This window comes from Crinia signifera, chromosome 3 (assembly GCF_055691185.1).
Source record: "Crinia signifera chromosome 3, ASM5569118v1, whole genome shotgun sequence".
NCBI lineage: Eukaryota > Metazoa > Chordata > Amphibia > Anura > Myobatrachidae > Crinia > Crinia signifera.
In genome coordinates, this window is record NC_139219.1 from 319,998,939 (window position 1) to 320,059,886 (window position 60,948).

The following is a 60,948-nucleotide window of genomic DNA, read 5'->3' on the forward strand; positions in this document are numbered from 1 at the left end:
GCCCGTTACACTGGACACTGGATATAGGCCTTCACACTGGACACTAGATATAGTCCGTCACACTGGACACAGCCCGTTACACTGGACACTGGATATAGCCCATCACACTGGACACTGGATATAGGCCAACACACTGGACACTGGACACAGCCCGTTACACTGGACACTGGATATAGCCCATCACACTGGACACTGGATATAGGCCGTCACACTGGACACTGGACACAGCCCATTACACTGGACACTGGATATAGCCCGTCACACTGGACACTGGATACAGCCCGTCACCCTGCACACAGTCCCTGGACAATGGTCACAGCCTCTGGACACAGCCATCACACTTGACAGTCTGCCCCTGGACACAGGCCGTCACCCTGGACACAGCCCCTGGACAATGGACACAGCCCCTGGACAATGGACACAGCCCCTGGACAATGGACACAGCCCCTGTACACTGGTCACAACCCCTGTACACTGGACACAACCCCTGGACACAGCTCCTGGACAATGGACACAGTCCCTGTACACTGGACACAGCCCCTGTATACTGGACACAGCCCCTGTACACTGGACACAACCCCTGTACACAGCCCCTGTATACTGGACACAGCCCCTGTACACTGGACACAACCACTGTACACAGCCCCTGTACACTGGACACAGCCATCACACTGGACACAGCCCCTGTACACTGGACACAACCCCTGTACACAGCCCCTGTACACTGGACACAGCCGCTGACACACTGGACACAGCCCCTTGTATAATGGACACTGCAGCCCCTGCATACTGAGTGTACAGTCAGCAGCACTGCAGCAGCGTGTGAGCACTGCAGCACCTAGTTACAACAACAACAACAAAAATCAATCAGCACAGGGCACAGGGCACGGAGCACAGAGCACAGAGCACAGATCTCCCACCCACCCTCTTCCCTCTCCTATAATGGAGTGAAGATGGTGGGGTGCGAGTGTGTCTTATATAACATCCCGATCCCGCGAGAATCCGACAGCGCGATGATGACGTTTTGCCTCATTTTTGGTCCAGAATTCAGGTGGGAACTCCCGAGCCGGTTCGGATCCTGACTCGGATCGCGATGTTCGGATCTGTCGGATCCCGGAGATCCGGACACGCTCATCTCTAATAATCTCCCTGACACTCACCACTCTGTGCACATTACCTCTTCTAATATTCACTTATGAGCTCATGTATTCCGCGTCCCCTTGCGGGGCTCGCTGCGCTCGCCACTCTTCAGGCTCAGTGGCTCGCTGCGCTCGCCACACTATATAAAATCAACTCCATGCTGACGTGGATAGTGGGGGTATGAAAAGGTCGGAGGACGCGTACCGCCGCCCCTTGCGGGCTCGCTGTGCTCGCCACGCTTTGGGTTGGCGTTGATCGTGGCGTTAACAATGGGGGGGCATTTGTCATAGTAATTACCCATCAGGGTGGGTATACAATTAAAAACCGGGTCTGGGGGAGCATTTAACATTGTAATCAGCCATCAGGGTGGCTGTACAATTAAAAATCGGGGTCGATTTGGTCGCATCGCATGCGATTTTTCCGACCCGATGACATACAATAGAAATCGGTGGTGCCGTGCTAGGAAACAAGTACCCAATAAATTAACATCCATCCATGACCTCTTCATCTCTCACAACTTCAAACTACTGGCCATTACAGAAACCTGGCTCACACAATCAGACACAGCCTCGCTTGCAGCACTGTCACATGGTGGTTTCCACTTCACTCACACCTCCAGGCCTGGTAACTGTAAAGTAGGTGGGGTTGGTATATTACTGTCACAAGCCTTCACATACTCAGTTCTACCACCAGTTCCTTCACTCACATTCTCATAATTTGAAGTTCACTCTATTAGGATTTTTTCCCCTCTCTCTCTGCCTGTTGCTGCTATCTATTGCCCACCTGTGCTTCCCAAACCTCAATTTCTGGAAGATATCTCTGCTTGGCTCCCCCGCTATCCTGGGTGACTTCAATATTGCTATTGACAGTCAACCATCTCTGCATGCCTCCAAACTTCTCTCTCTAACCTCCTCTCTTGGCCTCTCCCAGTGGTCCGACGCCTCTACTCATGAGGAAGGCCACTGCCTTGACCTTGTCTTACCAGGCTGTGCTCAGTCTCTAATTATACTAACACTCCCTTCCCTCTCTCTGATCACAATCTCATTACCCTCTCGCTCTCCTCCATTACCCCAAGCTCATTGACACTGAAATCATGCAAGCCTACTCTAACCCGCAGAAATACTAATGCTATTAACTTTATACAACTTTCCACCTCTCTGCTCTCACTAATTTCTACATTTACCTCTCCTGACTCTGCTGTTTCTAACCTCTACCAGACTCTTGAAACCGCCCTTGATGAAGTGGCTCCAGCTTCCCATTACACCCCACGCAGGCTTAGATGCCATCCGTGGCACTCCAAGATAACAACACAACTACGAAATCATGTAAAGTAGAACGCCAATGGCGTAAATCTCATAATCTGACTGATTTCCTCACATATAGGTCTATCTACCACTCCTACTGCAATGCTTTGGACACTGCCAAACAAACGTACTTCCAATCTCTCATCTCTTCTCATTCCACCAACCCTTAGTGACTTTTTAACACATTTAAGTCTCTTCTGTACCCTCCCCCTCCTCCGCCACCCGCTACCATCAGTGCACAAGAACTTGCCTCCTACTTTAAGGACAAGATTGTTAACATCTGAGATGAAATTATATGCTCTTCAACAACCTCTAACCCTCTTCGTTCCCACCTGAACCCTCTGGAATTTTCTTATTTATTTGAGCCCAAAAATGAAATAATGTTACATGCATCTAAAAAACATATCCAAAATATTACCCTATCTCACATAAGACACTACTAAATCCCTTATCCATGCACTCATTATATCCAGCATTGATTATTGCAATAGTCTCCAAACTGGTCTTCCCAAGAACAGACTCTCACCACTGCAATCCATTTTAAATGCTGCTGCTAGGCTGATCTTCCTTGCAAGACGCTCATCGTCTGCTGATCCGCTCTGCCAGTCCCTCCATTGGTTGCCTGTATTTTACTGTATTCAATATAAAATACTTCTACTCACATATAAAGTTATTCACCATACTGCACCAGCTTATATCTCTTTGCTTATCACAAAATATCTCCCATCTGAGCCACTCCGCTGTGCGCAAGATTTGCATCTCTCTTCTGCACGGATCACTAGCTCCCATTCACTATTACAAGACTTTCATCAGGCTGCTATTCATCAGGCTGCTAGGCCCTATGGAATGCCCTTCCACACAGAATAAGACTCACTTCTTCAGGCAAGCCTATCATACTTAAGTACCACACGCATAACCCTCTAAGGCGCGTATGTGTTATATAGCTTTTCTTCTGGACTTGTAACTTGGTAGGACTGCTATGCTATTACTGGTGCCTGTCCTTGTGTTTTCCTCCTATGTAAATAAATACATAAATATACTGAGCTGGTAAGGCAGGGTTGCCTACTTTTGGGCTGGGTAATACAGCCAGCTAGAAGAAGGGGGCAGGGAGGTGGCCGTGTTGAGAAAGGGGCATGGCCAGAGGTTGGCTAACCTAATGAAACCTGTTTAAGGGCATGATCATTGCGATTGCATCATCGTGGACACGTCCTGCTGTGAAATGCCAGTATTACAGGCATTTCAGAGCAAGGGGTGGAGCCACGATGATGCAATTTGCGCCATCAGGTTCCCACAGACCCTCCCACCGAGGGATGATTGTGGGAGACTTGGCATTCCATGGGACTTGCCTACCTTCCCATAGGGGCCAGGAGGGTAGGCAAGTATGTGGTAAGGAGGTATTTAATGTTATTATTTGTAAGGACAGGTCAAGGCCCCTTCTCTGTTATGGCCTGGGACTCCAGACCCCACAGTCCCCCCTTGATGGTGGCCCTGTCAATTACTAACTTTACTTTATCAGTATCCACAGTTAACATTATAGTTTAGATTTAAGTGGTGGGGTAAAGGGAAATTAAGAGTGGTACAAATGGAGAGCACATTAGTATATTACCATTTATTTATTTATTTAGCCAACATCTCTTCCTTACTGATAACAATGGCAGCAACCCATCGGTTCGATCACCCACATTGCTTATTTTGGAATTATCACCGCTGATGCAGCAATGTTTATATACTTGTCCAGGTCCTACATTGTTTTGTACTGTAATGGTGTGTACAGACAGTGCAATCTGGCAGCTGCCAATATCGATCTGATATCTGGGACCACAGGGTCCTGGCAGGGTGCCGGCATTGGCTGGTAGGGAGGCAGGGAAGGGGGGGGGGGGTCATACTGCATTGAGCAGCATGGCCCTTGTTCACACATAGTAGAAGTAGACTGTGCTGCACAGTTTATTTCTACTTTCAGTACCGATGCCGCGGGGATACGCATTGGGATCGGGAGCAGGCAAACACGGTGCAATGTGAGATTTAGACTAACTTGCTAGCCCAAATGGCATTGTGTGTACACAGCTTAAGTCTGTTTTTGTCTTGTTTTGTTCGTACTGCTTCTGTTTATGTACTTTGTAAGGCACTGTGGACCCCTTATGGTGCTATATTAATCGAGTCTGCCTCTCTGGTGTTATGGTGTCTAGGTCAACAGTCAATAGATGAACACCAAATGTTTGACATGCACAAGGTCGATATCGACAATGGGTTGACACAAGCAAAATATGTGGGAAAAGGTCGATGTGGGTTATTCCATTGTTTTTTGTTGTCAATTTGTAGATTTCATCAAGTGGACCTCATATTAGTTCCCATGTCCCCTGAGAAGACTCTTGCCATACTTCGGCCAAGGTGCCCCCTCCACTACCGCTGCACTTGGCACACTTTAACATTCTTAATTTGAAGTTCACGCCGATATTAAAGTATGAAAAAGTCCAAAACAGGAAAAAATTCCCCAAAATTCTCGTCAACCTGTTCACTTGTCGATCATTTCCACATCGACCTTTTCATTATGCCAATTTCTGGTCTGTGTCATCCTTGTGCAAGTTCACCATATGGTGTTGACCTAGACACGTTTTGAAATCAACCTGATAACCTCTCAAATATTTCCAGTTTGAGACCTTTTAACAGAGGCGTAACTAGACATTCATAGGCCCCATAGCAAAAGTTTGTATGGGCCCCCTATTTAGCAACTGTTGGTAATAAATGAATATAGCACATATACCTTAGACTTTAAAGATGGGCCCCCTTCAGCTCTGGGCCCCATAGCAGATGCACCCCTTGCACCAATGGTAGTTACGCCTTTGCCTTTTAACCTGCGCCCCCGTAATCTCTAAGGGCGGTTTCACATGCTCAGGCTGACGCCGGGCGGTGAAACACCACACGGATAAAAGCCGTGCCGTAGTAGTTAATAATGGACATGAGTGTGTCCATTCACATGGGATGGTCAAGGCCCAGCCGCCCGGTTGGAGCCAGATGTCACCACTGGAAAGGACAACTTCCAGGCCATGGCCATCCTGACCATTGTAATCTTCTGTGCACGGCATGGCTTCTTGGCCGTACGGGGTTTCGCCACCCGGAGTAGTTAGCCGGAGCGTGTAAAACAGCCCTAAGGGGTAAATTTACTAAGATGGGAGTTCTAATGAAGATGGGATGGTGTTCATTGCAACCAATCAGAATCTACTTTTAATTTATTTAGCACCTTCTAGAAGATAATAGATAGAATCGGATTGGTTGCCCGTAGCATCATCCTATCTTCAGCAGAACTCCTATCTTAGTAAATGTATGCCTTTAACACACAAGATGCCAAAGAGAAGAATATTTTGAAAGCTTGATTTCCACATCAGAATCTTCAATTGCGTTGAGTGTTCAGGTTTTGATTTAATATGCATTCTTCACACGTAGAATTGTGTCGAGAAATGGCTGCAACTGTAGTCCATTCAATCATACAGGTGGCTGCCAAACCGGCCAGCCTATATTTGGTTAGCCCTGATTTATTTCTGTGAAATAAATTAGACAATGCTAACTACATGAGAAGATTGTGTCGATGCTGGGAAGTAGAACAATGGCCTGAGTTTTGTTGAAAGAAGCCAAAGACCGGAATTACTTATCATTTGTCATTTGATTTAGGTGCATTCAGACCTTTGAGAAATCAAACCATCGGTATTAAACTGGTGCTTTCATTGCATTTGTCCATTTGAAGATAAACGTCTGATATACAGAAGTTGTTGCACCTCCTACGTATACAAGGGACATTAATAACTACTGTATGGGGGTTACTTACCGTAGTGCTCCATATATCATTAGTAATCTAGGCTCAGTAGGCTGGGAGTGTGTTACATACTGAGTGTGACTTACTGTAGTGCTCCCATATATCGTTAGTAATCTAGGCTCAGTAGGCTGGGAGTGTGTTACATACTGAGTGTGACTTACTGTAGTGCTCCCATATATCATTAGTAATCTAGGCTCAGTAGGCTGGGAGTGTGTTAGATACTGAGTGTGACTTACCGTAGTGCTCCCATATATCATTAGTAATCTAGGCTCAGTAGGCTGAGAGTGTGTTACATACTGAGTGTGACTAACTGTAGTGCTCCCATATATCATTAGTAATCTAGGCTCAGTAGGCTGGGAGTGTGTTACATACTGAGTGTGACTTACTGTAGTGCTCCCAAATATCATTGGTAATCTAAGCTCAGTAGGCTGAGAGTGTGTTAGATACTGAGTGTGACTTACCGTAGTGCTCCCATATATCATTAGTAATCTAGGCTCAGTAGGCTGGGAGTGTGTTACATACTGAGTGTGACTTACTGTAGTGCTCCCAAATATCATTGGTAATCTAAGCTCAGTAGGCTGAGAGTGTGTTAGATACTGAGTGTGACTTACCGTAGTGCTCCATATATCATTAGTAATCTAGGCTCAGTAGGCTGGGAGTGTGTTACATGCTGAGTGTGACTTACCGTAGTGCTCCCATATATCATTAGTAATCTAGGCTCAGTAGGCTGGGAGTGTGTTAGATACTGAGTGTGACTTACTGTAGTGCTCCCATATATCATTAGTAATCTAGGCTCAGTAGGCTGAGAGTGTGTTAGATACTGAGTGTGACTTACCGTAGTGCTCCATATATCATTAGTAATCTAGGCTCAGTAGGCTGAGAGCGGGTTACATACTGAGTGTGACTTACCGTAGTGCTCCATATATCATTAGTAATCTAGGCTCAGTAGGCTGAGAGTGTGTTAGATACTGAGTCTGACTTACCGTAGTATATAAAGCTCTGGGAGACTTGCCTACCCTTCCGGGAGGCCAGGAATGGTGCCCAATTTTTATGAGCCTTCCATCCATTCTGGGACTGTAGGCAAATATGACACACAGTATACATACACACAGTCGACACACACACACACAGCATTCATACACAGAGCATACATATACACACAGCCGACATGCATGGCATATATACACACAGCCGACACACACACAAACACACACATAGTACACATACACATAGCATAAATACACACACACATAGTATACATACACACAGCCGACACAAACACACACACAGTCTACATACACACAGCCAACACATACACAATCATAGTATACACACACAGAGCCCCCCTCACATAGTATACATACAGTATACACAGCCCCCTATGCACACACAGACACATGTATATACAAACAGAGCCCCCCGCACACATAGTATACATTTACAGACCCCCCATGTACACAAACAGTTCCCCACATACACACACAGCCTACACACACACACACACACACACAGATTTAGTATACACATACAGAACCCCCACACACATAGTATACATATACACAGCCCCCCTGCAGTATGCGCACACACAGTATATATATATATATATATATATATATATATATATATATATATATATATATACACACACAGCCCGCACATGTATAGACATAGTATACATACAGGCACAGCCTGCACACACACAGATGTACTGGAGTAAACAAAGCCCCCCTATGCATACATACATAAACAAAGCATATACACACACCTTTTTCACATAACAATAAAGATTGCCCATATAACAAAGAAAAACCTGTTCCAGCGCCTCCCAAAAAGCAGCACAACTGCAGCACATGTCAGTCACCAGGAAGTCCTCCTCGTCCTCAGTCCTCCTCACCCAGCCAGGGCCGGTGCAAACCCTGTGAGCGCCCGAGGCAACCTACCCCGCCCGCCCCTCCTCTCTTCAGGGAATGGGGGGGGGGTGCGGGCGATACACGGGGATTGTCGCTGGGGGGGGGAGCGGACGCAACCCACAGGCGTTATGAACAGCGCATGGGGGGGGGATCACGGACGGGAGTCAGGCGCGGGGAGGGGGGCTCACGAACTCACCTGCTGCGGACTGGTCTCAGACCTGCTGCCAGGTGCCGGGCGGGCTCAGGAGTCAGGACTACACGGCGGCGGCAGCAGCAGAAGACAGGGGAGAGCCGGTCATCTAGCGTTATGACCGGCGCGGCAGCAGTTAATTCCAGGCAAATTGCAGGACAATTCCGGTGCGGAGGGGGGGCGGGGTAATTACAGGAGGGGATGTGTGGGCTGAATAGTGGAGAGAGCTGAGCTGCACTATTGCGGTGCCGCCCTCCAGTAGGCAGCGCCCTAGGCAAATGCCTAAGGCTGCCTAATGGTAGCTCCGGCCCTGCACCCAGCCAGCGTTGTAATGCCTGAGAGGAGCTGTGCACTTCAGCTCCCCATACAGGCAGCCAGGGGCCTCGATGTAGTAGTGTATCCTGATTCCTGCTTCAGCTCTGCTGTCTGTAACTGCGGCCAGCCTGGCTCCGCTCCCTGGCCCTAGCTACAATCGTGAGGGGGGTGCCCCTCATTAGGAGGTGCCTGTGCACCCCGGGCACCCTCCGTGCGCATGCCTATGCTCCCATATATCATTAGTAATCTAGGCTCAGTAGGCTGAGAGCGGGTTACATACTGAGTGTGACTTACCGTAGTGCTCCCATATATCATTAGTAATCTAGGCTCAGTAGGCTGGGAGTGTGTTATATACTGAGTGTGACTTACCGTAGTGCTCCATATATCATTAGTAATCTAGGCTCAGTAGGCTGAGAGTGTGTTACATACTGAGTGTGACTTACCGTAGTGCTCCATATATCATTAGTAATCTAGGCTCAGTAGGCTGAGAGTGTGTTACATACTGAGTGTGACTTACCGTAGTGCTCCATATATCATTAGTAATCTAGGCTCAGTAGGCTGAGAGTGTGTTATATACTGAATCTGACTTACTGTAGTGCTCCATACAGATGGAGCGCCTCTCGCTATTGCTCCGGGATTGCCAGAATCTGTCCGCTGGCGGAAAGGCGCTTCATCTGACTGAGACGCACGTGCGTCTCACACGCACGCGCATTTCAGTTTCCCATCGGCGGGGGGACGGGAACCCTGTACGTCACCGCTTCAGGGAGATGGACAGGGTTAGGGGGGGGGGGGTGCGGCAAGGTGGCGGGGACCCGGGGAGAGCCCCGTTGTAAGGGGACGTGAGCGCATCTCGAGCGCACGCGTCCCCTTACGGCGGCTGGCGGGGGATGGCAGATGGCGAATCTTCTGCCATCCCCTGCAAAGATGGCACGAGCTCCATCTATATATCATTAGTAATCTAGGCCCAGTAGTTGAGTGATACATACTGAGTCTGATTTACCGTAGTGCTACTGTATATCATTAGTAATCTAGGCTCTGTAGGCTGAGACTGTTATATGCTAAGTCTGACTTACTGTAGTGCTCCATATATCATTAGTAATCTAGGCTCAGTACTGAGAGTGTGATACATACTGAGTCTGATTTACCGTAGTGCTCCTGTATATCATTAGTAATCTAGGCTCAGTAGCTGAGAGTGTGTTACATTCTGAGTCTGACTTACCATAGTGCTCCCATGTTTAATTAGTAATCTAGGCTCAGTACTGAGAGTGTGTTACAATCTAGGCTCAGTAGGCTGAGAGTGTTATATACTGAGTCTGATTTACAGTAGTGCTCCCATATATCATTAGTAATCTAGACACAGTAGGTGTGATTTACCATAGTGCTCCCAGATTTCATTAGTAATCTAGGCCCAGTAGTCACACACTGAGTCTGACTTACCGTAGTGTTCAGAATCAGAATCAGGTTTATTGGCCAGGTATACTTGCGCATACAAGGAATTGGATTTGGATTGCTGTGCATCAACCAGTTAAGTAACAGTTAAACAGTGACAGTACAGATATACATAACACATACAGGTTTATGCTAGATGTACCTTGGGGATTATAGACACAGGGAACACATACCCGCTAAACTACACAGAGCCTAGGCAGCTATCAGCAGCGCCACTGGTCTCTGCAACAGCCAAGTAGGTAACAATACAAGCAGAAACAGTAAAGTTATCACAAAGGGAACACATACCCGCCGAGCTGCACAGCACCTAGGCAGCCATCATTGGCGCCACTGGTCCTTGCCACAGCCAGGTAGGTAACGGTTAAGCAGAGCAGTTGTGCAGTGTACTAGACAGGGGAGACATACTGTAAGGACACATATGGTTGAGTGGCACAGTCTTGATCATGCTGCTCACGGCGTCATCATGCTGCTCACCGTCAGCTGCAGAGGGCCCTCTCCGGGTGAAGGTCCACTGCCATTGCCCCCAATACTGAAGCCATACCTCCTCCTTGGGGCTTTTCCGAGGAGGGGGGTTCACCCTGTAGCTGGGGGTAGAAGGGCTCCTCCACCACCATCATTTCAGCCAGGGCCTACAGGCCAGGAGTCCCTCTGCTGTGCGGGCCAAACGTCTGGGGTCTGGGTGTAGCAGCTGCGGCCTCCCATCCAGCTGGTCAGGATGGTGTCACCATGCCTTGGGGGTCATGCCGGGGGCCATGGATGTGGCGCCGCCAGAGACACTCGGTGCTCCCGTAAAGCTCCTGTGCCTTCTGTTGCCGCGCCTGGGGCCGCAGCTGTGGCGCCACCTGAGACACTTGGCACTCCTACGCCTTCCGTCTCCCCCTCCGCACTCCTCCCTCCATCTCCCCCTCATCTTCCTCTCGTCCATGAGGCTCCCCTTCTTCGGGGGCTGGGGATGAAAGCTCCGATGGATGGGAGCTTGCCAGCATTCGGCCATCCTCTGACCTCCACCGGAAGCTGCAAGGTCTAGGCTCAGAACAGCAAGGGTGTCCCCAGGTTAGCACTTACCTGTGCCTCTTATAGCTGCTCTCCCAGGACGGAGATTAGCAGGGCAAGGTGCAGCGCTGCTGTGTGTGGCTGGCGTTTATTCCCTTCCCATGTTTCATTAGTAATCTAGGCTCAGTAGGCTGAGAGCCCAGTGCCAACCACTGCAACCTTGTGCCCATTCCTGCATCCCAGTGCCCATCACTGCAGCCCACTGCCTTTTATTGTAGCCCCATGCATATAACTACAGCCCAGTGCCAATCACTGCAGCATTGTACCCATCCCATGCCTTAAGTTTGATAGAATTAAAGAGTGCAATACACAGTCATTACAGCCCTTCATTTATTTATTTTAATCATTACAGCCCTTCATTTATTTTCAGCAAATATCTATACTACTTAATTGTTCTTTAAAATCTAACACCGTTTCCCAGTGTTAATTTTGGCAAAGATATTATATGTATTTTTGGTCTCAGTGTTTTTGTTTTCCTTTAATTAAGATTCACTCAGTTGATCTGAGTTTTCATTTTAGTCTTATTTAAGTCAAATTATAGTCCCAAAATAAACTATAGTTTATAAATACTTTATGTAAAAAATTTTGGTGTCAAAATGAACACAAAAAAAAAGTTTTTTTTCTGAAAAATTCCTGTTTCCGGGTAATAACACATGGGATCCAGGATAAGATCCCCAACCCATGTGTTATCGCGGCTCTGAAGGGCTACTTGTCGGGAATTATACTCCACGTGCCTGAGGCATGCAAAGCATAATGCCCAATAAGTGGCAGCATCAGGGGAGCCCTTGGCCTAATAGGATAGCCACCTGGTGAATTCATTAGCAGTAAATTATCGCTGCAAATAGGATATGGCCCAAAAAGGTCAGATGGACCTAACTTTATTTATTTTTAATTTTCTGCATCATTCTTGCTGATTTTTGCTCATTATTCAAATGAAAAATAATAGCATAGGAAAAAATGAAAACTAACTGCAATATTATCTACTTCAACTGGCAATGTATTATATGTTTAATTCTATTTTTTTTAAACTGTGTTTAGGGTGTCTTGATTCGGTAGGCGGCATATATATATATTTAGCCTTTTAATTTTCCTAAAATAATAAAATCACAAATTATTATCAGTTTCTGTCTACAAGTGCAAAAAAAACTTAAAAATAAGTAAAAATAACAGCAATATTACAGTAACTACTGATGTTTTTATAGAAGGTTTTTTTAATTATTATAATGTTTAGGGTGACTTGATCCAATAAGTTGTGTATATAACTTTTTGAATTACAGTATAATTAAACTTTTTTTATTTTCCTAAAAATAATCACATCACATATTATTTTCAGTTGCTGTCCGCAATTGCAATACTATATTGTATTTTTTTTACAATAACAAGAATATACAAAACAATATAATCATCACAGTCACATCAACGATACTTCTGCACCACTGCATAGTAAATTGTATAATGATAACATCCAGTATAATTTAACTAAATCATCCAGTGTCATGGATATCTCTATCCTATCTGAATAACTCAATGAATCCCAGGTAAAATAATCCATTTTAATGGGGATTTTTTTTTTTTTTTTATGTTGGAGCAACAAAATGTTTAATGCTGGCACTTATTATAATATATGAAATTGTGAATTGTATATTCAGAATCTCAGAGACCATTGTGCTGGCCTTTTTTAAAATGGTTTTTAATTTTAATGCCTCAGATTCTCTTTTGAAAGTAAAGTCTTGATATCAAATGTATGTGGCACAATAGATGTTTATTTAACAAAAAAAAAAATTCAATTCTGAAAAAAAAAAAAAAAATTAAGCACTATATATATATAGATTGTTACCAGTCTACAAAAGTTGGTTTTTGTAGAAAACTGCATTGCAATGTATCATGAAATATAAAGTAGCGATACCAGAGAGCTGTCAGTCAGCCATCCATCTATCTGACTAATTGGCTTCTTACCATCTTCCCATCCTGTATTTTTTCTATTACTGGTAGCCTCTGGCTAAAATGCAAATTCTCGACAATAGACACCTAGAAAACGCTCCTGCTTCTTAATTATCTGTCAGACCGGAGGACCATTGGACCCTAGTCTGCACAGTAGAGTTATGCTAAGCAGCACGTCATCATGGGAATTGGGGTGACAGCTCATTCTCTCGCTGTGTTTTGTTATAAACGAATGACAATGCAGAAATATGGTTTTTCCCACAGTCCTTCAGAACACCTGGGCTATTGCTCAGGGGAGCATCTAGCCCAAACTGTCACTCTCCCCGACATGGCCTTATTGCCGTTACTGTGACAGAATTGTTGACAAATGCCAGCAGTCATCTTTGTATCTGGGGAAATGTCTGGCAAGATTGTGTCAACAGCCTGACAGAAATTGTTAATGTTTAAACTTTTTCCAGCAACAAAATCCTGTCTTCCTGATAGCATTTGTCATATGAGACTCAATCTTTGTCAAACTTGCTTAAAAATTAACACTTCTACCGTTTTCTTTTGTGGTTAACCGGCTTGCGGTGTATTTTTAACACCAGCAATTCAAGATGTAATAATGTAAAGGGCATTATAAATTAATGACAATTTTGTCCCTTTGACCTTTGCTACAATAATTATTATGTTTTTATTTTTTCTTCCCATTTTTTTTTTTTTGCCCTAGGTATCAAAATTGTGAATAATTCAGGACGCCTCGGAAATATATATCTCAACGTACAGCAGTTAATAAACAGGACAATTACAAAACAATGTTAAAAGTAGTTCAGAGTTTACATCCAACTCTTGCGGTGCGCCCTTTGCTGGTTAATGTACAGTAGCTGTCATTTTTCACCCTTGTATGATCAGAAAACATGATCCTAACGGACTGCGTCTCATCTATTATAATAAATCAACTCCAGAATTAGTGCATATGTTTTTTTTTCAGTACAGTACCCATTTGTCCAATAAATAAATCAATAACACCATTTTAAAGTGGGCTTGACGCCACACAAGAACACAGATTGTTCCCCAGGTTTGTACCATTCGTATCATAACATTGCATAATGTAGTGACCAATTCCATGTTTTGTGTTTAATAATGTGGCAGAAGCAAATCTGGCTTACATATAACATTATTCCTGATTTATAATGCTCCATGATATGTCCAAATAGAATGTATTCCGCTAAAAATACAAGGGACAAAGTTACTGCCTTTAGCAGCTCACTGTTTCCTTAATGCCAGATATGTTTACCGATACACAATTGCCCTCGGGTCTTATGCACAAGTCACATCTATTTATATATAAGGATAACAAGGGGCTCGAATACCTGACAGTGGAATATGTTTTAGACAAGCAAACTAGCGGTCGTGGTAAACTTGGGACAAGCCACATCGTTGAAGGTTGTTTTGTTATACAGTAAGTGGTGGAAGAAGTGCGAGTCTGTGTGTGTGTGTAGGGGGGGGGGGTGTGAGAAAATTAATATAAGCCATAGACCAGTTTAATCTGAAAAGTTGAAATGAGTATACCTGTAAAGCCCCATATGCACAAAGCGATATTGCTCATTTTGGCCCTTCGGAGCGATATTGTTTGTAATATGTGTACCCTCAACGTGGTCAACTATGCATGCTCCTGTGGGTCGTTATCTAATATCCTCCCCATTGTCTGTCTATGCAGATCAGTCTACTATTTCCTCAATGTCAGGAACCCCGGTTCTCAAACCGCTCGCGTGCGCCCCTTACCGGCACGCTGGGGTAATATACTCCGCAGATCAGCTGCCGGTACAGTCTGTAATCCCTGGCGTGATGTCTCCTGCTTCCAAGTCATCCCCTGCGTCACTTAGCGCTCCAGTTATATTCCCTGATCAGATTGCGGGTCACATGATCCAGGTAAGTTCCAACTGACTTCCTGGTCTGTGTGCTGCTGCTTCGTCTGATTCCCTCATTACCAGGAGGGATAAAAGCCTGTCTCACAGTCTCCTCCCCATCTTGAACAACTCGTCAGTTTCCCCTGAGAGTTCTCCAGCATCAGCTCCTGTCAAGACTCCCCACTTGCTCCAGAGGTCCAGTTTCCTGAGTCCGCTGTTACCTGTGTCATTCTCAGCGTCCCTCGTCATTCCACTCCTGCCAGAAGCTTCCACAAGTTCCATCTGCCGTGTGATCCTGCCTTCTCTGTGAAGCCCAGGCTGTCTCCTCAGCGTCCAGATACCAGTGGGTTCCCATGCCCGTCTCCTCTCGGCTCCCAGGCCGCTCCAGCGATCCCCAGTGATCTCCAGTGTCCCCCAGTGATCTCCAGCGACCCCCAGTGATCTCCAGTGTTCCCCAGTGATCTCCAGCGTTCCCCAGTGATCACCATCGAGTTCCCTCCGGCTCCCAGGCCGCATCTCACTGTACTCAGTCCACATCACTGTGTACATCCAGCTATACATATTCCTCTGTGCCCTCCTTGTTGCTGCCAAGCATTCAGTGCCATCGATCACCATCGAAGGTTTAAGTACCTCTCAAACATCATTGCTCTAGAGACTCCAGAGTATCAAACCCTGCTAATGCCACAGAGGAACCTGGGCAGAGGGCCGCGACCTGGTCGGCAGTTGCAGCTAAGTCCATATCCCCTTGCGGGGGTCCCTGGTGATTACCGCTGTCGGCTTAGACCCCGCGCCTCTGCTTTAGGTCTCAGCCAATCCTCTGTGTCCCCAGCAGGTTATCCTCATCTATCCTCCGTGCATGAGCTCCAGCTACCTCAAGCCTCCCCGCTTCCGGTTCCCTGCGCCCTCCACTGGCGCACCCAGGTCAGTGCGAGGAACACAGCTAGTCCAGGCCGTGACACTCAATGACTGCGGGGTCAATTTACTAAGATGAGAGTTCAATTGAAGATCCTATGTTGCCTACAGCAATCAATCAGACTCTTTTGATTATCTTCAAAAGAACTCCCATCTTAATAAATTTACCCCATCATTTTCAGGGGGGGGGGGGGGGGGGGGCATTACTGAATGATGTTGTTAATGATATCATTCAATATGTGTATACAATATATTGTTTGCCGGTGTTCAGCGGGAAATTGTTGACATTATAAACAATATTATCTAGCGTGTATGGGGATTAATAAATACTATACATTAAGCCCCATCGTTAATGATATCATCTAGTGCAGCGGATCTCAAACTGTGGGTCCTGACCCCAAAGTGGGTCCCGACCTTTTCAGCATGGGGTCGTGAATCCATGTTGCTGACCATCAGGCTGATGACTTTTCTAATCTCAGTCAGTGATTCAAGGAGTCTGAGAAATCTGTTGCATGGCCTTTTATGTTAGACTCCTCCCATCACTCTGTGCCTCCACATTGTTGCTGCTGACTACATGTGTGATAGGTTATATATCATCATGCCTAGACTACTGCAATGCTCTCTACCTGGGTCTTCCAGCAAAAGAATTGCACCACTTGCAGCTGGTACAAAACGGCTACAGGCTGGAGATTGCTGGACCGCCCCCTCACAGGTTCTTCCAATCGGGATTACCAGCAGTTGCGGAGGACCAGGTGATCCTGCGTCAAGCAGTACACAGACTGGTAAAATCAATGGTCATTGGACCGGTCCCAGTGGCGGAACAGGGCAGGGGTTATTACTCCAACCTGTTCGTAGTACCGAAACCAGACAGTTCGGTACGACCCATCCTGAACCTAAAAACTCTGAACCCTTACTTAAAGGTGTGCAAGTTCAGAATGGAGTCTTTAAGGGCTGTAATAGCAAGTCTGGAGGAGGGAGAATTCCTAGCGTCGTTAGACGTTAAGGACGCCTACCTCCACATCCCTATCTGGGGCCCACATCAGACATTTCTGAGATTTGCTCTGAAAGACGAGCATACCCTCTAGTACCCAATGTCTTGAGACCATCCCAGTATCCCAGGGTGTGGTATAACACACCGACAGTCGGGATTCTGACAGTCATTAGCACGATGTCGGAATCCCGACTGCACAGCGGGGGGAGCGCAATGAAGCCCCTTGCGGGCTCACTGCGCTCCCCACGCTGCGGGCACAGTGGCTTGTTGCGCTCGTCACCTATTTTATTCTCCCACTATGGGGGTCGTGGACCCCACGAGGGAGCAGTCGGGATTCCAACATTGGAGTAATGACTGTCGGAATCCCGACTGTCGGTGAGTCCTCTGGCATCCGTATCCCATAAGGACTTTGTAAAAAGGATTTACCGGTAGGTATTAAAATCCTTATATTTAGCACCTTCTAGAAAATAATAGATAGAATCTTATTGTTGCTATGGGCAACATCCCATCTTTAATAGAACTCCCATCTTAGTAAATTTACGCCTCAGTCTCTGGCAGTTTCTAATTTTACATTTTGCTGTATGTGTTTTATTTGGCATCTGCTGTTGAAACTGCAGTGGAGTGGAATGAAGTGTGGAATGTGGAGTGGAATGCGGAGTGGAATGCAGAGTGGAATGCAGAGTGGAATGGTGAGTGGAATGTGGAGTAGGAGGTGGAGTAGAATGTGGAGTGGAATGGTGAGTGGAATGGTGAGTGGAATGGTGAGTGGAATGTGGAGTGGAATGCAGAGTGTAATGCAGAGTGGAATGGTGAGTGGAATGTGGAATAGAATGGTGAGTGGAAGGGTGAGTGGAATGTGGACTAGGATGTGGAGTGGAATGTGGAATAGAATGTGAAGTGGAATGGTGAGTAGGATGTGGAGTGGAATGTGGAGTGGAATGTGGGGTTTCCAGCGAGCATGTGTTAGACAGACACCTTTCTCAGTTATATATAATAGATACAGTATAAGTAGAGAGAACATATCTCATTTACAGGGAGTGCTAAAAATTGTCAGCACTTTGCTACAATCCTGGACCTTTATCATTTAAGATATGCATGAGTTTAGGAATTACCTATTAATATGAGAGACAGGGATGTTTATGGTGCGTCCAGCGCTTGTGATGAAACGAGTTAACACTCACCAAAGCAAAGTCCACTGTGACCACCTTACAGTATATTCCCCAGTACAGATATTAAAATGGAGTTTACTGCACAGACTCCACTCTCCCTTTTCTCCATGCCCTATCCCAAAATGGCCACCAATATCTCTACTGAGCATCAACAGGAGCCATCTTATCTTTATAATGGGTGATAACATTTTCCAATACCTATTACTATATCTGTTATAAAGCTATTCCACCATCTCTGATCTGCAGGATACCTTGCTACATTCAAGTTTGCTCTATCACCAGAGAACATGTAACAGTGAGTACGGCTATACCTGCGATCCATCCGTAAACCAACACAACTGTTTCAGTAACTGATCTGTTCATGGTGTGAGTCATCCGCTGACGTGTTCCTATAGAAGACTGCAACACCGACACCTGTACGCACATCATTTCCAACACTTTCATTGGGGTTTTTTTCAGCAGATAATAGAATTATGAAATCTGATACATATTTTTCCACCCAATATTTTAATTAGCTTCAAAGTAAATGACTCAACTAAACTATGACAATAAAAACAGTGTAGAGAGGTTACATTTGGGATTTTTCTTCTTCTTAGCTGCAAATAAACCTAAGTTTGAATAGGTTTTTTTGTCTCTGTGCCCCAGGCTCCGAAGTGTTTTGTTATCACACTGGAGCAGAGATTAGCTGAATCCTTAAAAAATATACTATCATTTGCTTCTGCATTTAATGGCTTATGACCAAACAGCCAAACAAATTGTGTTGGTTATTTGACCATAGAGTATTTTCCATTTAATGCCTTTTTACAATCTACTCAGTGCGTTTTATATTCTTTTTTATGACTTTGTTTTTCGATTCCTTCCAGATGAATGTGATTGGAAAATGTAAAATGTATTTCATATAGCAGAAGTGAGTTTCAACTTTTGACAGTAAGTAAACGGAATTATTTGAAGTATTAACAATGGGCTGTTTGTCGAGTAAGTTGTTTGTCATAATAAAGAAGGGTAAGGGTATATATAGCCCCCTCCCTCTCCTCCTGTGAAGACCCCACCCCCATTACAAGCGGACAATGAAAAGTTTGAAGAATGGAAAAGAACAAAGGGCCTGATTCAATTTCATACCCGCTCACTAGGCAGATTAAATTCGATGCCTAGCAAACAGGTAAACACTACCTGAAAAAAGTACTTTCGGACTCCTCTTTTCGTGAGATGAGGTTGATCTCAAGTGAATATGGGTTCTCAAGCCGTATTGGTTCGTGAAAAAACAAGAAGAATAAACAATAATTAAAATCCGTGTGTGAGTTTTATTATAAACACTCCAGTGAGTGGTATCATAAATGCTGAGGTAAGCTGAGTTCCGCAAGGCGTACCAAGACTCACGTTGATTTTAGATGTTATCCCTCTTATAAAGGTTTCTTTAGGCACAATCTCGGGGAGCTCAGCCTCTCAGCATCAGTGGACATATTCTCATTTGTGACGTAGTTTCACAGGTGCTCGAAAGAAGGAGAAATGGTGTCTCAGAAACAAAGGCCCTTATTCTGATCGGATCGGTACGGCCCGCGTGCGGCCGTACCGCCGATGTTTTTACTCTGCACATGCGCAGAGGTGAATCTGCGCATGTGCAGCCCCCTTCGCCGCAGACGGATTTCGTCCGCCGCAAAGGGGGCGTATAGGGGCGTGAGAGGCATCATGCCCTCATTTCCCTATGTGTACGCCCCGCGTTTCATGGGCGTTCCCATGCAAACGCGGGGCGTACGCATGGTAATGAGGCCATGACGCAACTCATGGGGGCGGAAAGCTGACGTCGCCGGATGTCAGCTTTCAGCCCCCATACAAGCTACCACACGGACGATTGTCCGTGTGGTCTCAGCTTGCGGGAGCTGCCGCGGCGTGCGGACCTGCCTTCGATGGTCGACGACCATCGAATGCAGGGGGCAGCTCCCACCATGGTGGAGGCGTAGCCTCCACCATTTTTATGCGGTTCGCCAGCCGTCCGTGTACGGACGGCCGTGGCGAACCGTAGGGTGGGCGGGGATTCGTCTGGTGCGGTCGGAGCCGCATATGCGGCTCGACCGCACCAACCAGAATAAGGGCCAAAGTGACTCTTTGATTGAGTAAGTGGGGGGCTGTACAAAAATGATATATCTTGACAGCGTACCTCACTTACATTTTGATCAGATAAAATGCACATAAAAAGGTTTCTTTATACTGAATTTCGTGAAAGCGTACCCCTACTCACGGTGTGTTTTGTGGTTTTCAAACCTATAAAGGTTTCTTTATGCTGGTGTGACAGGTGAAGTGCTTGTAAAAACCAGATGAGTGTCTGTTGGCCCGGTAACTCCAATATTTCAGGATATATAAAACATAAAGGGTTTTTGCCAATGTAATTGGGTATCTCAAATTATGTCTTATGTAATAGGTCTATTCGCCGACCAGTAATGGCGTACCTTACTCACCCCTTATAGAGGGGGGCAAAAGCCCATAGCGGTTTATTTTCCTATTGATAATCAATCGTTGAGGTTTAGCAGGAATAGAGCCAGAAATTCAATTGGGTAAAAAAATCCTCCACAAAGTTTAATCCATACAAAAATATTTTACATATGTCCCATGAACAAACCATGCGGACATGAGGCAAAAACAAAACAAAAACCAAAATGTCCAATAGGATCCAAAAAGACTTTAAAACATAACTAAAAACATACACACATCCAGGAGTGTGGCTGCTCACTTTCCTCTGACAGGATCTACGCGTTTCGGTCTAGCTGACCTTTATCAAGATGTATGATCTTGATAAACATTACCAGGAGAACACCCAGCATTTTCATGAGGACGTCAATAAAATTGTGGGTGTTCCCCAGCTCGGGCTCGGTGTCCGCCCCCCATCCGCTCCCTCTGAATGGCTCAGTGAGTGTGAAACTCACCAAAGCCGTGCGCTCCTGGGGTTTGCACATAAATGCACATGAGCAGACCACCCATTATCAGAATGAGGCCGAATTCCAAATGGATCTTAATTACAGACGGAGCGGCTCTCATTGTTTCTGCCAGCTCGCCATGGTGGAGGTTTCAGTTATTCACTTTTCTTCTGCGCTGAGGTGCGTGGATGCACGCCATACCCATGCAATACATATTACCACCTGGGTGGCTAATGCTCCACCAATCTAGCGGCGGATTCATTTACAGATGGAACTGCGCCACACAAGAGTGTGGGAATGAGGTGCACGAGCGTCTCATACTGTACGTACTGTATAGTAAATTCAGTACGTATGACACGCTTGTGCGCCTCATTCCTGGGAACAATGCTGCTGCTCCAACTGTACTGTACAATACAAGCAAATGGACCGTGTAGTGTCCCGGTCCCATAGGCAAAAAATAACTGCGGCCTGCAGTTCACGTAGCCGATGCTGAATATTGTGAACGCAAAACTCATTCTGGTTCTCGGCGAACGGCATTAAGGCTCTGTCTTCACATAGACTCATGAGCAGTGGCTGCTATCACCAGGTGGCATGGGCTAGTGGATAACTGCGCTGCTCCACACACTGGAAACCTGTGTTCGATTGCGGTGTAAAATTTTTTTTATTTTTTTTATTGAAATTTTTATGAAAGTTATATGTAATAAAACTAGACAAACATAAAAAAAACCTGTTTGCATAAAAGGAATTGGTACTTATATGTTAGTTGGGCCCCCAGCTATTTGCTTAGTTTTACGCGTCCGCCCGCCACGGTTTGGGCTCGGTGGCTCTCTGCGCTCACCACACTATATAAAATCAACTCCATGCTAACATGGATAGTGGGGTTATGAGAGTACTTGTACGACTCCATGCACAGGAACCATAGAGCATGCCATGTAATGTTTAGTACTATGCTTTACGCACACGTTGTCTGTATAGCGCCTTCCCCAAGCCAGATTGACGGATTCAGTCTCTTCCATTGCGTGCACGGTGAAAAGTCTCCCAGGGAAGGGGGAAGGGAGGCGGGGGTTGGGGTGTGCTGAATGCGGTACCTTCAACGCTGTTCCACAATGGGAGTGTCTGAGACCAGGGCCGGTGCAAGGCACCGGAGCACCCCAGGCAAGTCGGGGTGGGGGCGCCCCGGTGTCTGCCGCCCAGGTACCTGTCCTGCGGCGCTGTGCGTATATAAAGCTGGCGGCGGCGGCAGCGGGGGGTCCCTGCAGTCAATAAGAAATAACGAGCGCTATCCGCCGGGCTATGCGGAAGCGCTTCTGTTTTGGAAACACTGGCCGCACGGCGCACGCTGATTGGCTGAATCTCAGCGTGCGGCCAGTGTTTCCAAAACAGAAGCGCTTCCGCATAGCCCGGCGGATAGCGCTCGTTATTTCTTATTGACTGCAGGGACCCCCCGCTGCCGCCGCCGCCGCCAGCTTTATATAAGCACAGCGCCGCAGGACAGGTACCCGGGCGGCAGGGGGGGCGAAATACCGCCCTCCAGTGGCCGGCGCCCTAGGCAGATGCCTAGAATTGCCTAGTGGTGGTGCCGGCCCTGTCTGAGACGCTGTAGCGACTTCAACGCAGCTACTGAATGGGAGCACTCTTTTACATACTGGAGGTTATTTGGATTGACTCGCTCGGATACAACTTCACTCAGAGCGTGGTTTTTAGCCTACTGCACATGTGTACCAATCGCAATGCGCATGTGCAGGTTCACTCAGCCGTGCATGGACGTGACCCAGCGAACAGAAGGTGTGATGTGGGCGTATCGTAGGGTGTGGCATCAAAACTGGTCGGCAACTGGGGGCGTATACATAGGTGGTGAGAACAAGTGCTGGGTGGCAGCCTCGCTCGAGTCACCGAGCACTCGGCCCGTTGCACATGAGAAACACTCGCATGAAAAAAGGCAAGTCTCACGCCTCGCAGACCAGCCTCCTCAGCGGGCCCGCAAAATAGCTAAATTACTTTCAGCTGCACGCAATACACACCCATGCAGCATAGAAATTTCTCCATACTTGCCGACTTTTTAATGTCACTCTTCGGGAGGCTCGCCCACCTTCCCGGGGGGGGCCGGGAGGGGGGACACGATTTGCGGGAGACTCCCTGCCATTCCAGGAGGGTAGCCAAGTATACGTTTATCTCATTTATCAAACTAACTACATGGCAGCACAGGAAGCACACTTTTGCAGTTTAGCCATTTGCACTTCTCTTTGTTCATATCTCTTATATATTTAGCCAGATCTGTCACTCATCCCCTGTGTATATAACGTTCCCGCCCAGCTTTCTACACACCCCCCCCCCCCCCCCCCTAGGGAAAAGACACTCATCCCCTGTGTGTATAACGTTCCCGCCCAGCGTTCTACACAAACCCGCCCCCCCTAGGGAAAAGACCAGTGTCTACCCACGACCCCCCCTCCCGCATATCACGCCCCCCGCGCCGCCCTTCCCACAATCCCCCCCCAGCGGACCCCCGCGACCCCGCTCCCACATTTCATGGACCCCCTTGAGAATGGGGGATCCTGTACCACCACAAGAAGGCCGCCCCTAGGTGGGAAATCCGGCCCTGGCTGCCGCGCTGCTGGTTCCCCCACTGCCAGAAGCCAGAAGTATCCCCACGGTCCTCTGCACCAGTGCCACAACTTTTATCAATGTCTTGCCCACATACCACTATTATACAGTCTCCTGCTCTCATGCACCCCCTTACTCCCTCCCAGTGGGAGGAGATGCTCACCCACTGCCGGGAGCTGCATACTGTCCCCTACCCTCCTCCAATTTTAGGGATGCCCATCAACCATCAATGATTTCAAATTATCGATGGTTTATGGCCGATGTTGAATACTTTTGCCATCGATGTTGGAGGACCAGATGGTTTCCCTACATCGATGGCAATGGAGAACCGATCAAGTTTCAAATTTTTTTAAGGTGCCGGGACACGGAGCATAGCTCCGCCCCCCCACACCCAGAAGTCCCACCACGAGTTCTGATTGACCCACGGCCTATTCAGTCAGATAAAATGGATGACTATCGATAGCTACAACAATCGATGGTCTGTATTAAGTGAAGTACTGTACTGTATTAAGTGTACGGTCAGTATTCGCCCACTTGTCCTCATAGCAAGTTATAAAATAGTGTAATAAGACACGTCCATGTACTTGTATTTTGGTAGTAAAAGTGTCTATCTAACTTACTGAATAGTAATGTACAGTAGTAGCAAGTAGTTCCTGCGCTAAAGAGCATTTTATAGTCACTTAACGCACACGCAATCCGGTTTCAGAGCGGCTTTCAGGACGGCTTTGCATAGCGCTCCACTATGCAACGCCGTCCTCCCCCCTCCGTCGGTGCCGGGCAGGGGGAAAGCCAATTAGTGTGTATGCAATGAGCGGCTTTCCCGCAGCGATGACAGAGGTCATCGCTGTCCATACACGCTGGGCATAGTCACCCAGTGTGTATGAACCTTAAGGGCCAGATGTACTAAACTTGAAAGATGATAGAATGAAGAGTGATAAACCACCAGGCAATCAGCTCCTAACTCTCATGTCACAGGTTGTGTTTGAAACATGACAAGTAGGAGCTGATTTGTTGGTGTTTTATCACTCTCCATTTTTTCACTTTTCAAGGCTTAAGGTCCATACACACTGGGCGACTATGCCCAGCGTGTATGGACTGCGATGATGACATCATCGCTGCGGGGAAAGCCGCTCAGTGCATACACACTGAGCGGCTTTCCCCCTGCCCGGCGCCAACAGAGGGGGGAGAGCGGCGTTGCATAGCAAAGTGCTATGCAAAGCCGTCCTGAAAGCCGCTCATCTGCTGGTATAACCAGCAGATGAGCGGCTTTCTTGGCGATGTTACGGGAGCGCGCAGCAGCGCTCATCGCCGGACCATACACACTGGGCGGATTTGAGCTAAAAGCCGCTCAAACTGCTGTTTTGAGCGACTTTCAGCTCAAAGTCACCCAGTGTGTATGGGCCTTTAGTACAGTCATGGCCTCTTTAGTACAGTCATGGCCAAACTATGGCCCTCCAGCTGTTGTGAAACTACAAGTCCCATCATGCCTTGCCACAGTTTTGCTGTTAGGGAATACTAAAACTACAGTATGGCAAGGCATGCTGGGATATGTAGTTTCACAACAGCTGGAGGGCGAAAATTTGGACATACAGTACCTGGCTTAGTACATCCCGCCCTGAGAATGAATGCAAAAATTACAGGCAGTGTTTTTATGAGTATCAGTGTCACTGGGGCTGAAAATGCCAGCAGCTCCCATGTAATCAGAATTGCAGCAGTCCAGTCTAGCTGTATCCACTCCAAACTTCTATAATACTTTGTGGTCTTTAACCGCTTTATTTATGAAATTACAACTTCTTAACCGACTTTTCAAAACAAAGAACTTTCAGACTCATCATTTGACCTTCTCCGTGCGCCAACAAGGGAATCTGCAACCCTGTGTACCTAGGGAGGTGTTCCTTCTAGATAAACAGTCTCGTCTGGCTGCTTACTTTCCTCTGAGCTGGCAGTCCTCTAACTAAGGAATGTAGGTGGGATTTCTAGATAAATATTACATCTGCACTACGTGACTGGACCTGCACAGTACCCTGTGCTTAAAAGAGTACCCCCCCCCCATAAGGTGTATGCCCTTGCAGGGAAGGTGCACAATATAACTGTTCTCTGGGAGAAATTCCTTCATATATGTATATATATATATATATATATATATATATATATATATATATTCAACAATGCGTGAGTGGTAGTTATGGCAAGAATTACAGTCCTCCCACAGAGTCTGCTCAAGCGTGCACTAGATCCTTATATATCCAGGACCGCTGCTTCCAACCAATAAAGAATCCCTGGATCCAAATGGGATTAGGACAATATGTAGAAAAATGTAGAAGGAAGCGCTTCTTAGTGCAATAATGTTTTTAATAAAAGGCAATCTGCCACTTCATAGATAAAAGACACAATGGACAGATACTTGTACCCCACAATTCATCAGTGTGGGCTTAGATACCACATGATATAAAATCAGTAAATAACCACGGTCACCGTCAGTCTCCTACTGGTGTTCTGCTGGGGACTCTCGCTGCAACGTCCGTGTATATCCCCGGGAACACATGCAGGTTAGCGTCTCTCCCCCTCCTGACAGGCGACCCTCTGAAATTAGCATCTGGTGAGGCACGCCCAAACGCGTTTCGTCATGGACTGGCGAAGTCCATGACGAAACGTGTTTGGGCGTGCCTCACCAGACGCTAGTAGTTTCCATTATAATGCCATTTAGTCTTTGGATTTTTGAGACCCAAGTGCATGATTTTGCATTTTTCGACATTAAATTGTAGTTGCCATGCTCTTGACCATTCCTCTAATCTACCTAGATCATCAATCTTTTGTTTTACCCCTCCTGGTGTGTCTACCCTTTTGCATACCTTTGTGTCATCTGCAAAAAGGCACATTTTACCCTCAATTCCATTTGTAATATCACCAATAAAGATATTAAAAAGCACTGGTCCAAGTTCAGATCCCTGGGCTACTCAACTTGTAAACTTTCCCTCCTTTGACTGTACTCCGTTTACTACAACTCTCTGTTTTCTGTCCTGCAACCACGCTCTTATCCATTCAACTATCTTAGAATCCAATCCCAAGCTTTCAAGTTTATTTAACAGTCTGTGATGGGGGACAGTGTCAAAAGCTTTACTAAAGTCTAGATAAGTTACATCTACAGCCCCACCTTGATCTTTTACTGTATTCACCCAGTCAAAAAAGTCAATAACATTTGTTTGACATGATCTTCCGCCCAGTAAACCCATGCTGTTTCGGATACTGTAAGTTTCTGGTTTTGAGATATTTTACAACTCTTTGTTTTAAGAGTGTTTCCATCAATTTCTCTACTACTGATGTAAGGCTCACTGGTTGATAGTTGCTTACCTCTTCCTTGCTTTAACTTTTGTGCAGTGGGACTACATTTGCTGTTTTCTAGTCTGTCTGTCCAATTCTGTCTCCATTTGTAAGTATTAAGACTAATATTGCGTCCTTATGAGTGGGTTCCCTCACCAATTGCTGGAAGGATGCTACTTGTAAGGAATTCAGATTGTCCCTGGAATTGCAACATACACCTTCCAATTTACATCAGGTAGATTAAAGTCTCCCATGATTATTACCTCTCATTTTAATGCCATTTTATTGATTTCCGGCAATAGGCTCTTGTCAAGTTCCTCTTCCTGACCTGGTGGTCTGTAGATCATCCCTATACGAAGAATTGCCTTCTCCCCTGTTTCTATGGTCACCCAAATTCTGAGAATTTTTACTAATTCGGAGAATAAATCAATGTATGGGCCTCTAGACTCTACAGGATAATATGTTGATTTTAATTTGAGACCAGAATGTCACATTTTTTCATTCGACTGTGATGCATTTTAAGTAATAGCATCAGACTTATGAATAATGTGACGCTTAAAAAAAGATTTAGAATATGTATACAGATGGAGACGCTCTCATCTGAGCACCTCCCAGCGTGCCGGTTGTGGCACGCGTACGTCGGAGGCACTCACGCACCCCATGTACTCGCTCATGAAATGTGTTATTTATTTTAGTACAAGGTGTAATTTTTGGGGGGACAAAGTCGGAATTCGAATGCAATTTAGTGGGATTTTGAAGTAACGAAAATGTGTGAATTTTTTTAGACATCTGCGGATTTTAATAATGATAAAATGAGAATTTTTTTTAGACATGGATATGTGCAGTATTTTGTTAAAATAAAACGGCATGGGGTCCCCCTCCTGAGCAAATACAACCCTTGACTCATTGAGCTACATAGAAACATAGAATGTGACGGCAGATGAGAACCACTTGGCCCATCTAGTCTGCCCCTTTTTAAAAAATGTTATCTCAAACCATATCTGATCCTTATTTCTATGTAAGGATATCAATATTCCTATCTCAAGCATGTTTAAATTGCTCTACTGTATTTGCCTCTACCACCTCTGATGGGAGGCTATTCCACTTATCTACTACTTTTTCTGTGAAGTAATTCTTCCTCAAATTTCCCCTGAATCTTCCTCCCTCTAGTGTCAGTGCATGTCCCTGTGTTCTGCTGCTCCTCTTCCTGTGAAGAATGTCTCCCACCTGTACCTTGTTAAAACCCTTGATGTACAGTAGTTGAAAGTTTCTGTCATGTCCCCCCTTTCCCTTCTCTGCTCTAAACTATACATCCTCCTATGGGCATTCTCCTCTCCCGCAACTGCACCTTCCGTGTCAATCCACCTGAGCCCTCCCTCACATTCTCCACCTTTGAGGTACACACTATCCGCCTCTTCTCCCCAATTCACCTCCTTGTGGCTTTAATCTACCGCCACCCTGGCCGCTGCGTGGCTTCCACACTTTCTTGCCCCTGACCTCCTCTCTATTATCCTCTGTGACTTTAACATTCATATTGACATCAATAATGCTGCCTCCTCTAATCTTCTTGACCTTACCACCTCCTTTGGACTTTCTCAATGGACCTCCACCCCCACTCATAATCTCGGACACTCCCTTGACCTAGTCTTCACCCACCATTGTAATCTCTCTGATTTCTCTAATTCTTCCTTCCCACTCTCTGACTACAACCTGCTCTCTTTCACCCTCTCATCCTCCCCTCTCCCCTCATTGCCCAGACCCACAGTCACCAGACGAAACCTCGGGTCTCTTCACCCTACTGTCTCTTCACCCTACTGTCCTGTCTTCCCTGGAGACTTTCCTCTTTCCTCTTTCCACCATGACCTGCCCCAACCAGGCTGCCTCTTTCTATTACTCTTCTCTCACCTCTGCTCTCGACTCTGTAGCCCCCCTCCACACTGTCCCCCTCCGATGCTCTAAACCCCAACCCTGGCACAACAAAATAACACGATTCTTGCAAAAATGTGCACGCTCTGCTGAACGCCTCTGGAGCAAATCTCACTCTCTGGCAGACTTCCTCCATTACAAGTTCATTCTCTCCTCCTACAGCGCTGCTCTCTACTCTGCCAAACTATCTTTTTTCAAATCTCTAATCTCTTCTCATTCCTCCAATCCCGCCGTCTCTTTAAACCTTCAACACTCTACTTCACCCTGCACCACCCCTCCTCCCTTCATTCCTCACTGCCACTGACTTTGCCTCCTTCTAAAATAAAATTGAGATAATCCGACATGATATCTCCTCCCATACCCCCTCTGCTGCCCACCCACCCCAATCATCCTCCCCTCCCAATTACCCAACTCTGTCATCCTTCTGCCCTACTACAGCTGAGGAAGTCTGCTCCCTCATCTCATCCTCATCTCACCAATTGCTTGAGGGATGCTCCTTGTAAGGAATTCAGAATGTCCCTAGAATTGCAACATACACCTTCCAATTACATTAGGTAGATTAAAGTCTCCCATGATTATTACCTCTTATTTTAATGATATTTTATTGATGTTCGGCAATAGGCTCTTGTCAAGTTCCTCTTCCTGACCTGTTGGTCTGTAGATCACCCCTATACAAAGAATTGCCTTCTCCCCTGTTTCTATGGTCACCCAAAGGGCCTCAGTTTTTCTTCAATACTTTGTATTAGGGTGGTAGTTTTTTTCACATATATTGCAACCCCTCCTCTCATTCTTCCCATTCTGTCGTTCCGAAATAAAGTAATAAAGTATATCCTGGTATAGCTATGTCCCAGTCATGATTTTCATTGCACCATGACTCTGCCACAATATCCAGTTCATCCCTTGTCATTATTGCAATTAGTTTTGGGATTTTATTTCCTAAGCTCTTAGCATTTGCACCCATATGTTCATCTTTCTGCCTATATCTATTTGGTTTTGATCGGCATTATCTTATGTTGCAGTGGATAGGCTTCCTGTTTCATTTGCCTGCAGAGACAATACCTCTAGGTTGGGGGAGCAGATTTCTTCATTCTTATTTGGTTCACTTCCAAACTTCTAACTTAATATTCTCATTCCACTTGAAGATGGATGCAGGCCATTACTTTTATATAAGGCTCTCCTCACTACATCAATTCCTCAGCCAAACATTGAAGTTTCTGATGCTCTGAGAAACTCACTGGGTGAGTTTTTAATGGAGAGCTCTCCCTTAAAAAAAATACCACTGCCTCCGCGGGTCCAGGCAGCGCTGCTGAACTGTCAATCAGCCGCTGCCCGGCACTGCGCTCCGGTGCCCCTTCCCTGTCCCCGACAGTCGGCTTGTCATAAGCCGGCACCGGAGATGTCAATAGAAAACCCGGAGGGGAGGTGGGAGGAGGAGGGGCTGAGGCAGAGGGGCACCGCTCTAAACAGTGGCAATCCCGAGAATTTCCGGGCTTGCCAGACTGGGCACTGAGGCACAGACCAGAAAATTCTCGGGATTGCCACTGAAGGGGTTAAAAGTGGTTCCTAACTTCCTAAATTCATCTTTTATGGCCATGACTTCAGCATTAACCAGGTCATTTGTGCCTAGGTGGACGATGACATCCACCTCCCCTGGTCCTGGTTCCCCAAATATGGGGGGTAAATAGGTTAGGATCTCCTGTATTTATGAAACCAACACCAGGCTCTTGGAACCGCCCTAGTTCCAAAAATAAGGGGGACAAAATACATAGGGGACTCCCGTATTTTGGAAACAGCAACAGGCTCAAACAGTCAGCAGTGCCATGCCACAGCCCGGGGGACAGTTATTATGCAAGGTCTCCTGGCCATCACATGTGCACCAGCCCTGGTTGTGGTACCTTTGGGATTGGGGACCCCCCAATAAAGGAGTGCCCCCCACACCTGTCCACTGTGTCCCAGGGCTGATGCATGATTTTTACCAGAGAGCTACATGACCCAGCATGCAGGGAATTACTGTATTATGGCCGCTGGGTCTTGTAGGTCCCCTTTAAAAGAATGTAAAAAGAAAGGCTCACACACCACGATATGTAAAACTTTAATATCAACCCTTTTACACCATCTCAATCAGCAAGTGGCACACCCTGTATTAGAACCTATGACCACTAGAAGCAGGTACCTTACCGATTGAGCTGTTTGCTCCTGCTTAACAGTAATAATTTTGAACTAGCAATTATACATAGTCAGAATCTGCATACTTACTGTCCAGGAGCAAAGAGCTGTATCAGTAAGGTGTGTGCCCCCAATGGGAGAGGTCACAGGTTCTAATCCAGGGTATGACTGTTAAGCAATATATTTGTTTGATGTAAACGATAATGTAAATAAATGTCATTCAATGTAACAAGCTTTATAGAAAGATTTTATGTATTTCTCTTTTATGTATGTATATGGGGGGAAACAATATTTGGTACTTATGTATTAGCAGGGCGCCCGGCGACGCTACGCTGACAACGTACCTTAGGCTACGTTGTCAGTTTAGCCTAGCCTGGCGCCCTGCTAATATGTGCCTGTGCATTTAGACTTACGTAGGGCGGGCCTTGACCGGCAGGCTCGGCGGGCTGAAGGCCAAGTGGCGGGGCTTGAGCGGCGGCTGGGCAGAGGGGGGAGATACCGCTAGCACCTGGCGGACACCAACAGCTGGCGGGGGAAGGGGAGTCACATCCTGGGGCGGCAGCAATGTACGTAATTCAGCGTACTGCCGCTGGGGGAGCATGACATGGTTTCCCTGCTCCTCCAGCAGCACTACGCTAATTGCGTACATTGCTCCCGACGGGGACTGTCATGGAGGAAGCGAGTGTGGGGAGCTGAGTGCCGTAGGTGCCGGGGACATCGTTGAGGTTAAGTATAATGCACTACACACACACTTCACACACACATACACCCAAACACCCAGTAACACAATCATATCCCCATTATCCATGTCATACCCCCATTGTCCACGAAGCGAGCCACCGAGTCCGAAGCACGGCGAGCACAGCGAACCCCGCAAGGGGACGCGTATCCACATCCCCACGCGGGGCTCGTTGCGCTCGCCACGCTTCGGGCTCGCCACACTTTATAAAATTTATTCCACGCCCATGTGGATAATGGGGATATGATGTGGATAGTGAGGATATCAACCATTATGTATTAGCACAGCTCCAATTACATAAATTACGTAGTTTGCGTAAGTTACGTCATTTACGTAGCCAGCATAGTGGTGTATTGGTATTCTCAATACACCACTACGCAAACTACGTAATGGGCGCCCTGCTAATACAGAAGTACCCAATATTTATCTTGCCTCCAGGCAACTGGGAGGAACTTACGCTACTGTCCTTTAAGGTGCATACACACTGGCATACACACTGTACAATTTTTTTGACCAATTTCATTGAAAGACATTTCCCTTGAACCCAGTGTCCTGGACGAAAGATGTTGACGAAAGATATTGATGACAGACGAAAGATGAAAGATCTAGCTAAAGTTTATATGCTCTTTTTGAAAGATATCCAAATTGAGCTGCATGCACAGTTGACGAACAGCCTTGATGAACAAGTGTGTATGCACCTTTACTGTCATATGCTTTCATTCATTACCAGATTTCTGTTCACACCTGAAAGATTGACCAGATACACCTACACCGTAGATCTGTACCTGGCTTTCCTCCACTTTTCTAGGTTAGAAAATGAAAATCCTATGAAGTTTCGCATGACCAGCCGCACACAGGCATACGTGTAAAAATCAGGCAAATCGCACGGGCGTACCACACAGTGTAGATACATAACTCAAATCAGAACAATATTATTTGTCAGCAGATTCCAATGTAAAAACAATTCAACGCCTCAGAGGTGACTTCTTGGAAGTCATTTATCATCGGTAAAGACTTTCGCTTTATCGTCACTTTCATGTCTCACTGACTGCAGACATATCAAACAAAAGCACTTGTTATACAGCCAATTTAGCTAATTTATAATCAGCAGCCAATCATGGCCAGCCTCGTCTGTTCCTCTGAAGAACACTATTAAAACCTGCTCACCTATTGTACATGGTCTGTGATTCCTTTTTGTCTCGCACAGCAAATGTACGGATTGCAGGAGAAAGCAACACTTGCATGATAAATAATGTTGGTATCTAATCTATTCAGCATAATGGCTTGCTTATACGGAATGCTTCGTACATCTTATGAGCACGTGAGTACATAAAATATCCTGTCATTTAGGGGGAAATTTACTAAGATGGGAGTTTTTTGTCACATGAGATGTTGCTATGGGAAACCAATCAGATCCTGTCTATTATATTCTAGAAGGTGCTAAATAAATAAGTAGATTCTGATTGGTTCCCCATAGCAACATCCCCTTACTGTCTAACTGCTTCGATTTAGAGCAATTCTACTTGTTTAGCATACAACATCGTACGGTCATCTCTAGGTATGTAAATGTATTGGGGCATGTTGGAGAGACTTTAATTAACAGCCGATCAGTTCTACAGTACTAGAGGTTGTGGGGTCAATTTACTTAATACAAATAACTGAGACTAAAATGGTGAAATGTAATAGGGTGAGAAAAAAAGGAGGGCACTCAAAGCGTTTAAACATTTGCCGCATATAAAGAATGTAATAAGAAATGTAAAAATACAATCAAGATGGCAAAATTAGAGACTGGCCGTAAAATAGCCACAGATAGCAAATCTAATCCCCAAAAAACTCTACAGTTATATAAACGGGAAACCATCAAGAAAGGAAAAAATATTGGCCCACTAAAAAATAAGCAGGGTACCCTGGTAACAGAAGGAAAAGAGAAAGCGGAATTATTCAATGAATTTTTTGCTTCGGTATTTATAAGGGAAGAATCTTCAGAAGATCTCCCACAGATTAAATGCTCGGCTTTTGATTGCTCCCAAACTGTGGGCCTTATTCTAGTTCACTCTTTCTGACAAAATCCTTCTTAGATGGACAAAACCATGTGCACTGCAGGGGGGCAGCTGTAAAATGTGCAGAGAGAATTAGATTTGGGTGAGCTATTTTGTTTCTGTGCAGGGTAAATACTGGCTGCTTTATTTTTGCACTGCATTATAGATCTTACTTTGAAGTAAAACCCCACCCAAATCTAATTCTCTCTGCACAAGTTACATCTGCCCCACCTGCAGTGCACATGGTTTTGTCCATCTAAGAAGGATTTTGGCAGAAAGATTGAACTAGAATAAGGCCCTGTATGTTTGAGTGAGGAAATAGTCAAAAATAGAGTACGGAACCTAAATAGTAACAAATCTCCTGGCCCAGATGAAATACACCCTAGGATACTAAAAGTTTAGTTCTGTCATAGCACTACCATTATATCTGATATTCGAGGAATCAATAAACTCGGGGACGGTACCAAGGGACTGGGGCATAGCTACCGTAGTACCAATAGGGAAGAAAGGTAGCAAAAGTAATCCTGAAAATTATAGACCGGTCAGCCTTATATCCATTGTGGGGAAAATATTAAAAGGAATAATAAGAGATAGTATCCAAAGTAATTTAATTAGCTTCTATGAGGAATTCAGTAGGGGGCTGGACTTAGGGAAATCTGTTGATGTACTACTGTTTGACATAGCTAAAGCTTTTGACAAGGTACCTCATAAAAGGTTATTAACGATATAGGTAATTTAGGGTTAGGAGAGAAAATTTGTAATTGGATTTAAAACTGGTTGCGCAATCGGGGACAGAGAGTGGTGATAAATGGCATACATTCCAGCTGGGGTAAGGTCCAAAGTGGAGTCCAATATTGGGACCCACATTGTTTATTATATTCATTAATGATATTGGAAGTGACATAGTGAGTAAAATTTCAATATTTGCGGACGACACAAAATTGAGTAAGGAAATTAACTCAGGAGAGGATGTGGACACACTATAAAGTGACCTAAATAAACTGGAAAGGTGCACAGAAAGGTGGAAAATGCAGTTTAATGTTCAAAAATGTAAAGCCATTCATTATGGGAACAAAAATGAACAAGCTCAGTACTTATAGGCTAATTGGCATTATTATAGGGAATTCTGCTGTAGAGAAGGACTTGGGGGGTCATCATAGATGATAATTGGGTAATAGTGCACACTGCTGAAGTGCAGCAGCAAAAGCAAACAGGACACTGGCATGCATTAAAAGGGGTATGGATTCAAGGGATGCCAATGTGATAGTGCCTCTTTACAAGGCATTGGTGAGACCACACTTGGAATATTGTGTTCAGTTCTGGGCGCCGCACCTTAAAAAGAACATAAATTAATTGGAACAGGTACAGAGAAGGGTGACTAAGCTAGTAATAGGACTGGAATCACTAGAATACAAGGATAGGTTAACCAGGCTGAATATGTTTTCACTGGAGAAACGGAGGTTGAGAGGTGACATGCTTAGTATGTACAAATACAGGATTGGGAATCATATGGAACTGGGAGATGATTTGTTCACTAACAGCCCTATACTTAAGACACGCGGGCATGTACAGTACTAAGACTCGAGGAAAATAAATTCTGTACAGAATTAAGCAGAGGATTCTTCACCATTAGAGCAGTAACATTCTGGAACTCATTGCCGGTGGGGTGGTTACAGCAACTACTGTTAATGAATTGAAAAAACTGGATGCATTTTTGGCCACTAAGGGAATCCTATAGATATGACTTATTCAAGTCAGTAGTTATAAGTCAGATAGGTTGACCTTGATGGACTAACGTCTTTTTCAGAAAGATTCAGAAAGTGAGAGATTTGGTAAGAAATCGCCAGGCTTTTTTTTTTTAAAGCAGCACTCATTTACACTGCAAAATCTTACTACCCCCATTCACTTTATGTCCCCCAGCGTGCCCCTTCACTGTATATTCCCTAGACTGCCCCCCCTTCTCTGTATTTCCTCCAGCCTGCCCCCATTCACTGTATATTCCCATGCCTGACCATCCTTCTCTTTATGTCCCCCAGGTTGCTCCTCCTTCACTGTATGTCCACCATTCACTGTATGTTCCCCATTCTGCACCCATTCACTCTGTCCCCCAGCCGGTCCCCCCTTCTCTGAATGTCCATCACTGCCTCCATTCACTGTATGTCCCAAAGCCTGACCCTCCATTCACTGTATGACCCAAAGCCTGACCCTCCTTTACTGTATGTCCCCCAATCTGCCCCCATTCACTGTATGACTCCCATTCACTATGTCCCCTACTCTGCCCCATTCACTCTATGTCACCTACTCTGCCCCCCTTCTCTGAATGTCCATCACTGCCTCCATTCACTGTATGTCCCCCAGCCTGACCCTCCTTCACTGTATGTCCCCCTGCCTGCCACCTCCCTTCTCTGTAAGTTTCCCAGCCCCTTGTGTGAGCCAGAGGAAGGAGAGGCAAAGCAGGCACTGCAAGGACAGGAGATGCTTAGGCTCCCACTGCTGCCCTCCTCCACTCTGCATGTTACGGGAGCAAGCTTCCCCCTTGCTGAACCCCCTCCCCACACACTGCTGTCACTGTGATTGTGGAGGAGGGTGATATACAGTTGCAGCTGCAGGGGTTGGATGCATACTCACCCGAAAGACGTCAAACACATCTCACTGTGGGGCTGGAGGGCCGCTTGAAATGACAGCACGGGCCGCAATTGGCCCCCGGGCCGGACTTTGGACATGCCTGGCCTAAGGGATATGGTAGGGACCACTGGAGCAGTCTGAAGCATTTGTACTATGCTGTGATTACCTGTATGCTGCAATGCTGTAACCATACTTGCCTATGCTGATTACCTGGTATTCTGTTCACCTGCTACAAATAAAGACAAATCCTTCATCTTATCCAGTGTATGTGATTCCTTGTCATATTGTTTTAACGGTAAATATTATATGAGCCTTCAGCAAGAAAGTATTTGTTTTCTGTTAACTATTATCATGATACAACGCTGTGTGGTGCCAGTAACTTTATGACCCAGTTATGTCTTGATTGAAACACAATAGAGAACAGTGAGCTTAGTTCATGCATGAGCAGAGTAGGAACATCACATGCTGTTAATGTGCTACAGATCCAATGCAGGAGCCATGGGAAGCAACGGAATACATCATGGAATCATACCTTTTTTCCACCTACTGTATGTCCCGCGTCTGACCAGAGATTTTTGACATGGTTCCAGAGCCATCGTGGAATCGGTCGGGTCAGAACCGGTTATTCCTGTTACACTGTGTACGGCTGGGAGTCGCAGCTGCAGTGAGACTTCGGCTCCTCCTCCTGATAGGTCTGGCCCCTCCCCTGGATGAGGGTCATTTCTGCAGGAAGCAGTGTCCCTGCTGAGGTTCTACGCATGGTGTAAACAGGAGCTTGATCCAATGTGACAGTCTACCAGAAAACACTGTCCCTTAATCCGAGTCCTTCCCGGGACTGACCCTGCAATGATGTTATTGATGATGGCTAATGCTATCACTTCACTTTTCCTTCAGGAATGTAGAATTTATATTCTGGTGACCACAGTAAATATAAAAATTATCATCTGGTGACCACAGTAAATGTAGAATTTATATTCAGGCGACCACAGTAAATGTAGAATTTATAGTCTGTGACCACAGTAAATATAGAAGTTATATTCAGGTGACCACAGTAAGTGTAGAACAGTATATTCTGTTGACCACAGTTAATGTAGAATTTATATTCTGTTGACCACAGTAAATGTAGAATTTACATTCAGGCGACCACAGTAAATGTAGAGTTTATAGTCTGTGACCACAGTAAATATAGAAGTTATATTCAGGTGACCACAGTAAATGTAGAATTTATATTCTGGTGACCACAGTAAATATAGAATTTATATTCAGGTGACCACAGTAAGTGTAGAATTTATATTCTATTAACCACAGTAAATATAGAATTTATATTCTGTTGACCACAGTAGAACATCTATTTTGGGCATCACAGTAAATATAGAACCTATGTCTTGGCCACCACAGAAAATGTAGCACCTATGTTATGGCCATCACAGTAATGTAGAATCTATATTCTGGGCATTGCAGTAAATGTAGAACCTACAGTATGCTCTGGTGACCACAGTAAATATAGAAGTTATATTCTGGTGACCACAGTAAATATAGAAGTTATATTCTGGTGACCACAGTAAATATAGAAGTTATATTCTGGTGACCACAGTAAATATAGAAGTTATATTCTGGTGACCACAGTAAATGTAGAACTTATGTTTTGTTGACCACAATAAATGTAGAATTTATATTCTGTTGACAACAGTAGAACATCTAATCTGGACATCACAGTAAATGTAGAATCTATATTCTGGGCATCGCAGTAAATGTAGAACCTACAGCATGCTCTGGTGACCACAGTAGATGTAGAATTTATATTCTGGGGCGGGCCGCAGGGTCCGTGCGGTGCAGGGGAGGAAGCGGGGTCGGAGTGGTGGCTGGGAGCTAGTAGCGGCATTTGCCGGGAGGTGGGACCGGAAGTGACTGGTGAATTTGAAAAAATATTTTGAAAAGCGGACTCCCATCTGATTGGCTGAGAGAATTCTCAGGAAATCAGCGTCCGGCCAGTATTCTCAAAATATTAGGATCAGACCCAACACATGGCGGATGCTAAAAAGATGGCTGCATGTTTTTTTTACGTTTTTTGTAAGCCGACGTGTACCGGGACATTCGGGACAAAAAAGTGAAAGACCAATGTTGACCTTTTGACTGTCGACCTAGACATTGTCAACCTAATACTTGCGTTGACCTTCCATCCATATCTACCTTAGGCATGTCAACCTATTTCAGGTGTCAATCTAAGCCAGGGGTGGAGAACTTTTTTGGGCCAAGGGCCAATTGTATGGTGGAAAAATCCTTCGGGGGCCATATGTAAAAATTTCTCTTACAAATTGTCCTGCTGCAGCCATCCCACGCTCCGGTGGCTGCCGCTGAATAGGACTGACAGTCTCTGGCTGCTATTGATTAAGAGGAACTCGCAAGAACTACCGACCTCTCGCAAGATGTTTCCTGTACTTGACTCCTGGCCAAGCCACCGGGTGGGTAGGAGGGCCACTCAGACCGGCTACAAGGGCCTCATACGGCCCCCGGGCCTGAGGTTCCCCACCACTGATAAGCCTTGTAGACCTTCAATGGTTGACCCGAAGTATATTATATAGCTCCGTGTCAGGCACCATGGGTTAGGGACTGTGGACTATAGAATATGTTTGGGCATTAAAAAACTTTAAATATTTATTTTGTATTTACAGGGATTGAAACCTGAAGTAAAAAAGTCTATTACTGAAAATCACAATAAATATAGAAGAAAGGTGGATCCACCGGCCAGTGACATGCTTAAAATGGTATGATGTGGATACTTAATATGCAGAGGTATTACATAATTGCATACAATTATTATTATTAATAATAATAATAATAAACACAGAGTCCCCCACTACCCAAATGAAGTACACACCTTACATACACATTATCATATACATTGTGTGGTATTAATGTACTAAGCGCAATGTACTGTAGCAAACCCTTCCTGCCACATAGCGTGATCTATATAAATGCTAAAACTGTAGAAATGAACAAATATCTCTTGCTGATGTTATCAGATACTATCATTTTACTTCTGGTGGGTACAGACAATGGACAGGATGTACTAAACTGAAAATGCGGTAAAAACCCCGTTATCTGGGTTTTTATCGAATTTCCAGATGCACTAAATCCACACTGCAGAGGCTTTGCTGCCTATGGGCTTCTTTTCGTGACCCCCGCCTCCCCGCACCGACCCTCACCACCCCACACTGTCTGCACCCCCCTTTACCTGATGTCCGGGCACCCTTCTGCTGTGTTGCTCGGACCAGTGACCTCCTCCTCCTAGACACCGGAACATCCCCCTTCCGGGTGCAGGGCGGAGGAGGCGCCCAGGAGTCCCTGCAGCCATCTGAGCAGGAGGCTGTCAGGCGCAGGAGGAGAGGGAGAGCTGCGGGGACCAGCTCACCCCCTGCTGGCTGATTTGCAAAGGGCAGCTTATATCTCAAGAACTGGACTACATATGCGATTAGTGTCTTTGCGATGTGTGGTGGTATGTACCACAGTTGCGATGTGTGGCGGGATGTACCACAGTTGCGATGTGTGGCGGGATGTACCACAGTTGCTTGCTACATCCCGCTCCCTGTGAGCCTAATGTACACGCACAGCTGTTGGCATCAGTTCTGGCTGACGGGGAGATATACAGAAACAAAATATTAATATTAACCCCTTCCCGACATTTGACGTATATATACGTCATGGCCGGGATGTACTTCCCGACACATGACGTATATATACGTCATGACTTCAAAGTGCCACTGCGTCTCGAGACGCAGTGACAGAGGGACGATGTCTGCTGTCCCTGACAGCAGACATGTCCCTGCATGCCCAGGGGGGGCTGCGATGCCGCCCCCCCGTCGGCGATCGCTGTGATTGGCTGTTCAGTGTGAACAGCCATTCACAGCGTTTTCCTGTGTTACTGGCGAATCAGACGCTCGGTAACACAGGTGTCAATCACCGCCGGGCGTCAGGGGGCATGAGGGGGTCATCGGTGACGACGACACCTCACCCCACCTGCCCCCAAGGCTGTGATTGGTCCGTGGGACCCACGGACCAATCACAGCCAAGGCGCGTGATTTAAACTAACGGTGACTGCGCTGCAGACGCCATTCCGGTCTGGAATTGCGTGCAGAGCGGTCACCGTGCCAATCTGTCGTGATACATACCTGATCCTTGCCTGAAACTTACCTGATCACCGCTGATCACCGCTGGTAGCGTGCTGCCAGCAGCTGGATACTTCCTGGATCTTGTGACTTCTGTGTGTGCTGCTGCAGCAGTGTCATAGAGTCACAGATCGTGAGAGATAGGGACAGATAGTGACAGAGAGTGATAGAGAGTGATAGAGAGTGATAGAGAGTGATAGAGAGTGAGAGATAGAGAGAGTTAGAGAGAGATAGAGACAGAGAGTGACAGAGAGTGATAGAGAGTGCTATATTTTGTGTCTGCTACCCCCCCTTTTGTGCTGATCAGTATATCTGTGCTGATCAGCAACTTTTTGGGGGTGCAGGGTTTTTTTTTTTTAATATATACCTGTCAGTTGCTGCCAGTTGCACTGTCAGTTGCACCAAAGGTTGTGCACCTGCTGCCCCTCACTGGTAATCAGTGTCGCATCACTGATCACCTTTTTTTTTAATTTTTGAGGGTGCTGTGGGGTCTTTTTTTAATTTTTTTTTTTTACAGACACTGTGATTTTGTGGGTGTCCTGTGGCCACTGTGCGCTGATCAGTGACGTACATCACTGATCAGCTTTTTCGGCACAGGGTTGATCTATTTTTTTTTTTTTGATCAAATTCCTGTTGCCTTTGAGCGCTGTTCAGTGACGGCCGTTACTGACCAACATCTGTGCTCAATTTTTGGCGCAGGGCCTTTTTTTTTTTTTTTAACCCCTTCAATTTTTTTTTTTTTTATTATTGGGATCAAATTCCTGTATAAAGTATTTTTTTTTCTGCACTACATACACACTACACACTACATACCCCCCGTGTTGAAATAAAGTTTGTACCCCCCCTACACTATACACATGTTGAAACATTTCACTACCAGAAACACAAAAATAAAAATGGCATCCCAAATGTCATCCCAAATGTCATCCCAAATGTCATCCCAGTCATCCAGAAGAATGTATTCAGTGGAGGAGGCATATGCCATGCTTGCCTCTGACTCTGACTCTGACACAGCCAGTGATGCAAGCGGGGAATTTGAAGGATTCGCCTTAAGCTCCTCTTCCTCCTCTGCTGATGAGGGACCCCCTCAAAGACGCCCCCGTAGAGCAGCTGAGACCCCCCCCAAATGATTGATCCCGTATGGACCCCACCACCAGACAATTTTGAGCCCCAGGTTCCTGAGTTTTTGGCCATCCCAGGAATCCAATTTGATTCAGCAGGTCTCAGAGAAATTGACTTTTTCAAATTATTTTTCTCTGATGATTTTATAAATTTAATGGTGGACCAAACTAATTTATATGCCCAGCGGTTTATTGCTCAAAACCCCACGTCATCATTTGCTAGGTGGACCCCTGTAGATGCAGTAGAGATTATGACGTTTTGGGGTCTGGTGTTACATATGGGCATAGTAAAAAAGCCAGAAATTAGGCAATATTGGAGTACAGATGTTCTGTACAGCACCCCATTTTACCGTATGGCCATGACTCGGGCTCGTTTTTAGATAATCCTTAAATTTTTACATTACACCGATAATACACTGTGCCCACCCAGAGATGATCCCACCTTTGACCGGCTATTCAAAGTCAGGCCGGTCATTGATCATTTCAGTGCCAAATTTGCAGAGATGTACATCCCTGAAAAATGTATTTGTATTGACGAGTCCCTTATACATTTTAAAGGAAGGGTTAAATTCCGCCAGTACCTTCCCAGTAAGAGGGCAAGGTATGGCATAAAAATGTATAAGCTGTGTGAAAGCACCTCAGGGTACACCCACAGGTTTAGGGTATATGAAGGGAAGGATTCAAGAATTGAACTGCCAGAATGCCCCCCCTCCCTCGTAGGTGTTAGTGGAAAAATTGTCTGGGATTTAGTGCACCCCTTCCTGGATAAAGGTTATCACCTCTATGTGGATAACTTTTACACTAGCATCCCCCTGTTTAAGGCCCTTGGTTCAAGAGGTACAGCAGCTTGCGGTACTGTGCGTAAGAACCAAAGAGGCCTCCCAAAAACGCACATTGCCCAAGTAATGAGAAGGGGTGAAAGCAGGGGAATATGCACCGAAAATATGTTGTTGGTCAAATATAAGGACAAGAGGGATGTCCTTATACTGACAACAATTCATGGAGACAGTACCACCTCCATCCCTGTACGAGGTACCAGTACCCATACCTCAAAACCTAATTGTATCCTAGATTACAATAGGTACATGGGCGGAGTGGATCTTTCAGATCAGGTACTGAAGCCGTACAGTGCCCTGCGGAAAAAAAAAATCTGGTACAAGAAGCTGGCCGTGTATATCATCCAGATGGCACTGTATAACGCTTACGTGCTGTTCCATTCTACCAGCCAGAGGGGGACATTTATGCACTTTCAAGAGGAAGTCATAAAGGGCCTAATATTTGGGAACCAGCAGGCAGAGGGCCCCAGTACCTCTAGTACTGGCCCCCGTATTGTACCAGGGCAGCATTTTCCTAACGAAATCCCCTCCACTGCAAGAAAGGGCAGGACACAAAAAAGGTGCAAAGTTTGCTATAAAAAGGGAATAAGAAAGAAAACTATTTTCCACTGTGAAACTTGCCCCAACAAACCCGGCCTATGTATAAAGGAGTGTTTTAAAATATACCACACATCTATGGATTATTAGGTTCATCATTTCACCGTGCTTCGGGGGTCTTGCTAATGCCACATAGCACCCACCATTCATTCCACCAGAATCTGAGCTGCAAAATCCAAAAATCACTCCTTCCCTTCTGAGTCCTGCCATGCACCCAACTGGTATTTTTTGGTCACATATGAGGCATTGCCATACTCGGGAGAAATTGGGGCACAGATTTTGGGGTGCTTTTTCTCCTTCATACCTTCTGAAAATGAAACATTTTGAGCCAGAACTGCATTTTTGTGTAAAAAAATGTAATTTTTCATTTTCACTGCCCAGTTGTATCAAAATTGGTGAAACCCCTGGGGGTTTGAAATGTACACTATACCCCTAGATGAATTCCCTGAGGGGTGTACAGTAGTTTGCAAAATGGGGTCACTTGTGGGGGGGTTCCACTGTATTGGTGCTTTGGGGGTCTTGCTAATGCGACATAGCACCCACCAACATTCCACCAGAATCTGTGCTGCAAAATCCAAATATCACTCCTTCCCTTCTGAGTCCTGCCACTTTTTGGTCACACATGAGGCATTGCCGTACTCGGGAGAAATTGGGGCACAGATTTTGGGGTGCTTTTTCTCCTTCATACCTTATGAAAATGAAAAATTTTGAGCCAGAACTGCATTTTTGTGTAAAAAAATGTAATTTTTCATTTTCACTGCCCAGTTGTATCAAAATTGGTGAAACCCATGGGGGTTTGAAATGTACACTATACCCCTAGATGAATTCCCTGAGGGGTGTAGTTTGCAAAATGGGGTCACTTGTGGGGGGGTTCCACTGTATTGGTGCTTTGGGGGTCTTGCTAATGCGACATAGCACCCACCAACATTCCACCAGAATCTGTGCTGCAAAATCCAAATATCACTCCTTCCCTTCTGAGTCCTGCCACTTTTTGGTCACACATGAGGCATTGCCGTACTCGGGAGAAATTGGGGCACAGATTTTGGGGTGCTTTTTCTCCTTCATACCTTATGAAAATGAAAAATTTTGAGCCAGAACTGCATTTTTGTGTAAAAAAATGTAATTTTTCATTTTCACTGCCCAGTTGTATCAAAATTGGTAAAACCCCTGGGGGTTTGAAATGTACACTATACCCCTAGATGAATTCCCTGAGGGGTGTAGTTTGCAAAATGGGGTCACTTGTGGGGGGGTTCCACTGTATTGGTGCTTTGGGGGTCTTGCTAATGCGACATAGCACCCACCAACATTCCACCAGAATCTGTGCTGCAAAATCCAAATATCACTCCTTCCCTTCTGAAACCTGCCACTTTTTGGTCACACATGAGGCATTGCCGTACTCGGGAGAAATTGGGGCACAGATTTTGGGGTGCTTTTTCTCCTTCATACCTTATGAAAATGAAAAATTTTGAGCCAGAACTGCATTTTTGTGTAAAAAAATGTAATTTTTCATTTTCACTGCCCAGTTGTATCAAAATTGGTGAAACCCCTGGGGGTTTGAAATGTACACTATACCCCTAGATGAATTCCCTGAGGGGTGTAGTTTGCAAAATGGGGTCACTTGTGGGGGGCTTCCACTGTATTGGTGCTTTGGGGGTCTTGCTAATGCGACATAGCACCCACCAACATTCCACCAGAATCTGTGCTGCAAAATCCAAAAATCACTCCTTCCCTTCTGAGTCCTGCCATGCACCCATATGGTATTTTTTGGTCACATATGAGACATTGCCGTACTCGGGAGAAATTGGGGCACAGATTTTGGGGTGCTGTTTCTCCTTCATACCTTCTGAAAATGAAAAATTTTGAGCCAGAACTGCATTTTTGTGTAAAAAAATGTAATTTTTCATTTTCACTGCCCAGTTGTATCAAAATTGGTGAAACCCCTGGGGGTTTGAAATGTACACTATACCCCTAGATGAATTCCCTGAGGGGTGTAGTTTGCAAAATGGGGTCACTTGTGGGGGGGTTCCACTGTATTGGTGCTTTGGGGGTCTTGCTAATGCGACATAGCACCCACCAACATTCCACCAGAATCTGTGCTGCAAAATCCAAAAATCACTCCTTCCCTTCTGAGTCCTGCCATGCACCCAAATGGTATTTTTTGGTCACATGTGAGACATTGCCGTACTCGGGAGAAATTGGGGCACAGATTTTGGGGTGCTTTTTCTCCTTCATTCTTGTGAAAATGAAAAATTTTGAGCCAGAACTGCATTTTTGTGTAAAAAATGTAATTTTTCATTTGCACAGCCCAGTTGTATCAAAATTGGTGAAACCCCTGGGGGTTTGAAATGTACACTATACCCCTAGATGAATTCCCTGAGGGGTGTAGTTTGCAAAATGGGGTCACTTGTGGGGGGGTTCCACTGTATTGGTGCTTGGGGGGTCTTGCTAATGCGACATAGCACCCACCAACATTCCACCAGAATCTGAGCTGCAAAATCCAAAAATCACTCCTTCCCTTCTGAGTCCTGCCATGCACCCAAATGGTATTTTGTGGTCACATGTGAGGCATTGCCGTACTCGGGAGAAATTAGGGCACAGATTTTGGGGTGCTTTGTCTCCTTCATTCCTTGTGAAAATGACAAATTTGGAGCCAGAACTGCATTTTTGTGTAAAAAATGTAATTTTTCATTTGCACAGCCCAGTTGTATCAAAATTGGTGAAACCCCTGGGGGTTTGAAATTTACACTATACCCCTAGATGAATTCCCTGAGGGGTGTAGTTTGCAAAATGGGGTCACTTGTGGGGGGGTTCCACTGTATTGGTGCTTGGGGGGTCTTGCTAATGCGACATAGCACCCACCAACATTCCACCAGAATCTGAGCTGCAAAATCCAAAAATCACTCCTTCCCTTCTGAGTCCTGCCATGCACCCAAATGGTATTTTTTGGTCACATGTGAGGCATTGCCGTACTCGGGAGAAATTGGGGCACAGATTTTGGGGTGCTTTGTCTCCTTCATTCCTTGTGAAAATGAAAAATTTGGAGCCAGAACTGCATTTTTGTGTAAAAAAATTAATTTTTCATTTTCACTGCCCAGTTGTACCACAATTGTTGAAACCCCTGGGTGTTTGAAATGTACACTATACCCCTAGATGAATTCCCTGAGGGGTGTAGTTTGCAAAATGGGGTCACTTGTGGGGGGGTTCCTAACTTTTAGCATCTTATGGTGCCTAGAAACCTACATGGTGCCTAAAAAATAATCTCATAAAAAGGAGGCTCCAAAATCAAGTAGGTGCTCCTTCTATTATGAAGCCTGTGGTTTGGTCAACGTGCACACTAGGGCCACATATAGGATATTTATGAAAACAAAAGAATTGGGGGAATCAATTTTTAGTCACATTTCTCTAGTAAAATCTACTGTGTTCCTTAGAAAAATGTATTAAAATTGAAAATCTGCAAAAAAAATGAAATTTTGAAATTTCACCTACACTTTGTTTTAATTCCTGTGAAACACCTAAAGGGTTAACAAACTTCCAAAATGCTGTTTTGAATACTGTGAGGGGTGCAGTTTTTGAAATGGCATCATTTATGGGGGTGTCTCACATACAAGTCCCTCAAAGTCACATCAGAACTGAACTGGTCCCTAAAAAATCAGTGTTTGAAATTTTCTTGAAAATTTGAGAATTTGCTATTCATATTGTAAGCCTCCTAGTGTCCAAAAAAATTAAAAGGAAGTTGAAATAATGATGGAAACATAAAGTAGACATATGGTCTATGTTAGTTATTAACTATTTTGAGTGGTATGATTATTTGTCTCACAAGCAGAAAATTTAACATTTTGCAAATTGCTAAATTTTCCATTTTTTTACGACATTTTGGTATTTTTCACAAAAAAACACAGACTGTATCGACCCAAATTTACCACTAATTTGAAGTACAATGTGTCACGAGAAAACAATCTCAAAATCACTGGGATAAGTAAAAGCAAAAAAAAGTTATCCCCACTTAAGTGATACATGTCAGATTTGAAAAAAAGGGCTCTGTCAGGAAGGCAAAAACTGGCTGTGTCAGGAAGGGGTTAAAGATGGTTTAGCTCCAGAGCCAAACCCTGGAAAGCTTTATATTCTGGAACTTGGTCAATTTCACTATTCAGCCGGACCTAATGGAAACCAATGTAGGATATCATCCTACTCCCTACTTTTATCTGGAGAGGGAGGAAAAATCATTTGATTAAGCCAGCATACACATTTGCTCACATGGTAGCGCGGGGATTCGGCCAGTAGGGGGAGGAATGCATTTGGTGGGGTTGAGTTTACCTGCTCACTAGCCAGTGAATATACGCAGCCCAGCGAACAGTTCTGCATAGGGCCCAATGTCACAGACCTGTACTGCACATGCACAGTATAGGTGCAGCGCATAGCACAGAGCACCATTACTTGGTTCTGAATCAGGCCCATTATAATTCCATGGTAATATTATTTACATTTATATAATGACATTATTATTACTTTTATTATTTTCAGTTTTGGAATGAGGACGCTGCAAGAAGTGCGCAGGGCGTGGCAGATTCCTGTGAAATATTTCACAGTCATATGTCGAAAAGAATCATAAAAAGTGAGTATAAAATTAAGGTCAACATGGCCTCTTCCTCTTCCTCTATGTTTGTACTGTATGTGTCCCCAATGTCTGTGTCAAATGTCTGTGTCAAATAGCCCGGCGGTCAGAATCCCGGTGTTCAAAATCCCGACCGACGAAATCCCGACAAGGGGGGGACGTGGATGCCCCCCCCCCCTTGCGGGCTCGCTGCGGTCGCCACGCAGCAGGCCCGGTGCCTCGCTACGCTCGGCACGCTAATTTATTCTCCCTCTGTGGGTGTCGTGGACACCCACGGAGGGAGAAAGTTTCTGGAGTTCGGCGGTCGGGATTTTGAACGCCGGGATTCCGACCGCCGGAAAATTGACCGCATCCCGAACTGACCAGTGACTCAATTGGCCAGTTATCTGTTTTTGCCCTGGAGTAGGAAAATTAGCTAGTAAGCTCCGTAGGTAGGTACACATGTAAATAAAGTTGACTCACTGTATTCAGGAAGATTTTGGAATCACATAAACACTACACTAATATATTTCCACTGGGTCACCCCTAAACCAAGCAGGGCTCAGTTCCGGAGGAGGTCAGCCCTGATTGGATGTCGGCATCTCTATGGAGATGCCGACATCCAATCAGGGCTGAGCTGACTCCTGATTGGTTTAGGGGAGACCCAGTGATGCACGTCACTGGGATTCCCCTAGGGGTCAGGAGAGATGCTGGTTATGCAGCTCCTCTCATCCGATTATATATATATTTTTTTAATTTTTAACCTTGGACCCTGTACTGGAGAAGAGGACCCATCCAGCGTGGGAACCATGCATGGTGAGTATGTATGTTTGCGTGTGTACATGTATGTGACTAAAGGGCATGATTGAGACCTGTTTGCTAGGCAGTGTATATTCGCCACCAAGCGAGCAGCTAAATGCCCCCTGCAGTCCCGCCGAACATTGGCCCAAATCCACTCACTAGCGTTCAAATACACAACAGCTTACATGAGGCCGCACAGGAGAGAAATCATTCAATGGTCTCACTCACCATAGAGTAATTCTATTGGCGCACTCACCATAGAGTAATTCTATGGGCGCACTCACCATAGAGTAATTCTATGGGCGCACTCACCATAGAGTAATTCTATGGGCGCACTCACCATAGAGTAATTCTATGGGCGCACTCACCATTTTTGTGGGCAAGCCCATGAAACACTGGGTAGTCCATTGTGGCCACCCCCTGTCATCCTGGAGTGAGCGCACCGGTGAGTGTGAAGGTTGCTGGGACTTGTAGTTCCACTGCATAACCTAATATAAATGTAATATATATTTTTTTTTTACACAAAAAACATCAGCCCGCCGCCTAGTGCCCAGGGGTGGCAGGGACATCCCTGGGCTTCAGCTCTGGAAGGGTTAAGCCTGGAGAGGGATCCCTTTAATTGGGGGGATCCCCACTACCCCCAGGTACCCCATCCAGGGCTGACCAGCCAGGATGTTCATGTTCCAGCATGGGGGCCTTGTATAAAAAGTGTCCCCCCGGCTGTGGATTTGAAAAGTCACACCCTATTACATTTGTGATTTTGATGTTTTCTATGAGAAAACGTTTGGATGCAATTTTGATTTTTTTTGGTCACGGCAAAACATGCATTTTTTACCGCCCATCGCAAGCTACTACATGTGCGATTTTATGAAAACCTGCTATTTGCCTGTTTTTGACCCAAAAATTTGCAGATGTCTAAAAATCGCTCCCGATTACATGTTAGCCCCAATCTTCAATAAAACTCCCATTTTAGTAAATTTACCCCATGGTTGGAAGTGTTACATAATCAGATTAGGTCCAAAATAACTACAGGTAATATATTTCTATTGTAGTTTCTGTGTTGGCCACCGTTGGCCGCTGTTTCGCATTGTCTGTGTACGCCGGTGTCGATGCTTTTACTTTCAGAAAAGTCTTCTGCTATGTAAATAAGAGTTCCTGGTCTCTGTGTCAGCACTGAATGCAAGTTTGTATGTGCAGTGAACATACACCACAATTGGCGACGGGAATTCTATAGAACCCAGGAACTTCTCCACCGGAGTAGTGGTATTGTGGAGCAAAGGAGGCACGAGGTACATAGCCAGGTTCGATCTTGAAGTGGACATCTCAAGGCTCCAATTTAAAATGCCGGAACAGTTCTTTGTTGTGTTCCATGGGTGCTGTGTTCCATGGGAGAAAGTTAGTCCCGGGCCCCAAAATTACTAGTGGTGGCCCTGTCACACCGAGCAGTGCGGACAGGGGGCGTGGAATGGCAGAGAGTGGTTGTGCCCATGGAATGCCCAGAGTTTCATGGGCATTCCCATAAAAACACTGGGCACTTCCATGGAAATGGGCCGCTGACACGAGTGCGAGTGCTTCCCGCACAGGACGCTCCTAGACGTGAGACACCAGAGAGGTGTCTCACATATGTGAGCGCTCTAGAAATCATTTGATGGCCGGCGACCATCGAATGATTTCCTCCCCCCGCACGCAAGCAGCGAATGGATGTTTATGCAAAACATCCATTCTCGTGCTGGGGAAACTCGGCATGTGAGGGGGGAGTGTCTTGGTGGTGAGTAGTTGGTGTTGGAGAGAGATATTGCGATTTGCTGAGTAGGGTCTTGTTTTGCTAGTTGTCCTGTCTAATTCAGTCTTTGTCTATTTAGAAGTTCGACATATTTTCTGTTGTGTGTGCTTGAGGGTTGTGTGTGGTGAGTGTGTTATTTGTTTGTTAGCTTTTGTTTTTTTCCGTGTTAAGTATTTTCTTTGTCCCTATGGGATGCGGTTAATTTCCCGGCGGCCGAATCCTGGCGCTCAAAATCCCGATGCCGGAATCCCGACCACCGAAATCCTGAAACTTTCTCCCTCCATGGGTGTCCACAACACCCATAGAGGGAGAATAAATAAGCGTGCCGAGCGTAGCGAGGCACCGGATCCACGTCCCCCCCCCTGTCGGGATTTCAGCGGTCGGGATTCCGCCATTTGGATTTTGACCGCCGGGATTCTGACCGCCGGGATTCCATACCGAATCCGTCTGTACGGTATGTATGAGTCAGAGGTTAGTGAGGTTGGGGTGGTTGAGATGCAGGGTGAAGAGCCAAGTTCACAGTGGGGAGGATGGTGGTGCATCTTAGTGCTAGTCTGGGCGAACTACTGTAGGTCAGGGAGGAATGTGAAGTTTTCCTTCCCAGAAAACATGGCATTGGTGACCGAGTTAAGGCCCACCACCGGGAGCTCTTTGGCCACCATGCTAGAACTGTGGAACCCAGCTCACCCTGCACTGACTGCGGTCACCACCCGGAACTGTGGAACCGCAGTCAATGCAGGATGAGCTGTGGCAGAGAATCAAAAAGCTGGAGCCAAGAAGGGTAATGTATATTGGTGTAAAAAATAATAAATGTAAAAAAGCTGTACTATTTGGGGTCTCTGTCTTTATTTTAACATTCTTTTTGCAGATGAACTTAAAAGTCTAAGGGGGCCCATTAATGACCCGCATGCTTGGACTTGTGGTTCGCCAAGACTTGTAGTTCGACTGTAAAAATCAATGTTTATTATTCAAATTTTTACACGTATCAGCCCGGCATCCACCGCCCTGGAATGCCAGGGACAGCGCCTTTATTGGGGGGTCCCGACTCCCCCATGGACCCCAGGGCTGACCAGCCACGGTGTTCAGGCCTGTGGCATGATACTGCTGGCTGTTGGAGCCCGGTGCTGGTCCTAAAATACGGGGAACCCCAAGTTTCTTTGTCCCCTGTATTTTTGGAATCAGGACTGGTCCAAGAGCCTGGTGCTGGTTTATTAAATACAGGGGACCTCTACATATTTTGTCTCCTGTATTTTTGAAACCAGGACCGGTGCAATGAGCCTGGGGCTGGTTATGCTCAGGAGGGGGGGGACCCCACGCCATGTTTGTTTTTTACATTTTCACTTTAACACATATTTGTGGACAGAACCATAACACCATAAATACAGATTTATAAAATATACAAAAAAATACTCACAAAAGTATAATCAGGCGCAACTAATTTAGAAAATTGATAATAATAATTAAAATTTAAATTTCTAATACCACAGCTCAAATGATGCTGCTCCCAAAAAGACTAATAAAAATCCAAAGTAATTTTGTATAATTTTCTATAGTTGTTTTATAAAATATACAACTGTAAAATTTGGAAATTACGAACGCAGAAGAAATGCAAATTTGGCGAAACCTTCGAAAAGAATAGGCTTTAACGGCCGTATTCTATCAATGGTGCATCCATTCGAATTTTTAAGGAATGCTTAACAATACGAATGACTAAAATACGAATCGTATGCATTCGTACGTTTGTAAATTTGCTGATGTGCGAAATACGGTCATATTTCACATTTAAATGGACACGAACACGACTATTTGTAACCATTCGATCTTAGTAAATTTCCCCCTCAACTGGTAAGTTGATAAATTGCTGATAAAGCTGTAATAAAGTGGAAGGAGATAATGCACCAGACAATCAGCCTCCAATTTATAACTATGTTATCGCTTTACCAGACTGAATACATCTGCCCCAATGGTGATAATCTCAACATTGTGTAGTGGAGGCGGGGCAACAATGTTGCAGTCAAGCGGTCTTGCCCTCTGTTCCACATCATGTCCCCCCACCATGATGTTGGCATGTATGTTCCAAATGCTATGGAAACGTTGACTGTAACGATGAATGGCTTACTTTGATAGAACCACATTTTCTACACTGTGGAGAGAACATCTATATGTCATCTGCTGCGGAAGACTGGGCCGACATAATCAAAGACTGGTATGAGGAAGTTTCCAATTTTGCTTATGGAAAAGGAGCTACAACACCGAATGCAGTCATTGGACACTATACCCAGGTAATTGGTCATCCTCAGTTAGTAGGGGTTTTGGGGGTCATTCTGGTTGACTCGCAAAACGAGAATTTTGCAGCTTTGCGAGCCAACTAAAAGCTGCCTGCCGCCCGTACGAACACCGCCCCAAACCCTTCCATGGTGAATATCCCCGCACGCATGCAAACAGATGTGTTTCATAAACATCTATTCACATAAACATCCATGCAGGCCGAAATCATTCAATGGTTTGCTGGGCTCCAAGATTAGCAGTCCTGCGATCATGTCTGAATTAGGCCCATTGTCTATGTCATCACCTGCACTACATTTTCAAAGATATCACCCAGTAGATGGTGTTGCTGACAGATTACATAGCAAGGGTTCTGTTAATGATACACTATGCAGCTATCTTATGCTGGACTGCATGGTATTATTCTAGCAAATACAGGGGCAGATTTATTAAGCTCAGTGAAGTGATAAACTGTCTGTTTTTTATCACCGGTCAATCAGCTCCGACCTGTGAAGTTACAGGCTTGGTTTGAAAAATGACAGGTAGGAGCTGATTGGCCGGTGATAAAAACCAGACACTTTATCACTTCACCGAGCTTAATAAATCTGCCCCACAGTATTTAAAATTTTGACAAAAACTTTTCATGAACTTGTTCCAAATGAAGTAAATGGAAGAAGGTGGTTATTCTACCTACCCCTACTTCTTTTGGTTTTACAAACACTAAAGATTCCTTGACAATTGTTGTCAAGAATGGAGTAAAAAATAACTCAATAACCCATATGTTGTGGTCACCTGCCCAGGCACAAAATGGCCTTCTTCTTATCATGGCCAAGATCTGCTGCCACTAGTACCTGACACAAACAACATCCTCATCATGAACAATCTCAGTAAAAGTGTCAGCTACACAAATATCCCCCTCAACCGGTGGCATTCTCAACTTCTATGTCACCAGCTATCCTTGTGCTGCTCATCCCCGCATTTGCAGAGGGCATAGGTGCCGATTCTGTGGGTGCTTGAGGGCCCGAGCTCCCACGGAAATTGATGAGCACCCACCAGCTCAGCAGCGGCCCACTCACCCGTGTCCAACTGCAGTCTCCCTCCCTCGTTGCTGGCACAGGTACTGTGTGGGCATTTATGTACCTGCACTGTGTGGGCATTTATGTATTTGGCACTGTTGCCATAATTTGAATATTGGAGACAACTGTGCTGCGTAATATAAATCAGTATTATTTTATGGTCACGCCCTTTTCCCATGAAGCCACTCCCCTATATTTTTGGCTTGAGCACCCACCAGCAAAAACATAAAATCGGCACCTATGGCAGAGGGTACATAAATGATGGAAGGAGGCTTCTCAACGAGTACTCTACCAGTAGTAATAAAGTGGAGAGTGAAAAACAACCAGTCAGCTCCTACTTAAATGGCAGATTGTCTGGTTATTTTTCACCTCCCACTTTACCGCTGTTTAAAGCTTGATACATCCGGCCCCTGTATTTTGATTTGCAAACCACCAATTGAAAAACTAACAGACACACTTGCCAGAATATAACAAACATCTGAAAGAAGAACCTTGAAAAATCAGTGGATTGATGCAGTATGTGACAAAGGGGTTATAGGTATGATACACTGAAACATTGGGTCATTAGCATATGTAATACATGGATAGGGACACTTGTAAAATGGTTAAACGCCCAATCCGTTAGTGTATATGGCTTGCATTGCTATACCCTCCAACATCTGAAGAGCAAAAACCGGTACAAATTTAGAAAGGGGTGTGTCCAGGGGTAAAGGGGGCATGTCCATGCCCCCTTTCCTATATTTACAATCATCAGTTGCAGACCCCCCAAAAAGTTACAGGCCAAAAAACGGTATTGTACATGCCAAAAAGTTACAGTTGGAGGGTATGCAGTTATGTCAACTCTTGTCAACGTACACACCTTTGACCAGCTCGGGTTGGTCTGGCTACGCGGCAGACCCTACTGATCGGCAATATCATGTTTATAATAGTCACATACACTTATCTTACCGCCGTTAAGCCTTAAAGCCAGTAAAAATAATATTCAAATCTATTGTTTGAACTTTGTTGTAACATTTCAAAATCTCTATTTTAAGATTGTTTGGGCCAGTTCCAACTATATGGGATGTGGAATGAATAAATGCAGCGATATGTCTCTATACCTGTATGTTTGCCACTATTGTCCAGCGTGAGTATTATTTGCTTACTTATCATTTTACTTTTTAATAACCTATTTAATGAGCGAAACAAGCTTTGGACTGCATTCAGGGAGTAAAAAAATGAACAACTAGGTGATATCGATTGTAAAACGAGAAGGAGATCAGCACACAAGTGTGTAACGCCTCTTATTTCAGGGCAATTTCGGACCGACTTTATTTTTATATTGTGGCGGGGGTGCTGTCTTGGCAACCAAGGTACAATATTAACGCAAAAGATGAAAGGAGTTGCACTATTAGACGCACACCAGTAGGTTTTACGTTAAAGCATAAACTTTTATCATTTCATTTTAAAAATAAAAAAGGATAAAATCCCTGCAGCCTTTTAATGAATAGGGAAATGGGGGGGGGGGGGGGCGGAGGAGGTTCCTCTTAGCTGAAGTGATATATTTAGGGGTTAAAAAAGTTTTTGACAATTACAACATATAGACATATAACGTTGTGTGCCAAAAAACTTTCAAATAGTTTTAGCTGTAAGATGTCTCTTATACCCCTTTTACACCAAAATCCTGCATCCGACCCGGTATTTGGAACACAGTTCCAAGCCAGGTCGGATCTGGGATTTGCAAGGTTTACACTGCAGTGCCGACCCGCAGTATGAACGGGGTGGGGCTTGGAGATTTTGTACATCCCTATTTAAAACATTTTTACACATATCAGCACTGACATCCCCCCCACCTTCCCCATTCTCTGCTGCCCCATCTGCTGCTGCAGGTACTTACAAAAGAAGGACTGTCCTCCCTAATGGAGGTTGGTTGGTCACCTTAGCATACAGCAAACATTTTGGTTTTTAATTGCTAAAAAAAATTAACCGCAATTCTATTTGATTTTGAATTTTTTTAGTTGCCTCGGCCATGTTTTAATACCCTCCTAATACAATCTTCCCTTGTAAACTGTGGATTTGAATAGAAAGATAGAAGGAAAGCCAAATTTAAACTTTTATATATATTAGAATATAGATAGATAGATAGATAGATAGATAGATAGATAGATAGATAGTCTCAGTTCAGAGACTATCGGCAATCAGTGCTTAGGTGTGAGTCGCACTGAGCATATGATGGGCTTGTATCAGTGGGTGTGATCGATGATCTTGGTAATGGGAATAAGCGTAAAACAAAAAAAAAATGTTTCATTAATTAAAATATAACCATAATTCATTTCGATTTCAATTTTTTTTTAGTTGCCTCGGCCACAATTTAATACGCTCGTATGTAAAATTTCACGATCTTGGCTTGTAAACTGTGGATTTGTATAGAAAGACAGAAGGACACATTTTCGCTTTTATTTAGTAGATTTGGTCCAAGTGCACCCACAAAACTGCTTTCTGTTTTCATTTTAGAGTAACAAAAAACAACCCCAGTGGGATTGTACTTCCAACTGTCTGCTGTATCTGGAAGAAGAGATCATGTAAAGACTGGATGTGCCCTTTTCTACACCAGTGAATTATTAGTTGATGATAAATAGTTGCTGTCAATTTGAAATCTAATGCATTTTCTGTTGAATGTACCTAGGGGAAATGATGCAAGGAAAAAGGCTACCCCGTACAGCAGAGGGAGGTCTTGCTCAGCGTGTAAAGGAAAATGTGAAAACAAATTATGCCGTAAGAACACTGCTTTGTATTTGATTTGGTATTATTAGTGTTATTAACTTTTAATTATATAATGCCACCAACTGTCCATAACAGACAAAAATACACAACTAATACTACAGGGGAGGTTTATCAAAACTTTTAAAGTGCCAGCCAATCAACTCCTAACTGCCATGTTACACGTTGGTTAGAGGCTGGGTGGTTATTACCTAAAGTCCCATACACATTAGAAGATTATCTTTCCAATCTGGCTGGTTGGACTAAAAATCTGAAAATTTTGCGATGCAAATGACAATTGACCATTTGCTCCTAAACATGGAAAAAAGTAAAAAAAAATGTCCTACAGACAAATTGGTTAAATCAATTTATTCAGATGCTTTTGTCCATTGTCCAGCGTTTGGGAGCAAACGCTTGATTGTAATTTGTTGCATAAATTTTCAGATTTTCATTCCAACCAGCCAGGTTGGAAAAATAATCTTCTAGAGTGTATGGGCCTTTATTCGTACAAACTAAATATAAAAGCCTAACTACTTCTCACCTCCAAATTGAAGTACTGACGGTGACCACTAGAGGCCACTCAACGGACCGAATGACACTTTAACATAAAGTGAAAGTAAAATGATCTGTTTCAAACTTGCTGGATATGAAGAGAGGGAGCTGTGAAGACAGAGATTAAAGGAAGGAGCAGGTAGGGAATAAACTGTCATTTTGACCAGCTTTTAACTAGTTGATTTATAAGGCGTCACAAGTGGTTGGCAGCGCCGTACATATAGCACACATAAGAACAATACAGGGTACACAGAACTTAACATTACAGTAACTGAGAAATGACAACAGCAGAGGTAACAATAAGCAGCACAATTCTCATACACAATATAGCTGAGATGTAGGGAAGCAGAGGAGGTGTCCATGTACTACCAGGGGCGGATTGGGGATGGAAGAGATAAATGATTATGAGTGAGGAGAGCTGTGGTTATAGACGGTGGCTGAGTAGAACATACTGTAGATGTTATTGAAGTGTGCCAGAAAAGCACTGTGAGAACGAGATAATCATGGATACCAGGACCATAATTAGGTGTTAGGGCCCTGGGAGGGTGAGCCAGACGGGTGAAATGAGGTGAAGGCAAGGAGGACATAAGGCAGGCAGTGAGCTTGGCAGGGTTGGCCAAACACAAGGTGGCAGAGATAAAGAGTGGCCTCAGTACTACTGTAGGTGGGTTTTCTGTGCCCATTTAAAGATTTATAGGAAAAAAATACATGGTTTCCCCAGCACACTGAGTAACACCAGTAACCAGATTTAAATACTACATGGTAATAGAATTCAGAGATCTTCGTTATACTGTATATATTTGTGCAAATATATGAATAAACCCTCAAGTTGTTGTCAAGGCTTCTCTTTGTAATGGGGGACCCTATTGCTATATGTAGGTGTAGGGTGCGGCACCCCAAAAAATCAGCATAAGCCAGAAATCCAATAAGAAGAGACCAATAATGCTGCATATGGCCTATCAGGACAAGCATTTGAAGCTTTGCAAGGTTGGGGGAGTATAATAAAATGCGGAAGCTTATCTCAGTGAGGGGGGCAGCAGGTATTTTATGCCTGTCCACTTTATCGCTCTCTACTTTATCTCTGCAAACTTTGATGAGTCTCACATTATTGAATAACAGCTATTAATAGTACACAGAGAAGACCAGAGCTGCTAACAGTGTGGGAGATACTGGAGACAAAGGTGAGGAAAAAAGTGGGAGTTCCTTACCAGTCTTTGATGCTGCAGTGGGAGGAGGTAATAAGTATAAAGGACAAACAGACAACAAGTGGGGGGAGGGGAGATGTGGACTGAGATGAGGTTAAGCCTCATACACACTGGGCGACTTTGAGCTGAAAGCCACTCAAAACACCCAGTTTGAGCGGATTTCAGCTCAAAGCTGGCCAGAGTGTATGCCCCGGTGATGAGCGGTGAGCACTACTGCGTGCTCCCGCATCAACTTCGGGAAAGCCGCTCATCTGCTGGTATCACCAGCAGATGAGTGGCTTTTAGGATGGCTTTGTATAGCACTGTGTTATGCAAAGCCGTCCTATCCCTGCTGGCGCTCAGTGTGTATCCACCGTCCATTCCCAACCACAGCAGGGTAGAAGCTGCTGCAGAAGCCAGAGCAGGTCTCTAACTATCCACCTTCCCTTCATAACCACAGCAGGGCAGGAGCTGCTGCAGCAGCCAGAGCAGGTCTCTTACTATCCACCTTCCCTTCATAACCACAGCAGGGCAGGAGCTGCTGCAGCAGCCAGAGCAGGCCTCCAACTATCCACCTTCCCTTCCCAACCACAGCAGGGCAGGAGCTGCAGCAGCAGCCAGAGCAGGTCTCTAACTATCCACCTTCCCTTCCTAACCACAGCAGGGCAGGAGCTGCTGCAGCAGCCAGAGCAGGTCTCTAACTATCCACCTTCCCTTCATAACCACAGCAGGGCAGGAGCTGCTGCAGCAGCCAGAGCAGGTCTCTAATTATCCACCTTCCCTTCCCAACCACAGCAGGGCAGGAGCTGCTGCAGCAGCCAGAACAGGTCTCTAACTATCCACCTACCCTTCCCAAACACAGCAGGGCAGGAGCTGCTGCAGCAGCCAGAGCAGGTCTCCAACTATCCACCTTCCCAACCACAGCAGGGCAGGAGCTGCTGCAGCAGCCAGAGCAAGTCTCTAACTATCCACCTTCCTTTCCCAACCACAGCAGGGCAGGAGCTGCTGCAGCAGCCAGAGCAAGTCTCTAACTATCCACCTTCCCTTCCCAACCACAGTAGGGCAGGAGCTGCTGCAGCAGGTACAGAAAATCCTGAAAGCCCTCAATGAATAAGCAAACAATGAAGAGAAAGAGAACCGACTGGGGATCGCTCTCACATGGATATCACAACGATATCTACAGTGTCCGATTCACAGACCACTCTGCCGATGAGTCACTTATTAATTTCAGTTTGTCAAAAGTTTTGTAAAGTGAAAATGTTTTTCATTTAATCGACCCTTATAGGCCTTTAAGGGTCCACTTAAGGGAGTCTGTTTATTGTGTTGTATTCATAAAGTCATAAACTTTCCAACGACGGAAACACCAGTAGGTAAGTTACCTACAGTAACAGCAGTGATTGTTTCATGGAATTTCAGGGCAAAAGCTGTGAAATATGAACATTATTTATGAAGATGACAAATATGGTTATTATTGTACTTAAAAGAAAAATATAGGGTATTACAGAATGCTGGTATATAACTTACGAGATCGTACTGACTTTTTTTTTTTTGTATTTCAGTACCACATCATGGATAGAATTAACGAAAACGGAACAGGCACATTGCACCTCTTACTATGTAATTTTCAATAAGAAATAAAACAATAAAGGTTAACATTCAAAGCAGACTGTAATCATTAGAGACATTTCAGAGCCGCAGTTTGTATAATTTAGTTAATCTAGAAAATCATCATTTAAAATAAGCTGCTCCTGCATGTTAATTTTTTTTCTCTTAAGGCCCACACACTGGGCAACTGAGCTGAAAGCCGCGCAGTCTGTACGGGCCAACAATGATCGGTGTGCGCTGATGCCCGCTCCTGCATCATCGCTGGCCGGCTGCTCCTCTGCTGGTATTACCAGCAGATGAGCGAGGGATGGCTAAGAGTGACATCCTGCTATGGAAAGTCATCCACCCTGGGGAAAATCAGTGAAACGGGCGAAAAATGCTCAGTGTGTATGGACTTTTAAACTTCTCTATCCACTAGCTAGTATTATCAGTAGCATCCACCACAATGAAGTGGTCCTTCACCATGGTTTTATTGTATGAAGTTCTGAGATAGAATTGATTGGGCAGAACCTTAAGAGACAGAGGGCCAGATGCACTAAGCTTCAAAAGTGATAAAATGGAGAGTGATAAACAGCCAGCCAATCAGCTCCTAACTGACATTTTTTAAACACAGCCTGTAGCATGGCAGGTAGGAGCTGATTGGCTGGCTGTTTATCACTCTCCGTTTGATCACTTTTGATTCTTCCTTCATCTGGCCCCAGAGAGAGAGAGAGAGAGAGAGGGGGGGGGGGGATCTCATACACAATGGGTTTCCATACCCTGTAACTGGAGGTCATACCTCCCAACTGTCAGGTTTTTGCGGGACCATTCCATTTTTTCTGGATGGTCCAGCTTCCCACCTGGGACCAGCAGTGTCCCACAGTGGGGGAAGGTAGTTGGAAGTCGCTCCTGCCTGCCGCTGCATTCCGGGGAATAGACGCACAATGTATGTTCAGGCAGGCAGGGTGGCTGTGGGCATGGCCAGAAGCTCACACAGAGCTGCCCATGCTACCACAGTTGGGATGGACATCGCATCACAATGTTTTAGTTTCTTTGGCAGTGGTTTTACCATTTGACAGCGGAATTCCGGTATTTTCCGCCATCGAGTGGTAAACATTCCATGGTGTTCTGATGGACAGTGCTTCTGCGCATGCGTGGCCAGGCTGAAGATGTTTGCACATACGCCAATCATATGAATTTTTTTTACCTATCGAATTCTTTTGAGCATCTTGAAAGATTCGATGGCAGATGCCCAG

General features: G+C 45.1%; 1 protein-coding gene across 1 annotated transcript; it reads left to right on the plus strand.

Annotated features, from left to right (window-relative positions):
- Positions 1 to 32,940: 32,940 nt before the first annotated feature.
- LOC146062798 (cysteine-rich venom protein-like) lies at positions 32,941 to 60,251 on the plus strand. Its single transcript, XM_083174812.1, has 7 exons — positions 32,941 to 33,054; positions 39,070 to 39,162; positions 47,639 to 47,729; positions 52,420 to 52,574; positions 54,668 to 54,759; positions 56,299 to 56,387; positions 59,668 to 60,251. The coding sequence occupies exons 1-7, from the start codon at positions 32,986 to 32,988 to the stop codon at positions 59,682 to 59,684; spliced, it is 606 nt and encodes a 201-aa protein (XP_083030938.1). The 5' UTR covers positions 32,941 to 32,985; the 3' UTR covers positions 59,685 to 60,251.
- Positions 60,252 to 60,948: the final 697 nt, after the last annotated feature.

Coding starts and splice junctions, on each gene's coding strand:
- LOC146062798 (XM_083174812.1), top strand. CDS start 32,986: ATGTTGGTATCTAATCTATTCAGCATAATGGCTTGCTTATACGGAATG. Junction 33,055..39,069: donor TTCGTACATCTTATGAGCAC/GTGAGTACATAA, acceptor TTGTATTTACAG/GGATTGAAACCTGAAGTAAA. Junction 52,575..54,667: donor TCATTGGACACTATACCCAG/GTAATTGGTCAT, acceptor CTCTATTTTAAG/ATTGTTTGGGCCAGTTCCAA.